We start from the raw sequence: 72,089 nt of genomic DNA, 5'->3' as shown, positions 1-72,089 counted from the left end.
ACACATCTCCTAATTGTGCACTTGAGCTTGCTGAAAGGACAGGAATGCACACTAGCTTGTAAATACGGTCCATTCCTGCGCTTTTAAATTGGCATAGGGCAGTGCCGCAAGAAGACTTGTGGAAGTGCCCTGCGTCAATTTCTTGGGAATAAGCCCTGTTGAGTTTCTATTGCAACACCATCTGAAAAGTGCAATCAATCACACATTTCGTCTTGCAGAGCAAGTATCTGCCACATAAATTAACAGGACTTGAATCGCACAAATGAACTGATGATTGTTCTCCATTGATCCTATTTTAACTTGGACTTCTACTGTAACAATTTATTTATTTCTAATTTCTACAACTTTGACTTCTGTTCCCGAGAGGGGCAGGTTTGATACATCCACTGAATGAACTGTAGAATGGGTAGAACCAGAATCAATTAAGAATGATACATTCCCTTCACCATCTACATATGGACAACTTTGGTCTATCTCTAGGACTGCGCCAAGCATACAAACTTCCTCCTCTCTCAGGCACTGCCATTGTGAATTAGTCTCTGATGAAAACTGAGGGAAATAATAATTTTGAACCAATGGATTCTGCTGCTATCGTGCATCATAAGGCATCATATTTCTCATATTTTTGGGTATCACTGAAGCTAATGGCATATTTGTATGGAATTGCCCTTGATTTTGCACATTCTGCACAGACGTCTGTTGGGCTGGGGAAACCTGTGTCTGCATCTGATTTGCATTTCGATGCATCTGGGGAACAAAATAATTCTGAATATGATCTGGATTCTGCCTACCTCGCACTTCCAATGCCTGATTATGCCACAGAAATGACAAGCAGTGCTATTCTTAAGCAAATTAATATTTTCATTCGCTCCATAATTATTTACAATCACTCTACCATGACCCTACATCTGCACCACCTAATTTCCCATTCTAACACCTTTCATGAGATGTGCTCCATTCATTCCAAAATTGTCAGACGGCTCAAATTCTAAGTCAAGAACCCATCGTCTGATTACTGCAGCTTTTCTGCACCTGCTTTGTCTGGGCAATCATCAACTTTTCCTTCATCTTTTTCTGCTTTGCATCAAAACAGTCACTGCAAAACTTGGCATATTTCAACATTTCATTGATTCCCTTAATCTGTTAAATATGTGAACTAAGCTCAGAATGCAAACCCAAAATAAAAACCGATACAAATCCGCTAACACCTTTTTTCTCTGTCTCTTCAACGCGGATCACTGACAGAATTCCTATCTACAAACAGGTAAGTACAAAAATATCGAATCCAAAATATCGTTGTAAATAATATAGTTTGTTAAAATATCAAATTTTTTAAATGTCTTAAATGTAATGTAAAATAATGAAATAATTAAGTAAAACATACTTAAAAATACTTAACCTTAAAATTAATAAATAATTCATGTAAATAAAAAAAATAAGCATGCACTTTTATTTTGTAATACATTTATATGTTAACTTAATAATATTAAAAAATATTCAATATCTTTAGTGTTGGATAGCGGGAGGGGAACATTTACTATTCCCACTCCAGTGAGTGCAACAGTAGGGAAAGCGCTGGATAGCGGGAGGGTAAAAATTACTATTCGCACTCCAGTGAGTGCAACAGTAGGGAAAGTGTTGGATAGCGTAGGGGTAAAAATTACTATTCCCACTCCAAGAGTGCCACAGTAGGGAAAGTGTTGGATAGCGTAGGGGTAAAAATTACTATTTCCACTCCAGTGAGTGCAACAGTAGGGAAAGTATTGGATAGCGTAGGGGTAAAAATTACTATTCCCACTCCAGTGAGTGCAACAATAGGGAAAGTGTTGGATAGCGTAGGGGTAAAAATTACTATTCCCACTCCAGTGAGTGCAACAGTAGGGAAAGTAATGATTTAATAATTAAATAAAAATAAATTATCAATATTAATAGAAAATTAATTAAAATTAATTACCAATTACAAAATATTTAATAATTAATTAATTATAAATACCAATAAATATTATGTATTGAAAATTAATTGCCTATTAATAATCAACAACAAATTAATGTTCAATACCAAAAATTAATAAGTAATAGAAAAATACCAATTAATAATTAGTTGACAGTAAATTAATTATCAATACACAAAAATAATTTCAATAATTACTTAATTGCAATTAAATTACTTCCCACCCTATTCCCCTATAAACCCACAACCCGCTCCAAATAATAAATTAATACAATTAATATAATTATCAATTAATCAATTAATAAAAAGTAATTACCAATTAATACCAAATTAATTACCAATTAATAATTAACAATAAATTAATTATCAATAGCAATAAATAAAAATAAATAGCTAATTAATTACAATTAAATTACTTCCCACCCTATTCCCCTTTAAACCCACAACCGGCTGCAGAACTAAAACGCAAAATTAAATTAAAAATAATTAATAATTACTAAAAATTAATATTTAATTTCCTATAATTAAATTACTTCCCACCCTTTTCCCCTATAAACCCAAATTAAATAACATAAAATTAATTACTTAAAAAAAATTCAAACATGCATTACAAAAATAATACATACTTTTTTAACACATATACTAACACTTAAAACACTATAAGAAAATTCGATATTTTTAACAACTATATTATGACTCTCGATATTACTAACTTCAATATTATGAAAATCGATATTTCTTACCTGAATTTCGATATTCAACACCACTATATTTTTGCAATTAGGTATTCTGTCTATTCTATATTAAAAACTCGATATTCTGTCCAGTCAATATTTTTTTCGATATTGTGACTAGTTACATTTCAACACCACTGTAGTTACTATAAACCTGCATTAGCCTCTCACAATAAGCATGGGCAGACTCCTTCAACTCTTGTGTAGCTCTCATGATCTTCACCCAGTTCACTTCTTATTCTGGCACCTTCTTTTTCAAATGATCTATCAATCCTCTATATTTGTCAGCAACCACCTCAGCAGGAGCATTATTAGGTGCAACTCTAGCTGGTTCCTCAGTCGTCCAAGCAATAACAACTTTACATTCAGTCCATAGATCGCTAGGAACAACAAATTCAAATAACGTATTAAAATCAACCCTGAGGATTTTTCGGGATCGTCACCAATCTCCTTATACCACTTGTCAGATTCCTCACTCAATTTTGGAAAACTTGTCATGAAGGCATAAAGATCACCTCTATTCCAAGGCACATATGTCCCTCCATGCACTTCTCTCAAAGGAAATTCTGACACTGTCTCTGGTTCTGCATTACTGACAATTCCCTTTACCTTCTTTCCATTTCTGTGCCCTCCTTTTGAGCAGTAACTTTCTTTTTCCACTTTTCTTTGTATTTCTTTAACTAAATTCTGCATGTGAGCTTGCAAGATTGATGAACCCAATTCTTTTATTTCCGCTTCACTCAAATCCATTTTATAATTTCTTTGTACAATCCTCATTCTACTAATATCAACCTTGTATTCATCAGCTAACGGATCCAGAGCCCAGCAGAAGCGTGGAGCGGTGTTCCGAAAAAGGAGAGCCTTTGCTGATAGACGAGCCGGGGAAAGCAGCTCCAGAGGTCTGGAGTGAAGAGTCGTGGTTGCCCCGGGAGGAATGAAGACGCCGCTGCAACTCCGGAGAGGTGCAGCTTCCGCGGTACGTGGGCAGGCATAGGAGTGAGAAAAGGGCCATTAGGGTTCTATCATACAGGGTTTTCCCAGGTGAATAAAAGAGTGGGGGAGTAGAGGACACCCAAGAACGTATTGGTTATTCTCCTTAGTGTTGGCTGTATCTCTCCTTCTTGACCTGTTTTGGCCCGCAGTTTTTTTTTGTGTTAACTTTATTAATTTCTTTTCACTGGCGAAATAGTCTGTGCTGCAAACAGACTACATACGTAGAACGGGCATGTAGCAGAAATATACCGCCAGGAGTGCTAAGTAAAACAGAGAGAAAGGGATCGGCAGAGCTATGTTTGTTTTTCTTTCTTACCTGTGCACATCTCCCCACCTACCCTAACCTTCTCCAATAGTAAAGAGAGGAAACAGAGAGTAGCCGACCAGTCCCGAGACACCCTCCTAAGTGGCACTCCCCTGGTGTGGTATTGGGTACTATCTTGCACAGAAGAGCAAAGTATAGTATCACTCACCGTCATCTCCTTGCCTTCTTCCCCGAGATCCTGGGACACCACCGAAGAGAGGTAGCAAGAGAAGAACCTAAAGAAAGAAAAGACAAGCAACTGTGAAGAAAGAAGACCTAAACACCCTTTTGACCTGTTATGTTCATTTGAATCTGACATTTTGTTTAATAAACCGCCAAGACTCAGAAGCACATTAAGCCTCCTAGTTACAGTTTAATCTCCCTCTCTTCAGGAGGCTCAGCAATAACAGTAGCAGACGTAATTAGAAATTGGAGTTGAGACAGCAGTAGTGTCTCTACTAGTGCTGAGAAAAACTATCATGATTTCTCAGGTGGGGGACTCACTATTGTACTTGTACCCCCTACTGCAGGTGTTGTCAATCCCTGTGCCTGTACACTCATGCCATCTCCCACTGTACCCATATCAGGTACTGTGGAGACCTGTTACTGTCTCTGTATACCATCAGTATATGGAGGACTCCTTGAATTGAAAAGGTAATCAAAAATGATCCTCCTCATCTGCATCCTGTTCTTGGCTACGCTTCTTTCTGTCACCCTCATCAGTTTTCTTTTTGTCTGTTTCATTAACTATTGCAGGGATATCTCCCACTCCCTTCACCATATCCTCTCTCCAGCATCACGCCTGATTATCCATTTTTTTGCCAGCCACTAACTAAAATAACCCTTAACCTGCTTGTTCATTCTTTTCCTCTCTTTTTCTGTAACCATCTGATTCCATGTAATCAAGGCCTCAAACTGTGTCACTCTAGGTAGTGGCATCTTCTCATTAATCGTCTGTCTCGGGAATCTAACTTTCTAATGTTATCAGATACCTTCTAAAGGAAACAGCAAATCCTTGTCACCGGAATTGTATTCATGCCATTCACGAATCCAGGTAGACGTATAAAGCCCAAGACCTGTCAAAATGTCATATGCAGGCGAGCCCTCTGGAGGAATCTTCTATCCCACCACAGCAGGTACACTAGGAGTTTTAGGCTTTTTCAACACAGCACTCATTATTCTTTCTCAAACTAAACCACCTAAACACACACAACAATCAAGCAAACAACAAATTCCAGCACTGCTATACGAAAGGTCAACCAATCACAGCGCGACTTTGACACCAACCAATCTCAATGTGACTCTGTGGTGATGTTTCACCAATCCCAGCGCAGCTTCTCAAGTCAGTCAGCCAATCTCAGTGCTACTTTTTCAGTGAATGCAAAAACATTGCAGAGCTTTGAAAGAGAAAAGACTGCACAACTAATAACAAGTAAACTCTCATCTGCTCAACCTAGGCAGGAGAACATTAGTAGGTTAGACAAAAAAGAAATCTCACAATCCATAGAAATAAGAGCAGTACCTCCACAGTACTTGAAAAACACAATTGACACTAAAGCAGACTCCCATCCAGTGGCAATCCACTTCTAGCTAGTCTAGTTCATCCCATGCACTGAAGAATAAATTACATACACATCAAGTTAGACATGCAAACTCAGAAAAGGAAACTCTTTAGACAAAATCCTTGTCTGTGTGAATACGGTGCCTCACAAAACACACTACCTTTTTGCTGACAAGTTCAACAATAATATTTCAAGATCTTGGATTTCGAAAAATCCAATTACCAAGCCAACCAATAATAAACCAAGAGTTCTCAAAATAAATCATAAATAAGACAAATACATCGAAATCACGGGGTGATCAATTCACGAGTTGAACTTAGAATCAACATTACACAACTAAGAACCTCACATTTAGCATAACAATCCATCACTTAATACAAACCGCAATTTCAACCATTCAATCCACAATACGGCAATAGCATACCAGAAAACTCCCATTCTCACGAATCATTTTGCCCTATTTATACTTACAATCCTGCTTGCACAGGAACAGCACCGCACGTTAGGAGCTCAGCATACAATGTATTAGGAAAATTCACAGTGGTAAACCACCAAAATAAAACTAGGGACAGGGCAAGAGGAATCTCTAAAGCAGATAGGAGGTGCTCTTATCTCACAACAATCCTCTGCTACCAAAACTTTGTAGGCGCAGGGAACCCCTAAATTCTAACACTTCAAAAGATACCTCAATAACATGTTATGGGTTGGTGATTGCGTCAAACCTCAGTTTTATGAGGCAATGTGTACTGAGAAAAGGAACCTCAGAGGATCAGAGAATACATTCAATTAAGTAAGGACAGACTCAATAAGTGGATTCTGAGGCATAATTAGACATTTTAAAAAGGTTTATTACAAAAATTCAAAAAGGTACAATACAGAAATTGCAAAGAGCAGATGCATGAGGCACTGCCATGAAGGCACTCAGTATTAGGGAAATACACAATAGCCAGAAAAATGTTAATTCTCAAATGAGAGCAAAATCAATAAGAAATGGGACAGCATCCCTAGTAGCATTGGAAACTCATCACTAAAGTTCTGTCTCCCCTAAAATCGAGTTTATAGACAGGATCTTCTCATAGAACATAACTAAAACTGCAAAGTCCTAGCGGTGTGAGCAAAAGGGAACAACAAGAACAACGTCTATGGAAACAAACTGTCAGGAAAACGCGTTGGTTAGCGCCTACCTAACCGATAGTACTACAGTTCCCAGAAGTCAGGAGGAGGAGGAGGAGCAAGCGTATCTACAAATGGGACTGGTTGTTTCCAGAAGCTAGGAAAAGGCTTGGATAATCACTCAAGTAGATAAGGTATCTAGAGTGCACTAGTGAGATCACATGAGAGTAGTGTTGCATGTATATGTATTCATGTTACTTGTTCTTTGTCTTATAGGTTCTCCTCCCTGCTGTTCCCAGCCTATCCTTTACCTCACTTGATCACCCTAATACTCCATAACATTCAGTTGGAGTTGGGGATGTCAAGGGGTGGACCCCTTATTGCATCATCTGGACCCTGAGGAGTACACGATCCTTGCATAAACAAACATTACTTTGCTTTACCGTGTGCTGCAGAAATAATAAACAGTGTACATGCCTGGTGAGACATCCATTTTGAGCAAGATGGCGTTGAGGCCTAACTGAGGCCTAGTTAGCATTAGCCACAAAAAGGCACTTTAACATGTCATAATGAATTTGTTTTAAAGGCAATAACATCAAATATGTGTACACATGTAAAATCAAGTGTAGATCTGCATTTTGCACAATGTTAACAATTTGGGGACAAGTGGCAAAGCTAAAGGAATGCTAGCCATGGGCTCATGTTATACATACACTGAGTCATCAGTGTGTAGGTGTGCACGTTGCAGGAAATTCATTGGCTGATGAAGCCACAAAAGTGATGGTTCGCACCGCTGCGGTTGCTGCGATAACTAGTTCAAGTACGAGAATACAGAGACATCATGGTGGCTGTCAATGCTGCGTGCAATGACACACACTTACCAAAAGATTTTCCACTCAAGTACTCCTAAAACTTATATGCACATAATATACCATTTGCTTAGATTCCAGCAGGGGGGGATAGAGTAATGCCAAACAGTGATCACAGACTAGGACTAATACTGGCTGCACATGAGGGTTTGACTTCGGCACATGCGGGGTGGCTGCTATAATTTCTCTATTGCAGCAAGGCTATTGGAGGCCGGGTCTTTACAAACAGACCAAGGACTTTGTCCTGAGATGTGACATCTGTCAACCAATTAAAGGTTCCACAATAGCGCACCCACCCCAGACACCTTTTTTGATTTCAAACAAGCCTCTGGCTTGTGTATACTTGGACCACTATGGCCCCCTATCATCGAATGGGGCTTACAGGTACATCATTATGGCAGTAGATTCCTGCTCTCGATTCCTGTGGGTATGGCCACAGCAATCGGATGACACCCGAACAGTTATAAAGGATCTGCGAGTCTTTCTCTGGACATACGCAGTTGACACATTACATTCTGACCAGGGTCCAGTGTTTTGCTCTAGGGCTTACAAAAAAGACATGGAAGGCTTTAGTGTGACCCTGTGTTTCTCATCTCCATACCATCCCTAGGGAAACGCAGTCATGGAGAGGAAAAACCGGGACTTAAAGCAGTCTTTAACAGCAACAGTATTAGGCTCTGGTCGCAGTTGGTTCCATCGCCTATATGGAGTCCAGAGGGCTTTGAATGACATGCTAAGAAAGTCCCTGGGTGGTCATACTCATTATGAGATCCTGTTTGGAGTTAAGATGTGGGTCCCAGACCTCGATAGTGTCAGCACAGTGGTGGCGGAAACACCATTTTACATCAATGAACGCTTGACTTTTTTTTACAGGAATTGAATGATTTCCGGGACGAGCAAAGCAATGTCCAAGTAAAACGCACTGCTACTGGAGAGGTGAAGGTTGTTCCATCAAGAACTGGCTGGATCCCAAAGATCGGGGATCTGTTCAGGGAAAAGATTGAGGACAAAAAAAGAGTTTAGGCCATCTTACAGAGCGCCTGGGCCTGTCCTGGCTGTTGAAGGTACACTAACTGTACTTCTTCTGCCCCTTGCCAGACGCAGAGACAAAAGGTTTGTCTCTATTGATCTGATCAAACCACACAAGATGGCCGATTCTCAACAGTAGGCCATGTGGAATCCTCAGTAGCTACCAATATCCTCTCACTGGCGTTCAGGAAGCTCAGATGGAAGCTTTGATTACAAATGAAGAATGCTCTCTTCAACATGGGACAAAAACAAACAACAATGAAGTATGTCTTCTACCTGTTTAAAAAAAAACGACTACTGTGCAGTCTACAAGTACAGAAAAACAGATTTGAATTCGTAATCCAGAAATGAACAAGATCTACATCAATGGACCATAGATTGAGTCTTCTTCTAATTCGAACCAGCCTGCAGAGCTGCCCAAGATAGACCAGACGGTCTCTGAGTACTTCATCAACTTTGATGATTTCTCTTCCGACGCATTGCAGGTTCCACCGCCCGCACCCCTCCTGCCATTCGAACTAAAGGTACATGTCTTCTATCGTTGTCTAAAAAGAACATACCTTGTTTCCCCATGGTTATAACTTTAGATTACAATTGCATTGCTTTTCCTATTACTTTGGATTGGTTTTGTGACTGTGTTCTTCCTGCTCTTAAATGGACACATTGTCCCAGAACGCTCTGCAGTACACACTGTAAACTTGGTTCAGAAGCCACACGCATCATCACACCTTGAACAACGAGACTTGTACCTGGTGAACATTGCAGCTGTTCCAGTTCCGGATGAGACTGTATGGGACACGGTATTGTTTGATGTGTATGGTCCCATTGAACTGTTACAAATTCATAATTTGTTTCAAATTTCATTGAATGACATTATCACCCCTAGCACCATCTCTGACAATTTGGATATTAATACTGTATATGAAATGTTTGAAGATCTAGAACATTCAACTGTGTTTTCTTCTGAGGAGTTATATGATGGTACAGCTAATTTTGAAGAGATGTTCTGTTATCAGCATTACGGTCATCATTTTGTTTTCTTTTTTTCCCCAAGAAGATCACAAAGCATATTATACATAGGCAGCCAAATTCATAACACTTGAGACAATTTAGATAAGGGAAAGAACATACGAAAAACAAGAAAGAATAAGAGTAGAAAAGTTACTAATAGTATATAAATTTGCCCCAAACCAGATAGTACCAATCCCAAGAGGACCTGATCAGACCCACTGAAGCCTTGTCCAGGTTTTCTCAAATTTCTTAACTGAACGAGGGCCACGAGCTTTAGCAACTGCTTGTTCACATTCAAATATTTGACTAATAATGTCCACCACTCACTGACATTTGGTGGACAGTGATCAATCCAAGCCCGGTCAATGCATAATCGGGCAATAACAATTGCTATTAATGAGCCAAGATATCCGTCCAATCCCCCTCTATATCATCATTTTCTACACAAGGCTAGTACACCTCATGAAGTTTTTAACTTTATTCAATGGGAACATTGCCCTACACCACCAAGGGGTGGTTCAAATGAGTTTGTACAAATGTTTGATTATTTTTCTGGTTATGACATATCTGACCCAGCCTCATTTTGTTGTAGGCTTGCACCATCAGCTGCAAAGAAAAATATGTTAACTGACCCTAAGCTGATATATTCTGCTTCCTTTCTTTCCCAACTCCGTGTCCAACGTTTTGACTTTTGGATGGATATAGATGTAAAATCTATTTGGGGTACTAAAGACTGGCAGGTTCACGGAACTGAGGCTTTATTCAAATCCTGTTGCATACCGCAACAGATGATTTTGCTGAACACACCTGTGCAACAGACAACGTGTCTTGGTCTTTCCAAGATAAAAGACTTGAAAACTCCATGGGTTCCCACTCTTACACGATTTGAAAGCTAGCAGCAAATAACACCATAGGATGAACACACTATTGATACTATGCTGTGTAAGAGTAGACATAACTCATCAGATCCCAATTGGAGGGGATGGTTAGTATTGCCACTAGACATTGACAAAAGTCAATACAGATTCCTAGGTAATATCGGGGGATTTACTGCCGACAAGCCTGACATGCATTATGTGCAAAATGAACATTTGGGGGTGGTAACAACTTAGTGTAGGGAAGATATGCCTTGATTGGCTAAAAGCCTTGACCCTGTTCCGGGTAAAACAGCATTGGTCCCTTTTATCTGATGACCTGGAATTACAAGAATTTCTATTAGGTCCTCGGAAATGCTTCCTATTTGTTGTTATAGCGAGATATGGAAAGATTGACAGGGCTAACGTAGAACAAACTCTGGCAGTAGTAGACAACGGTATGACTACCTTATCATCTAGAATTCATTCACTGGGTAATATTGTCTCAACCACAATTGATGTGCTTTAGCAAGACTTGTCTGCCTTACAACATGGACAGTCCCAGCCTAGGTCGATTATATTGTTGAGCTGGACACTGCAAACATTGCGTTTTGGCCACTTGCCAAGGCAATACATTGACATATAAGATCTGTACCATACTATCTTTCAGAACAACAAATTGCTATGGCACCCAAAAAGTGTGTGAAAAGTGAGGAGGCACCTCAAGGAAACACCCTCCAGGGAGCTACTGATAGGTTCTCGTCAGTGTGCTCCACTTACCATCATCGGCAGCATCCACACCCGCACACTGACGAGAACCTATCAGTAGCACCCTGGAGGGTGTTTCCGTGAGGTGCCTCCTCACTTTTCACACACTTTTTTGGTGGTTGGACGGGAGAAATTGTGGGAAGTGAGAAACATTCACAGTATAGTTCCGGAGAAAATAGACACAAAGATTTTAAGAGGGATAGGAACACCCTGACAGTACAGCAATGTGCAGCTAGTACTTGAAGTATTTTCACCAATAAGAGGTGTGGGGGATGTTCATGATGTTTTATCCCAAGAATATAGAGCAGGTTTTTGTGATAAAAAAGTTGTGAGTGGTGGGCAACCTGTGTCATTTCCCTCTGTAGCTCCTTTTTGTGCTCGAATAAGAGTTACCTGATGTTGAGCGATCAGGGTTGCTGTGGAATGAAGCCAGGGTTTGCCTATGTGGTGACCGTATCTTCCAGTGTAACATGTTGTATACAAGTCCTATTTCCGCCTACCCATATAGTTAGGGAAGATACATTGTGGCCTTTGTTTAATCTCACCAACATGCGCTTTGACGCCCGAGCAAACTGAAAGCCTTATTGTTTCAGGAAGATGTGGCCTTAATTTCTGCCAAGGAGATGTTTGATCTTCAGGTGGCACGTTCCTCTTCGGAAAAACAGGCGCTTCTCCGCACTAACTTTCCACACCATCTTGGGGAGCTGGTTCATCATATTTTTAATATGCCTATTACGGCTGGAATTGTAGGGTTTTTCAAGAGCATAGGTTCTGTGTTGGTCAGCATCTTCCAGCTGATATTCGGAGTTATTCTATCCTTCATCCATTCCATCCTTTGAAGCATCTTTGGAGCTCTTACGCTGGTTCTGATCCTAGTTGCAGGGATATTGCTTTTATTCTTTTTGCTCCGCAGTGTTATGTTATGTTATGTTAGTTGCATTTGTAGAGTGCACGGTTACCCTGGGGTGTCCTGGCGCTAGCACTGGTTGCTGGGGGAAAGAATGTATGCTACTGAGCAAAGAGCCAGGTCTTCAACCCTTTTCTGAAGGAGAGGAGATCCGGGGCGCTCCTGAGAAGGAAGGGAAGCTTGTTCCAAGCCATAGAAAATGGATGTCCCAGGTCCGAGATAACATGGAGTGGGCACTGCCTCATGTCCTAGTGTGCCGGGAACGAATGGTGCATTTCTTTGGCATACCTCTGCTTTAGGAACTGGATGAGTAATGGTTTCTGTCTTTCCGGCCTGTATGGCTTCATTGAGTACAGCCTGTATTCCACTGTCCCCTGTGCACTTACGAGTGTGCCCTGGACCAGTGCTTGGGATCGCAGTCGGTTGAATCTTGGAACATATGCGTACTGGTGGACGTGCTAAAGGCCCATCTGTACAGCTGTCTCCTGCGTATACCTCTGCCCCAGGCCACGTTTTATGAGCTACCCTCGGTAGCCTCCGCACCTAGTGGTTTGAATGTAAGCTCTTTTTCAATGAACATCAGGTGGCTGTATTTCCTCCCTCAGTGGCTACTGTGGGGGCTGGATGGGAACATACTTGCCCGATCGACTTCCTCCGAGGTTTGCCCCTGGAAACATCATCTGTGGACACAGGGAACAGTAATGTTTCTTCTACCACTCGGAACATGTAAACATCTGGATTTCCATGTGGTGGAAACTTTTTTATTTCACCTGTTTTTACTTCCAAATTCGTTTTAAAATTGCTTTAATTTTAAGTGCTTTGTATATTTGTATAAGTTTTTTTTTTTTTATGCTTTGGGCCTCCAAATGGCAGGAGTGCCTAATTTTATGCGAGTTTAAACGATTTTAATATATGCAATTTCAGCCTTTTCTTTTATATATGCTAGTACATTATTATTTTGCTTTTGATAGCTTCTTACACCGACATATGTACAAGGAGTGGGTGTCATGTAACCGAGTTAGGCCCGGTAGAAATTAGTGCCATTCTTACATATACATGATAATTTTCATAAAGTTGCCTTCTCTTTGTCACATTGATGATTGCCACACATTTTTGCATTTGTGACGCTTAGACTAGTTTCATAGAAACACCAACCTTGCTGACACGGAACACTTTGTGAGAATACTATCACAGTGTCTTGGCATTAGGTGCAAGGCCTCTCTTTTTTTTTTTAACACACTTTATTGTTGACCGCAATATGACATGTGCAGTAGCAGAGTAATTCGTTAGGTACAGTCTTTTTCTATTTACAACAATCCCCTTAGTCAAATTACATAACAAGTCTGTTCTCAGCATTCTATGTGGTATAAAAGGATAACCAGGATCCCATCTTGTAATGACAACGCTACTAATCGACGTGCAAAGACTCTCAAGTGTGTAAAACAAATGTGTTTATTATTACATCCATATGGTGACACAGCTATCTGTAGAAGACAAACAATGGATGCCTGATCATAAACTTGGCCCAAGCCAAGGATCCCATCTATATATACCCTTTTGTTATCTAGAATAATCAGAGGAGACACTTCTGCTGACTTCGAGGGATCCCTGCATGCTGAAGCTTTTGCCTAGCAGCTGAATGAAATGTCTGTGAGGCGTGTCCAGTTTGTGACCAAGACAGGGTCATATACTGTTATCCAATAGGTAAAGGGGTTAGATCATCCAGACTGGGGTTTTCTTGGCAGATCATACATTCACATCCTAGACACATAGGTTAGGTTTAGCATCGTAGGAGTATACTCAATTGTTATAATCTTTTATATGTATGCATATATAACCTGTCTCAACAAGATGGAACTCTGTTTTATTCACTGTGTTGACAATCATCAAAACTTTTATCTGCTTTTGTCTATTAATCATCACAGCTTATATTTTCTGTACAAGAATAACTATGGTTCAATTAATATTGAAAACGCCCCTTTGTGTATTCTTTGTATATTTCTCTAAGTAGAAGAAAGCACGAGTGACTGAGCGAAAGGTTTGAAGTCTGTCACCACGGTTCCTGAGGGCACAGGGTTGTCATGTTCAGTGGTTGCCAGAACTGCTTACTCCCTGTTCAGGTTTAGGGGGTCTAACGGTGCATGGAATTAGTCTGGCACCATCCTAGTTTTATGTTGTCCGCAAACGTGCAGTTCCCACTGATTAGTGGAAACTACATATCAGGACCGGTGGATACTCTGCCAGGAAGAAGGACTGATGTGCTGCTACAAGGACTGCCACTCCGCTGGACTGCTGCTCTGAAGGAACTGTTGCACTGCTGTGCTGACCTGCTGCCTGCTACCCTCTTGCCTAAGTAAGGACTGGGTCTGCATCACTTAAACCCAGAAACCAGAGTGACTCCTAGGGCTAGTTGGCTGGCTTCGCACTCTGAAGCCTCAGGGACATAACAGGCTTCCAACAACCTTGCATCTGCACCTGGACTTGGCCATCTGTGAGTCTTCCCTGCCAGGTGGCTCCACCCCAGTCCTGGACCCTTGGAAGTGGGACTAAGGTGCTCTGCCAGCCTCTGTGGATCCAGCAAAACCAACGCATCTCCTATGCTGTGTAGTGCAGACCCGAGTAGAACTGAATCATCGCCGCACTACGTGAATTGGAACCGCCGCAAAAACCCATGCATTGCATCGCAGTCCGACACTTCATCGAAACCGCTGCTGCGCTATGCAGCCTCGGCGTGGCCCTTGTATCCTCCTTCAATGGCAGCTTCAACGATGATGCCAGATTCCGTATCGCAACCCTGCAGCTCCTCGGAACTGATGCATCACCCTGACTGTGCAACGCATCCCCTTCCGGACTTTGCATCGCAAGTCCTTGTCGAAGGGATCCTAGATGATGATGCATCAGAACATTGCACCGCAACCTCACATCAACTTGCACTCTACGCATCACCTTGGAACTGATGCTGTGTGATACACCTTCAACGCAGATTCAAACAACGCTCTGCAAACCAGGACTTAAGGTACTCTGTTTAGCGGACTTAACTGGGTTTCTGTAGCTGGCCCATGCTCCAACGTGGTTGGCATGAACATATGCGACCAGATATCCACAGTTGGCGCTTTATCCCTTTTGGCGCTATTTTCTCTGAAAACTTTAAAATTCTGTATCTCCGGTTCTCCTAATTGGATTTTTTTGTTGTTTTAGTCTAGTTTTATTTTTTAAGTTAGGCTCTATTTTTCTAACCTGGTGTGGGATCTTTTTGTGTGGTGTTGTCGCTGTTTTACTGTTTGAAGTGTTCCACAAATACTTTATTCATTGCCTCTAAGTTAAGCGTGTCTGCTCTGTGCCAAGCTACCAGGGGGTTGAGCACAGGTTAATGTGGGGTTTGCTTGTGCCTTACCCTGATTAGGATTGTGGTTGCTGCTTGACCAGGGCCCACACCCCAGTAACCCAATTTCTAACATTGGTGATCAGCGGTGAGGATCAGGACTTGTGTTTATGCATTGTTGTACAGTGATTTGGTGTTCACTAGCGTCCCTATCTAAGACCAATTTGAATTTTCAATTCTCCATGATTGGCTTTTTTTGGTTGTTCCAAATTCTTCCCCTGACTTTTGAGAGTTAAGCCACACCTGCAAGAATTGATTTCGAGCTGGCCAACATGGATGCCTGCACTGTGCCCCAGCTCAAGGAGTTCTGCAAGTAGAGGGGACTTCCTGCAAAAAGCAACACCAAGAAGAGGGTGTTGCAAAAGGCACTGTGGACTGGGGCAGAAGCCCATCAGTCAGTGGTTGAAACCACAGAAGGGGATGATGTGATGGATGGACAAGGAGAGGGCATCCCTGAGATCCAGCTTGCAGTTTATGGTTTAAATCTTTTTATTAGTTTTGATGCACAGATGACCATTAATCGCCACCTACATCCTTTAGCCAGTGGGGATCGTGACTTGAAAGTCGTTCAACATAGATAACAAGAGGGAAGAGAGAAGAATTGAAGAAGGCAGATAGGAAGAAGAGAAGATAGCAGCTAGAGTAGGCAGTAGGGGAGTCCCTGATTTCCTGGAGGACACAGAGGGGGTTATGGCAGGGGTTGGTCACCTGTCTGGGTCTGAGTGGTAGAGAGGTGGAGTACTCGCAGGTATCTTGGGCATGTAAGTTCCACAAACTCGGAGGAGAGGAAGTCAATTGTGGTGCCCCATGTTCTGTCGAATCTAGAGAGAGTGCGAGACAAGCCAGCCGTAATCTTTTCCATGCCCACTACCTCCCATACCTGATAAAGACAATCTAGTCTGGTCGGGACCTCGTCCGTTCCCCACTTCGATAGTAACACCTGTTTGACGGCTCCCAGAGTTAAAGTAGTGTCTCTTCCTCTGCATGACTTAATAGGGTAGGTCAGGGGATTAGGCAATCCCAGGAGGATGTAACTGGGGAATCTGGGTATGTCGATGTGGTGTATAGAGTCTACCTCCTGAAGGATCATGTTCCAGAAGGGTTGTACCTTTGGGTATTGCCAGAGAATGTGAGTTAACGTGCCTGACCACAGTTATGCCAGCATAAATCACTCGCAGCCGGGTGTAGTACCAGTGGTGGGCAATCTTTAAAAACACCTCTTTCCCAGCCGTGCTACAGGCGGAAGCTCTGGCCCTATGGATGATGTTTTGCCATTCTTTGGGTGAGAATAACTGCTCGATCACTGCCTCCCATCTATGCTGCGCTGGGGTTTTACCACTGTGTTTAGGTGTATTGAGAAAAGAGTAGATATCAGAGAAGTGCGCGTGATGTACCATAGTTCAAATTTAGTGAGATGGTGGTTGGCGTGAGGCTGCATATGTGATCGAGTTACCCGGTGTCGGATCGCCAGGTACTGCCAGTAGGGGTCTCGGGGGAGTCCAAAACCAGATATCAGCTTGTCAAAGTCCATGATCACTCTCTCATCAAAAAAGTCACCTACTCTTTTACAGTCAGCCTCTTGCCAAGGCAAGTACCCAGTCCCTTCCAGCACTGGGGGGAAGTCGGGGCTGCCTATGATAGGGGTCAGCGGAGGGACAGGGGTCGAAAGGCCATTGGTTTCCTGCACTCTATCCAAGGGCCTCATAGTCGCCTTCAGTACTGGAGATAAATAAGCTCCTGCTGGTCTGTATCTTTTGGGTAGCCAGGGGACCTTCCAAATATGCATCCCGGCAACACCACGATCGATGAAGCACCAATGCTTCTCCGATTCCCGTTGGTACCATTTGACCATGTATCGCAGTTGCTCTGCTTCGAAGTACTTCACTAGATGCGGTACCCCGAGGCCTCCGTCCACCTGCGGAAAAAAGGTTTGATGTCGCGCCATATGGGCTCTTTTCCCATCCCAGATAAAGTTCCCTATTAGGTACTGTAGTTGCGCCAGCACATGGGGTGGGGGGCTCAGCGTCAATATCAGCGTCTGCATCACATAGAAGATGCGGGTCAGGGGGGTCATTTTAATGGATGCCAGCCCACCCAGCCAGGACATGGCGTGCTTCTTCCAACTGAGGAGCTTGTGCCGAGTTTCGTCCAATAAGGTGGAGTAGTTGGCCTTTGCCGTGCTTTCGGTCGAAGATTTGCAACCCCAAGTAGGGGCCACCACCTTGGGACCATGCAAATAGGAAATCCTGCCTCAGCTGATCCTGCAACTCGCGTGTGAGGGTAAGGCTAAGAGCCTGCGTTTTTTTTAGGTTGATCTTAAAGCCTGAGACACCACTAAATGTTGCAAATTCCTCCAGCAGAGAGGGAGAGACAAAGAGGCATATCATCAAGGGCTTTATCTCTGCTTTTCTGGCTTTGAAAGCCAGAAAAGCAGAGATAAAACCAACACCCTATCAGCAAGAGGGTGCTAACATGCGTATTCGCATGTTAGCACCCTTTTACACTACGCCTACATTTGTATCTCTAATGAGATGCAAAGTGGGCGTTCCTGACATACACTACATGTCAGGAGAGCAATAACGCGTCTTTGCGCTATCAGCAAGGATGCCCTTGCATTTTAGCAGACATTAGTTTTTGGAGAAAACTGCTGTTATCTCCAGAAACTAACGTCTGCTAAAATCCTGACTAAGCCACCCCTAACATTGGGGGTGGATTATGCTGATATGACCACAGGGTCGTATCAAAAAGGTTATCGCCCTTTTTGCAGGGAACATCGCTGGAAAACCAGCGATGTTCCCTGCAAAACGGCGATAACATCACTATCTCTGGAATTTTTATCGCCCTGGAGCAGCGCGTTGATGATGACGCGCTACCAGGGCAATAAAAAGCAGAGATAGCCAGTGATAAGGAAATTATCGCTAAGCACCGCCAGCGATAATTATCGCTAGCCGTTGCTGATATGGCCCAAAGTTGGCTGTGTGAGAAACAACATCAGCCATCCGCATAGAGGGATATTTTTTATGCTCCCTGTCTCCCATGCGGATCCCTATAACCGTCCGCAGATGATGTAGCCTCTCAGCAAATGGCTCCATATAGAGCGCGAAAAGCAAGGGGGACATAGGACAGCCCTGGTGAGTCCCCCTACCTATTCACACCGGCCTGGAGGTTATCCCATTCACTTTAATACGTGCTTCCGGTGCCCGATGTATGCTCTGCACCCATCTTTGAAAGCGGGCCCCAACCCCAAATCTGTCCAAGACTCGTCTCAAGTACGGCCAGTGTACTTTATCAAACGCCTTTTAGGCGTCGACTGATAAAAGAACCGTGGGCTGTCGTGTGCGGTGGGTTTTGTCCAGTAGGTGACAGAGGCGCCTCGTTCCGTCACTATAGCCACGGTCGGGATGAAGCCTGATTGGTCTGGGTCAACCAGGCCTTGCATGTGTGAAGCCAGTCGTGTGGCCAAAATGCTAGTGAATATCTTTAGGTCCACATTCAATAAAGAAATCGGACGGTATGAGGCGCACTCCGTCGGGTCCTTGCCAGGCTTCAATATCACAACCACTTCTGACATAGTCATAGTGTGGGTCATCGAGCCCACATCACTGAAGCCATTAAAAAGATGGACCAAGATGGGGACCAGCTCTGGGGCAAATGCCTTGAAGTGGTCCAACAGGGCCGCTATCCCTATTGTAGCATCCTGGATATCTCCCAACACTCGTTGGGAGACCTAGAACAGATCAATCCTCGCATAGGTGTGATGCGATGCCGAGAAGAAGGTATATTCTCGGGCCGTGGGGATACCATGTCGCAAACCATCTGTCAGCCCCATCTCCTCAAGCCTCTGGAGCATAGATTCCGAGAGAGATCCTGAATGTCCCACCCGTGACACAGATCTGTCCAGCTGTGAATCCGGGACAATGTTAAAGTCCCCCCCCAGTAACAAGTCCTCATTTAGAGAGCCCCCGAGCGTGTTTAATGTGTCCCGAAAGAAGGCTTTCTGCTGTTCGTTAGGACTATAGATGAAGGCTATAGTGTACGTGTGGGTTCCCACCAAGATTCGCAGCGCTAACATCCTGCCTGGAATCTCTGTAACCGTGCCAAGGAAGTGAGAGGCACAGTATAGCCACCCCCGCTTTTTTACCAGGAGTTGATGAAAAATATTGTCTGTCAAACCATTTGGAGTGGAGACGCTTCCAGTCTACGCACATTAGATGGGTCTCTAGCAATAAACAAATGTCACACCCCTCCTGGGAGTAAGGCCCGCCGCTTAACCGGGGTATTGAGTCCCCGAACATTAAAGCTCATTATCCTAACCTTAATCGAGGACATATTAGCTACCTGAACAGCATGACCGATCCCTGTAAGGGGTTGCGTCAAAGCAGGTGCCCGTACCCATCCTTCCAAAGCCGCACATGGCCCTTTAACAGGTGTGCTCCTAGACCACTCCCCCATCACCCCACCCCCTCCGTGACTGCGGTAGAGGCAAGAGGCCTCTCTAGCAGAGGAAAGAGAAGAAGAAAAAGGAAAAGAAGGCGAGCATACAGGCAAACATTGAGAACATGCCAAGAACCTGGCAGTAGTCGCACTGTCGTGCAAGGGTCCATGTGTCCGCTGGGTGGTCATCACGTCGTCGGACCTGGGCTCCCTCAGCCGAGGCCGGTTTTCATCATCTCAGGGTGTAACATAGCATTTCCAAGACACAGCAGTATGGGCCAAACTCAGGACACGCAGTCAGACGTTAAGTCTGTCCCCGGTCTTATCTTGACTCTGAATTTGGCAGATCAGCACCTCTCGTTCCTTCTGGCTTTCCGTAGCCGTGGGTTTGGTTGTTTTCTCATGCTTGGTACCCCTTCGTCGACCGTGTTTTTCGGCTCTCGTGTAGCGCTGACTCCTGTGGGCCGCCCAGTGGACTCCCCTTCCTCCAAATCAAGCCCAAGTACCTCCTGCGCCTACTTCAGTGACCGCACCGAGCGCAGCTCCTTATCCAGCACAAAGGAGAGGCGAAACAGGTGGCCCCATCGGTACCTGACATCCTTATCATGCCGATAGGTCATGACTGGCCACAGAGTCTTACATCGCTGGAGAGTCAATGGTGATAAGTCCTGGTAAATGCTAATCGGGAGCCCCTCAAACTCGAGGGTCGCTTTGTCCCTGGAGGCGGCCAGATCTCTTTTTGTTGGAAAGAGTGAAGGCATGTGAGAATGTCCTGATGTTGTCCCGGATCCCTCGCGGGATGGCCCGCGCGGTGAGTACGGTTCAGAATGATGTCCTTGTCGCCAAGTGCAGGCTCACATCGCGGAAGAAGCGGGTCACCCAGTCCTCCAATTTCTCCCCATCAGCCAGGAGAGGTACTCCTTTGATGCGTATATTGGACCTTCAATTGCGGTTCTCCAAGTCCTCGAGGTGGAGTTAAAGCTCCTCGTTTCAGTCCCTGAGCTCCAGCAACTCACGAGTCTGCTCGGTGATCTTCTCTTCCCTCCGGTCGCCATTCCTTTCCAGTGTATCTACCCAGTCGCCGATTTCCTGCACCTCCGCTCTAATCTGTTTGATGTCCGAGGCAACGTCCTGTCTCAGGCTCGCAAAGTCCTCTCTAAGGGAGCCGAATAGCTGCTCTAGGAATCCGCGAGTGATAGGTTCCTCTTGGCGCTCACCTGGAGAGTCTACTTCCTTCTCTTGTTGTTGGGCCATCGACTGGTCTCCCTTCTTGAGGCCTGGTTTCTATAAGGAGGTCCTTGATAGTGGGGTCCTTCTTTGTGCGATGCGTGGACATTTCTGCAGGGCCTGGGCAGGCACTCACTGACCACCCGTTGTCCGGACTCAAGTCGGACTAGTTCGCAAGACTATTCAGGGGCCACCGACCTAGTGAGGCTGCAGGGGTACTCCACTTGTGACCGGTCCCAGACTTAATGCTGTGTGATGCACCAATGCTGCTGGGTTCGGGCCAGCGCCCCAGGAATCAGTCAGCTATGGTCCAGGGGGCCCTGACAGAGAGGGGGCCCGCCAAGCTCGCGGCCAATGGGGGATGCCACAGACAGCCCAACACATGTCTTTGTGCGCTGCCTCAAGGGCACCTGACCGACTGATGGCACTGGTTAGCAGTGTCAGACCCTCCTGCCGCCACAAGCACTGGTTCTCGCCTCAGTTACTTGATTCTTCTCCCTGGGGCCCACTCCATCATCGTTTATTGGTGCACTTTGCAGAGAGTTCAACAATTGGATGCACAGTATTTTGAACACCCTTCGGACACACTGACAGGCACTGTGTGAATCTCACACTTCCATCAGCCTCAACTCCAGAACTCTCCATCGTGTCCCATTATAAACACCCACCTACATCCTGAGCATGCAGGGGTGCAAAAATCACAGCATATAAAAATAAATCACAGCACATAGAGTGCTGGCTCGGGGTGTCAGAAATGACACTCGACAACTAGGCCGGTCTGTATTATTGCAATTTTCTTACACTGTCATTCCTGTCAACTTAAACAAAATGTTCCCCATGTGAGGGGGCAGGACCTTGGAGGGGGTAGGGCCTTATGCTCAGAAACACCTTATAGGCACTTTAGCCACCGCCCTGACCCCAATTCCCACCTAAAAAAAGGTTACTGAGGCTGGTGTCGATGTTCTAGGGTGTTTTCACAATCCTTAATGGACTTCAGCAATTAAAAGCCTAAAAAACGATCTGGAAATCCACTGTTTACTGTGGTTGTCAGCTCGTTTTCCCTGCCAACCTGTGATATCGGCTCCTAAATGGGTGACCCTGTGAATGGAGCCAATATTGTGTGGCACATGGTGGCACCGTATGAGTTGGCAGGTCTTCACTGTCTACTTTTCTTTAGGCCTGCCCACAGGGGGCAATAAATGCATGTACGTGTAATAAGTACAACAGTACATCATGTTTATGGGATACGGCGGACTAAGTTAAAAGTGAGATAATTAACATTTTATTTTTGTAGTTGAGTGCTAGAATCCCAATTTCTTTGGTTTTGTATTAACCCCAATGAGATGGTGAAAACTGGAACACAACAGATTCATGTTGGGTGTAAAATGACTGTCCAAGCATTGCATAGAGACTTTTACCCCTACTCATCAACTTGTAGAATTTCACCCCGCAATCAGTTCACAAGTAGAGGCTGTGTCTTATGCAGACTGTGAATTAGAGACACCCAATATTTAGCTTCAAGAAATTGTCACAGTCAGAGACCAGTACCTGTCTGAATCAACTTTGATAGCCAAGTCAAGAAGTTCTCAAAATTGATCAAAATCACAGACATGCTTTGCTCTATTTGGTTCTCACCAGAATGATGAGAAAATACTTTCACCTGCGGTCCCAGCTTCATTGTGGATCAGCAGATTGCAATGACAATAAGGTGAGTGGTATAGTGGATCTGTCCAGGAGTGAGGGGACGCTGAGAATGTTGATGGACAGATTATTTTTTTTGATAATCAAATTTTTATTGGTGTTTTTCAAAACAAAAATACATTGGTAGCAAATCAAGCACATTATTGAGATGAATTACATTCGAGAAAAGCCGACTGGAACTCACGAGGCACAGATGGGATGAATATGACATATGTTTACAGAAATACATGTACACGACCCTTTCAAACCCTTCATGTGAGTAATAGGTGGAGCCATTTGCCCCACACCTTGCCAAATAGTTCGGGGTATCCCCGGGCCTCAAAGAGGGGCTCCTCCTGGGCCCCACACCAGTCCACTCCCCGCCTCCATTTCCTCACAGTAGGTGACTTGGCCTGGAACCAAAGCGCTGCTATATCCCGCTTCACCACCGCCAACGCCGTTCTCAGGAATCGCTGTTGATGGACAGATTTAATAAGTAGATAATGTGAAATTTAAAATCCACAGACTTAAAACCCATGGAGGTCCTGGATTCCATGAAGGAGAGCCTGGGAGGGGGGGCTCAGGGGCCAAAAAAGAAGAGACTCTGGAGTAGCAAGTAAAGAAGGAGAAAGTAAAGCAGAAGAAAACAACACACATCATGCCAAGACCCCATACCCCTAACGGACCATGATCTATCACCCTGACGATTCAGAATTTCAAGAAGTGGCTCACACTCTTGCAGGTAAGACGTCCACCACTTTCTTTGTTCGTCACTTATAACTTGTTCGCCATTAGGATTGCTTTGGGGGATGTTCTCTAATCGTATGCTGTAGCAAATACCACCAATCTCAACCCCCTCTTCTGGGGCCATAAATGCTGCATTAACTAGCTCTAACCTTTCCAGGTCATTGTCGCCAGGGCACTACTTCACCTTCAGCAACATTTTATAATTATATAGACTTCTGAGTCCTATACTTTTCTAAACTGGGGTGCAGGTGCCACTAGAGTAAACAATACATGTCATGACAGAGTGTATCAACATTTCAAAACTGTTTCAAGACCTTTTTAAATGTGGCTATATGTGTGAACTGCACCTGTTTTCACAATTGTTGTAAACAAATACTTGGCGGTGTGATTGCTACAGATTTATATAGCTGAGCGTAGCACTCACATTCATGATCAGTTCCTTGGTATACATAGACTTGTCTGCAGTGCACAGCGGTCTTACACTGCCACACACCGAGGACAAAATTAGAGGGAATATTGCTCAAGAATCCCAGGAACCCTTTAAGGGTCCTACATGTCAATCGCCTCAAGCCACGCTTTGAGAGGTCGGAATTAACCATACTCCTAGTCATGGATGATATAGTGGAAGAAGAGAGTGAAACTTTCCCCAACCTCATTTCTTTGAAGGAGCAAGCTAGGTCAGGGGAGGGTAAGAGCCTCTCCCCTACCATGACCCTAGAACAAAAGAGAGACTGCCTTCAGTTGCTGGAGCAGTTTGCCTCACTCTTCTCCCTTACCCCAGGACTCACTACATAGTGCACCCATGTTATTGACACTGGGGCAGCATGCCTGTGATGAGTAACCTCTACAGGATGTCAGATAATGTGAGAGGCAGCATTAAGAAGGAGGTCTCTAAGATGTTGGAGTAAGGAGTTATTGAGCCCTCAAACAACCTTTGGTCCAGCCTAGTGGTGTTGGTCCCCAAGGCTGCCCCTCCAGGTGTCACTCCAGAACTTAGGTTCTGTGAGGACTACTGCTGGCTCAATATAGTCACCACTGACATACATTCCATCCGAGAGCTGATGAGCTTATAGATTGTCTTGGAGCTTCTAAGTTCCTCAGCACATTTGATTTAACATCTAGGTACTGGCAGAATGCCTTGACCGAGGGGGCGAAAGAGAGTTCTGCTTTCTCTACCCCATAAATGTACTTCCAGTTTCAGGTAATGAGTTGGGCTGAAGAACGCCCCTGCCACCTTCCAGAGGTTGGCCAACCAGGTCCTGGCTATGTTGGAGAACTTCAGTGCCGCCTATATTTGTAACCAGTCTTCAGTTCTAGCTGGGAGGTCTGCCTGCGCCACCTCATAGAAGTGCTTCATGCTCTGCAGAGGGTAGGCCTGACTATCAAGGCCAGTAAATTCCAGATAGGGCAGGGTTTGGTGGTCTACTTGAGTCACTAAGTGAGAGGAGGCATGGTACAGCCCCTCCGGGCCAAGATTGAAGCCATTATGACTTGGGAACCCACCCAAGACTCAGACAGAGGTGATAGCCTTCTTAGACCTCACAGGCTAGTACAGATTTGTCAAGGGGTATAGCACCACTATTGCACACTTGATAGAGCTGAATTTCAAGAAGCAGCCACTCCAGGTAATCTGGACAGATGCGTGCTAGAAAGCTATTGACACCCTGAAGGAGGCCATGTGCAAAGCTAACATGCTCAAGGCCCTTGACTTCTCTTAAGAATTAATTGTGCCTACAGATGCCTCAAAACATGGTATAGAGGCTGTGCTCTCAGATCTGAATGAAGAGGTCCAGAATCAACCTATAGCCTTCATCAATAGGAGGTTACTTTCCTGGGAACAGAGGTGGAGTGGAATATAGAGGGAAGCCTTGGCATCATTCTGGGCACTGAAGAAGCTGAGCCTATACTTGTTTGGTGCTCACTTCTGGGTTCAGACAGACCAGAGATGCCCTCAGATGGTTACTGCAGATGAAGGAATGGACTTTATGGAGGAACACAGTCCTGTAACAGATCACGCCAAAGCTGGTGTTCTCTCCAAGTTCTTCCACCTTAGTGAAGAGAACTCCCAAGGGGTTGGGTAGTTCTACCGACTTTCACCTGGGGGAGATATGTTAGACCTGGCATCCTTGGCGTGGTTTCCCTCTAACATTTTGCCTTCAGACCTCTTGTTTTTGCTGACTTCGTTTTTGCTGGCCTTAGGACTCTGGGCACTTTACCACTGATAACCAGTGATAAAGTGTGTGTGTTCTTTCCTTAAAACATCGTAACATTGGCTTATACCCAGTTGGCATATTTAATTTACTTATAAGTCCCTAGTAAAGTGGCACTACATGTGCCAAGGACCTGTAAATTAAATGCTCCTAATGGGCCTGCAGTACTGATTGGGCCCCAACTTAAGAATCTCCTTAAGCATGCCTCTGGCCTTCCATTGCAGAGCCTGTGTGTAGTTTTAAACGGCCACATCGACCTGGCAAAGTAAACCTTTTGCCGGACTCAAACCTTCCTTTTTAATTCACATAAATCCCCCTTCGGGTAGACCCTGGACAGGCCAGAGGGCAGGTTGCAATGTATTTAAAAGGTAAAACATATACTTTGAAATTGTATTTGTCCTGGTAGTGAAAAAGTCTTACATTGATTTTTCACTACTGCAAGGCCTATCTCTCCCATAGGATAATATTTTAGTTGCTTTATTGCATTCATTTTATAAGTGTAATTTCCAAATGGGAAGAGATGACCAGTTCATGGTTGGTGTCTCCTGAAACACAATTTACAATCCTAACTTATGGTGAAGTGGGATTTTAAATTTATATTCTTAAAATGCCATTTTAGAAAGTTGGTATTTTCTTGCCTTAGCCTTTTGGTGACCGCAGTCTGTCTCTGAGTTACATGAATGGGTGGAGTTAGCAGTTGGGCTTTGTGTATTCCTCCTAGACAGCCATACACAATGGGAGCTTAGATGTAACTATATGGGCCATCACTGGTTGGATGGGAGGGAGGAGCTGAGTCCAGCCTCACTTACACCTAGGTAGGTGTGTCCTGTCTCCACACAAAGGTCTGCATACCCCCTGTAGTTGGCCTAGTGCCAGGGCAGGTAAAGCAGGTCATATGTGCACTTCAAAGGCATGCCTCTAGAAGCGTTTCCCCACTTTAAGGCACGACTGTGCATAAAAGAGGGACCTCTGACACCACCACCTCAGTACACTTCTGGATCTGTGGAAACTCTGCCAGGAAGGACTGCAGTGCTGCTACAAGAACTGCACTCTTCTTGACTGCTACACTGAAGGAACTGCCACCCTGCTTGCTGACCTGCTGTGTCATGCCGGGGTGAGAAGGACTGGACCTGCATTACTTGAACCCAGAAGCCAGTGTGACTCCAAGGGATAGTCGGCTGTCTTCCTGCTTTTAAGCCTCGGGGACATGACAGGCTTTCAACAACTTTGCATTTGCACCTGGACTCAACTATCTGTGAGTCTTCCCTGTCAAGTGGTACCACCCCAGTCCTGGTTTCTTGGAAGTGGGCCCAAGATGCTCTGCAACCCTCTGTAGATCCAGAGGAACTGACACATCTCCTCTGCTACACGGTGCATATCTGACCAGAACCGTTACATCGCCGCACTAAGCGGATCGAACCATCACAAAAGACCTGTATCGTATTGCAGCCCAATACCTCACTAGAACCACCTTTGCATGACGCATCCCTGACACAGGCCCTTGCACCCCTCGTCGACCACAGCTTCAATGACCACGGCCTCCCCATCACACTCTGGAGCTCCTCAGGAACAAAGCATTGCTCTGACCGCACAATGCATCCCTGACTCCGCATCAGGACCTTGCACTGCAGCCTCGCTGCATCTCGGACCCGATGCATCGCCTCGGCTAGGACTTATGGTACTCTGTTCAGTGTGCCTAACTGTGTCTTTGTAGTCAGGCCGTGCTCCATCATGGTCGGCATGAACTTGTGACTTTGTCCCAGTCTGATACGACCAGATACCCACAGTTGGCGCTTTATGCCTTTGGCGCTACTTTCTCTGACAACTTTTACATTCAATCTCTCTGGTTCTACGATTTGGATTTTTGTCATTTTGGTCTTGGTTTATGTTTCAGATGAATCACTATTTTTCCAACTCAGTGTGGGATCCTTTTCATCTGGTGTTTTTCATTTTATTACTGTTTGAATTGAAGTGTTGCACAAATACTTTACACACTGCCTCTAAGTTAAGCCTGATTGCTCTGTACCAAGTTACCAGGGGGTTGAGCACAGGTTAATTTGGGGTTTGCTTTTAACTTACCCTGACTAGGATTGTGGTTGCTGATTAACCAGGGCTCATAACCCGTCAACCAGTAACCCAGTTTCTAAAAGCACCCAACACAAATTGTCCAAATCCCCCATTCACTCTTTTCAAACCAATAGCCTCATTCATTTCATTCACATGGTAAACCTGAGGGAATACCAGAGAAAGGTAACAACTACATAACCACTTATGGAGCAGGCTAACATAAGCAGTCCTACCGCATACATAATAAATAACTCTAAATATTGACTCTTCACAAAACAAAAACTCATTATCAACAACATAACTCCTTTCAAATTCACTCTCGCCAACAAACTCTATTGGTCTAATTTCCTGGGGTGTCTGACCCACCCTACACAACTCTCCCTTTCTTTTATTCTCTGTTTTCATACTCAGATTCTCATTCATATTTCTAAATTTGTCTTCAGCTTCAATTTGTGTTCTAATTTCACACACATCTTTCAAATTCCTCAGATTTTTCACTCTTCTCTCATTATATTTCTTAAGAAACGTTTGCTTCTCTTTATGTAATACATGCTTATTCTTACTGATATTAGCATTCAGGTAAGGTTGTGCAATAATTTCAAATATTTAGAATAAGTCCTACAGTGTTTCCGGATATAGGAAGTTCTTCCATCAAAGTGCTGAGGTCCGAAATATATGGTGACAAATACTCGGAAATATTTCACCCATTCTGGATGGAAATTATTTGAACATGTAACAGTCTCTAACATTCAATATGTTAACATACGACCTTAACACATTTTTACATATATATTGCCTTTATACCTACCTACTAGTTTAACATCATGTGTTTTGTTTCATTATGCATGGTAATTAATTAATCTTGTAAACGAGAATCTTACCCAACAGGAGAAATTAAGCATAAATTAAGCCAAGTAGAATTATTAATAGCAATGAAAATACTCCAAGTATTTTACAGTATCTGCTATATGCCATCTTCTACTGAGGAAAAAGCAAAAGGTACAAAAATACAAAAGGTTCAAAATTAGGAATCAAAGTTTTTTACGTTCAGTTCATAGGATTCAGGAAACCCCATTATCTTTGTCTGGACAAAAATGAACTCTTGTATATTTTGAAATCTGAGCTCAAAAGCTCATTAGAACTCATCAAAAGTTCAAGTTGGTTCTTCTTCTGGTTGTCAAATCCAAGGCTTCAAAATCTGACTCCTCATTTGCAGAGACAGATGCTAGATGAGTCCACTCAAGAGAAGTGTACTTTCTATTTGGCACTTCCTCTCACTCGTCTTTTGGCTCCAGGTGATTCACTTTCACTGTTCTCAGAATCAATTTAGATTGTCTCAGGTTCTTCTTTAATTGATTCTGGTCTCTGAGTCTTCCAGTGCAATCTTCTGCTGCTGCTCACAGATACTTGTCTTCTCGATGTGCATTCTCAACTTCTGTTTCTTCACTTATGACTACTGCTGAATTTTCTCCACTCACAGATTGGCTTGTGCTTTGATCGACACCAGCAACTTGACCCACCACTGTGAACCCCTTTCCTTTAGGGGTTCTTGAGACTTGAATTTTCAACTTCACTTTTTCACAAACTGGGGTTTCAGTCTCAATTTCTTCTTGATGTTTCTGACTGTGAAATGCTTCTCCAAGATTTTAAATTTGGTGACTTCCACTTTTACTAAGATCTTCTCTCCCTCCTCTGAATGCAAGCAACAAACTTGAGCTTGACACTGTGAGTCAGTGGTTGTTGTCACCACTTCTTCATCTGCCGTCTTCACTCTCTACGTGTGAACAGCATGGATACACTGTGAATTACTTCACAGCAAAGTTAGTCACAAGTAATACTTGATATGGCCCTTTCCATCGTGGTTCTATTCAGATTTGGGAACATGTTTCTTCATAAGCACCCAATTTCCAGGTTGCAGTACGTGGCATTCGACTTTTTTTGCTTATGGTGTTGTCAAATTTAACCGATGAGAGACAGATTTCACGAGAACAGCTAGACCTTTACAGCAATGTAAGATAAGTTCATCACTCATTGATACAAGTGTTGCTGAAGCAATACTGAGGATCTGCATAGCCCTGCCCATGAGGATTCTATGGTATGGGAGCCCAGTCTTTTTCTGTGCAGTACTTCTAATATTCATTAAAACACAAAAAAGAGCGTCTGGCCATTTCAAAGTCATTTACACACTTTTGCGAGCATGGGCTTAATGGTGACATTGGTCTTTTCAACTACAGCTGACGCTTCTGGTCTGCAACTGCAGTGGAACGTTTGCTCAGTTTGTAAGGCTGAACATAGTAGTTTTAGGGTCTCATTTTTAACGTGAGTTACTCTGTTTGTCTCTATAAAAATAGGCATGTCAAACTGCAGTGTTAATTCTTAGGAGTTCGGCTACACCATAGTGCTGCTTCTCCTGGTTCGGTAGGTTTCCACCCATTAAGAAAACAGGCAGACTATCACTAAAATATATCTGAACCCATTGTAGTCAGGGATTTTAATGAAGTCTGCCTGAAATCTATGAATAGTTCTTCAAATTCGTCTATGTGACTCATAGCAACCAGTGTACGCTTTCCTGATTAATCCTGTGGCAAGTAATGCATCTTTGGCGTATGTTTTCTGCTACACTTCTGAATTTCGTTGTGCCAATATTTCGTAAAGGTCCTGACCATATTGTCTCTCTACATGTTTCTATGTGCAGGAAGCTAGCCATACCCTACAACATTTGATTTGGAAGAACATATTGATGATCTGGAGTTACCGTACAATCATTGTAATCCCTTTTACAACCAGCTGTTTCCCACCTGTTTTTCTCATCATCTGGCACCTCCTCTTATGGCTCCCTGAGTTTGTTTAATGTTGCCTTTATTGGATTCAACAAAAATCAGTTCACATTATCTGAAACAACAATTTTTGTTTCAGCTTCACATTGTTTTGGCTCATTCAATTTGAACATTACAGTTTCAAGGCCACAATATTTTGTAACTCCATCTGCATAGTGATTGCTCATGTTGACCATATCATCACCAGACTTATGCGTGCTCCACTTTACAACCAATTTCTCTCCCTATATTATTTTATGACTTTTAACAGCTGTAGGAATATATATCTCATTACAAATCAGAGTATCAGTGGATGTCATGAAGACCTTTAGTGACCCTAATTGCCCAAAGTTGTGTGCCACTCTAAATCCATACTGGTTGTCTGTATACATTGTTAAACTCAGTTTCTCAGATGCTGAGTTTGTGCATGAGTCAACAAACATTCAGCTGAATATGGGACTAAAACATTATGGTCCACCCCGGAGCGCCTTCACCGCGCGGGTCTCTCCCCAGATGCTTCATGCGCACGTTGTGGGGAGGACCCGGCGGACTTCTTCCATATGGTGTGGACCTGCCCGCGTCTGGGACCCTATTGGGGCGGGATTGAGGCCGAACTAACTGAGATGCTGGGGTGGGAAGTTCCCCATGATCCCAGAATGGCCCTACTGGGGATAACAGACGGTCTGGACGGTTCCCGTCATGAGAAATTTTTCCTCACTACCGCTTTGGTGGTGGCGAAACGAGATATTGCTGCCGCCTGGAAGCGGCCGGACCCCCCCAGATGTGCTGCGTGGAGGAGGGGGGTGGATTGGTGCGCAACGCAGGAGCGCACGATGTATTCGGCACGGGGCTGCCCTAAGAAGTTACGCAAAGTGTGGGGGAAGTGGCTAGGGGGTATGATTTAGGGGTGTCAATACGGGTGGAGGGAGTGAGGTGGTCGGGGAGGGGGTGGGAGGTTGTGCTGATGAAGTTCAATGAATGTACAAAATATCTTTTGATGCCATTTCGCTTGGACGGTTGTCCATGTACTTTTGTATGTTTCGTTGGAAAAATAAAAATTTGCTTATCAAAAAAAAACATTATGGTCCTGATTACGAGTTTATAAATTATTTAAAACACATAATAAATAACAATAATGCAGGGTACTTTAGTTCTCATGTGCAATAAATAACACTAATTATGAGTGTGTGGGTAAAACTTGCCGATTTAGGTGTTTAACACACTGAAATCCGCATGGTAAGGAAAACACCATACAATTTCCTACGTTAAATTTCGGTGGGTTTTACCTGCCGAAATGTAACCATAGTTGAGGTATTTTCTGCATCAGATAATTATCGGATGTGTTAAATACAGCCAAACTTGTGATTCTGAACGGGCGTAAACAGGGGTTTATGCACAGGTCTGAATTAACTGACTAATTTGTAATCAGGCTCTAAGTGTATGGCCCATAACAAGTTCCTCGCTCTGTTGAATTGCAAGGCAAACAGCTGCTACAAGCTTCAAACAACTAAGAAAAGCTGTAGCTAATTAATCTAATCTAGCAGAGAAGTAAGCAACAGGCTGCTTTACCTCACCATTCTTTTGAGTACGCACCGATAGTGCACACCCATCTTTTAATCATAATTAGGCATTCCCAGGGCCTGTGTATCTCAGACATTTTCCCTGAGCTCTAGGAAAACTGCCATGCATTCACCATCAAATGGCACTGGATCCTCTTCATTGCTGCGAGTAAGCCTTATTAAAGGCTTTGCAATCAGGGAAACATTTGGAATCCACTGATGACAATAGCCAACCATTTCCAAGAACATCCTCACTTCCCTCTGGTTAGTTGGAGGATTAATTTTCAGAATTGCAGAAACACATTCTTTGGACACTCTTCCTGCCCCTTTTCAATATGGTGACCAAGAGAACTCACTTTTTTTTTTTTAAACAAAACTGCATCTTTATAAGTCAGACGTTATACCCATTGTCAGCTAGATGGTCAAAAGCACAATTGTATCCAACTTGCAATCTTCTTTTGTCCTTGATGCCACTATAGGTTCATCTATAAACTGCACCAGCAATGAATTACAGGGGAGCTAAAGACTTTCCAAATCTATCTATTGAATCTGACTAAAGATTGAAGGGCTTTTTATATACGCCGGTGGAATTCAACACCAAACAAGGACTTTATTGAGGAACCAAAATGTGAAAAGATATTGACTATCCTCTTGAGGACAAATGGAAAGAAATGCTTGTCATAAATCAATGACTGTATACCACTGTCCACTTGACAACATGGAACTACATTTTTAAAATGTTTCTAAGATATTGGACTACCCTCCACTTTCCACTTAATGTTTTTTAATCCCCTTTACAGGTGAGTTGCATGGGCTACCTTACATCTCTCATAGGATCCGGTAATCTATCAGTTTCACTATGACAGACTTTATTCCCTCCAATGCTTCTCACGAAAACAAGGAGGGTGTAGTGTAGCTGTGGAGCCCATAAAGGAGTGCCGCCACTGGTCCAGGGACACCCATCCATCAAACCAATCTTTCCACTCAATAATCCATCCTTTCATCCATCCAGTCTTTCACTTATACATCTAGCCTTTCGCTCAATCTTGCCATCCTTTCACTCCATCCATCCATCATCCTCCCTTTGGATCATCCATCTATCTACCCTTTTACTCAGCCATCTTCCCTTTGTTCCATCCATTCATCGTTCCATTCATCCATCCATCATCCCTCCATTTAACCCTTCACTCAGCCATCCATCCTTTCACTCACTCATTTATCTATCCTTCTATTCATCAAGACATCCATCTACCCTGCCTTTCACTGATCTATCCATTGTTTTACTCATCGATCTTTACGTACATCCTTTCACTCATCCACCCTTTTGCACACTGAGGGTCCCTGCATGCTGAAACTTCACCATGCAGCGGTCTGACTTCTCCGTGAGAAGGTTTCCAGTTTGTGACCAAGTCGGGCTCCTACCTTCTCTCCCGCCAGGTAATGGGATTGCACCGTACCTTAGGGGGATTCTTGGCTTCACACCTACACACACTCTAGGTACACTCTGAGTAGGGTTTTGCATAGTAGGAGTATGCCTGATTACTACCTTGGGTATATGCCTGCAAATATACACTGTTTTAGCACCATGGTAGAACTGTATCTACTATTTACGCTTTTTGTGCTTGTAATCACTTTCATCTGTTTTGTCTACTGATTATCGCAGCACATATATTCTATACAAGAATAACGTTCGTTCAATAAATATATTGAAAACGCCCTGCTGTGTATTCTCTGTATATTTGCCTGAGCACAAGTAAGCACGAGTAACTGAGCAAAAGGTTCCGATCTGTTTCCACAATCCCTGAGGGGTAAGGGTTGTCATGTTTAGTGGTTGCCAGAAACCATTAGCTCCCTAGTAAGGTTAGGGGGGCTTTTGGTGGCACTGTGAGCTAGCTGGTCTCTAGGCCAAAATATCCTACAGGGTGCCCGTAATCAGTCTAGGCACCTTACCCAAAGTTTTAATCAATCATTCAGAAACATGTAAAGCACAGCTACTCACCTGTGAGGGTTTCAAGGTGCTGGTTTATGTTGTTCAGCAAACGCACAGATCCTACGGCTTAGTAGGAACTTAACGACAATATTTTAAGGGTAATACATCATTAATATGCATTTAGAATGTAAAGAGTGAAAAACAGTCTAATTCGTTTGGGCTTGCCATAAGTGAAAATAAGCTTTTTAGAGAGTTCAGAAAGAACATAAGCCACAACAACTCATGTCTAGGGTCCCATCAACAAAGTCCATGAATGTCCCACACAGTGTATGCTTCAGTCCGAAAGGAAGCACATAGAGTCCATGAAAGTACCCAAAGGCAATCTCTGGGATCAGGTCTGGTTTGGATTTAGAAAATCAGAGTGAACCAGTCAGACAGTTCATCACCAAAGCAATCCAATTATCACCCTCGACTGCCTCAAATCAATGTTTATTATAATAATCTAGTTCCGGTGGTAAAAACTTCTTGGTCTCCTCATTGTGTCAGACCACTCAGTCCATTGGTCATTTTGTGTAAGGTGGTTGTCATGACATAAAGAAGACACATATTATAGAAAGAGATGGTGTTGGTCACGTAAGTTGTCAGATCATCCAACCGACCCCTGCCCACACCACATCTTCAACAAAGCCGCCTCCATCATCGCACCCCAGCTCCGGAACATCATCAACAGCTCCTTCGCATCTGCCACCTTCCCGGAGAGCTGGAAACACGCCGAGCTGAGCGTCCTCCTGAAGAAACCCACCGCGGACCCCACGGACCTCAAGAACTTCCGCCCCATCTCGCTCCTCCCCTTTCCAGCCAAAGTCATCGAGAAGACCGTCAACAGACAACTCTCCGCCTTCCTCGAGACCAACGGATACCTCGACCCCTCACAGTCCAGTTTCCGAGCAAACCACAGCACCGAGACCGCCCTCATCGCAGCCACCGACGACATCAGGTTCCTGCTCGACAACGGGGAAACTGCTGCCCTCATCCTCCTGGACCTCTCAGCAGCCTTCGACACCGTATGCCACCGCACCCTGATACAGCGCCTCAACAACACCGGTATCCAAGGAGCGGCACTGGAGTGGATCATCTCGTTCCTCACCGGAAGAACTCAGAGAGTCCGCCTCCCCCCATTCCGATCCGCGGCCACCGAAGTCATCTGCGGCGTTCCGCAGGGATCCTCTCCCAGCCCCACCCTCTTCAACGTCTACATGAGCCCTCTCGCAGACATCGCTCGCCAACACAACCTCAACATCATTTCCTACGCCGACGACACCCAGCTGATCCTCTCCCTCACCAATGACCCCGCCACCGCCAAAGCCAACCTCCAGGAAGGAATGAAAGACGTCGCAGAATGGATGAAGATCAGGTGGCCCCCTGCCCTGGGCATCGCACCCAAACCAACAGACCACGCCCGCAACCTGGACTTCATCCTGGACTCCTCCCTCACGATGACCAAGCAAGTGAACGCCGTCTCGTCATCCTGCTTCAACACCCTGCGCATGCTCCGAAGGATCTTCCGATGGATCCCCACCGAAACCAGGAAGACGGTCACCCAGGCCCTCGTCACCAGCCATCTGGACTACGGAAACACCCTCTACGCTGGAACCACAGCCAAACTCCAGAAAAGACTCCAGCGCATCCAGAACGCCTCAGCACGACTCATCCTGGACATCCCTCGCCGCAGCCACATCTCTGACCACCTGAAAGACCTGCACTGGCTCCCCGTCAACAAGAGGATCCCGTTCAGACTCCTCACCCACGCACACAAGGCTCTCCTCGACAAGGGCCCGAAGTACCTCAACTGCCGCCTCACAATCTACACACCCACCCGCCAGCTCCGATCCGCCAGCCTCGCCCTCGCCTCCGTCCCACGCTTTCGGAAGTCCACCGTCGGAGGAAGATCCTTCTCCTACCTGGTAGCCAAGACATGGAACTCCCTCCCCACTCACCTACGGCTGACCCTGGACCATCTCTCCTTCAGGAAACAACTCAAGACCTGGCTGTTCGAGCAGTAGTGACCCCCCCCCCCCCCCCAGCGCCTTGAGACCCCTGCGGGTGAGTAGCACGCTCTACAAATTTTGCTGATTAATTGATTGATTGATATACATAAACTTCCAAACAATGATCCTTTAGCAGGAGGCACATAATTGAGTTCAAGAGGACAGTTTCCCATAGCAAATGTTCCCAATGTAGCAACTTTTGTTGCAAATAGTCTTTGAAAGCGAGTGATAACTCTTCTAGTAAGACACAGTTTTGCTTCACATTACAAGTTTATGAAACTTTCTCACAAGGGGAAAAACAGTGTAAGGAAAGAAGAAAATGCAGGCTTTATACATTTGCTTTAAAAGATGTGAATAATATAAAGTAATGAAAATATACATTTCATGAATAAAAACAACTCTCTAAGATTCTTTCAATTTATAGGCACTAAAATACATTATTAGTTGTACTGTAAAGCTCACATATAGCTATGGCACATCACTGCATTTCACAGTATCTACATGTAAAATTATTTCAAATCATAAAGTATTAATAGTGTTTCAAATGATTTACATTAGTACATATATGAAGATCATAATCTGAAGGTTTCAGAAAAGTTGTACTAAAGATGGCTATACTACACCAGTTTTCTCTTGTCACAGTAGTTGCACAATGTCCCATATGCAAATGATGAAATTCAGAATGAAACCCTTCAATATCACATGTAAAATGTTCTAGTTTACGTTAGATTTCATTAATTCTTTACACACATTATTATTTTAATGAGTAAGGCTAAGAGTTTCATACCATGTCAATTCTTCATTTGAGCACTTTAAGGCACATTAAAATAGCATATTAAGACTTTTTTTTAAATAAATGTAAGAACCTATATTATTACATGAATATAATTCCATCTAATTTACCTTTTATCTGCATGCTTTTACGATGCAGTAACTAAATTCTCTCATGACTATTTTAAAGTTTCTTCAATGTGTGATCAGTGTACGTTTATTTATGTGTTACTTAAAAGATGTCTCAAAATCGTTGTAAGTATCTGTCAAAGGATTTACCTGCTTATCAGCTGTATCAGTGGCTTATCAAGGACTTTAGGAGAGGTGAGTCTTTTGGGCAGCAATGGTGTTGTGACTTTTGTGGAAATGTATTCTGCATTCCAGCAAGAGGGGACATACCTCTGCTGTCGCCATCTTCTTTCTCCTGGTCTTCAAGTTATACCTTTCCTCCACCCAAGAGATCCAAAGATGGTGGAGATGATTTTGATAAGCAGAAATCAGAAGGATACTATTGGATATTTTTACTGAAAAAACATTCTGATGCCCAAGATTGTGGAATGCAATGAGATTTATAGTCTCATATTTCTGACTCAGAATACAGTGATGATTTGGCTTGTCCTATTGACCAGAAGATGAGATATATTTCTAAAGAGATGTTGTTGCATTTGTTGTCTAATTTCAGGCATACTATGGGGTTTGCTATAGAGCAGTGATACTCCAAGTATGGCCCGGGGTTGGGGGGGCCGGGCGCATGCGACCCTCCGAACATTTACATGCGGCCCCCTGGTCAACAACAGTACCGGCATGCTGTTTACTTGACTCAGTACTAACATTTAGAATATATTAAATAAACAGGCAGGCAATTATTTACAGGCTAACTGAAGTTGAAGAAAAGAAGTAATTAGGGTGTCCTCCACCACTTAACTTTAGAACCACCTCCATCTTAAAAGACATCTTGCCGCAAAAGTTTGAATGATTGATAAAGTCTGTTCAAAATTCTAAGATGTATTTCATTGACATGATGAACTGTTTTAACTTAGAACATCATATTATAGCAGAGCATTAAAAAGTATTTGTTTAAGTGATACTTTTCTAACAAGAATTTAGTAGCACTTATTTTCTCCACCCTGAGAACAATACCAATAGAGAACTAAGAGCAAAATCAGTTGTTATGTGAACTCTTTGGGTGGCTGTAGTATATGGTGTATTTGGTAAGTGTTTTGTTTAATTATTTATTTCCTTTGCCATGTTAGCAGAATCTAGAGCTCTACCAACACTCTGTATTCTAGGATTTCTGACTTGTATCTGAGGATTGGAATGTTACGGGCACTCTACCTGCTCCAATCCTCTTTGACAGTTGTATCTTTACTTGGTTGCCAATAAAGGCTTAATCTTATATATTAAACTGGCTGTTCCTTCGATGTTACTACATCGTTTTGGCGACGACTAGGGACCAGATCTCTACTTCAAGACTTCCGTATTCATTTATTTTTTTAAATTGAAAATCATCATAATTTTTATGGACTGTCTTTTCGACAAGCAACTTTACTTCATCTGCCACCCGACTAGAGTTTGCGCTACCTTATGTGCATTTCATCGAGTATCGAGAAATTTCATTTCGAAGAGCTGACTAAGGGGATTGTTGGATTCACATACTTATACCTAGGTGAGTCCCTACTCAATTTATTTATTTTAAGTGAGTTCACGCGAGCATATTTTTTTTAATTTTGCGATTTCCTTTTGTTCTAACTTACTGGAAATCTTGTTTATCATTTCAACAATCGCGCCACTCACCAACGTTTTTTATTTTTCGAAGCCAAACACCCCGGCTCCAACGTTCCTTGGTTACAGCTTCATTCTGCTCGCTCTTGTCAGCAAAGCATTGAGTACGGGCGGAGTACGGGCCGCCATCTTGAATATTTACCGTTTTCATTATTATTTGTATTTGCCTCGTATCTCATCGCATCGCAACTTTGCTCTTCTTTGATTTTCATCACAAGTCTTGCTGATTATTAGTTATTCACTATTACTTTTCAACAACGCTTGACAAGTAAGTCTGCTTCATTTTCTTTTTTTTGTATTTAAAGAATTTTTTTTTAATTACTTCTGCATATTATCAATATGGATACTAATGACAGAGCAACCACTACTTCTTCTTCCAATTCAAGTTCCAACATAAACCTGAGTAACCCCAAAGAGTTTTTAACTGTACCTGGAGAACCAATTGTTAAATGGGTAGAGTGGAAAGAATATTTTTTGAACTACATAGCCACTCAAGAGGACAATACTGGTATTTTATCTCCAGAAAGAAAAAAATAGAATTTTACTACATTGTTTGGGTCCTGAAGGTTTGAGGGTTTATAACCAGATGCAAAAACCTGAGAGAGCAGGTGATATTGACATATTTAAAGCATCTATTCTAGATCTTTCAGAACATTATCCTCCCTCAGTATGCATTAGGGTGACCAGACGTGCTTTCTTTAAAAGAAAACAACATCAGCACGAATCTGTGGAAGAATACGTCTCGTCATTAAAGACTTTAGTTGCGCCTTGTAAATTTGGTGTACTACACGATGAACTCATAAGGGACCAAGTGGTAGTCTGCACTAAAAACAAAGGCTTACAAGATAGGTTGTGGATTGATGGTAAAGGTTTTCTCCGGTCCCTGCCCCAATTTCTTTAACTGCTCCCCAGCGCCCTGCCCTGAACACTAAAAATCTTTTTCTTTGCGCAATTCCCCCACCCACAAACCCTCCTATCAAATACCCTTCCCCTGAACCCTACAATTTTACCCCTATGCGACACCAACCCCTCATTCCTTAAATTATTTTTTATTTTGACTAAATCCCCCTTACCTCTCCACTACCTCTACTCTCCAAGTTCTTCCGAGGTTCGTTGTACGTCGTAAAGAGGAAGCGGAAGTGTCTTTCCGTTTCCTCTAACGATGCCGATTGCCTCCTCAACTTTCTTCAACAGCATCTGTAAATGACGGAAACAGAAAATAACGAAAACAGGTGCGTTTTTTTGGGGGGGTGGAGTCCCCCAAGCCCCCTTTTTGAAACAGGTTTTTTTTTTGGTGGGGGGAGACCCCCCAAACCCCTTTTTGTAAAGCATGCTTTTTTGGGGGTGGGGAGATCCACCCAAGCCCCCCCCACCAAGCCCCCCAGCCCTCTTTTTTTAATTGTACCTTTAACAGACATGCCTTTACTACGTATCTCGTAGTAAAGGAATGCATGGTAAAGGCTTTGCATGGTAACCACGCATGCATTGTAATGCATGCGTGGTTAAGAGTATGCGTGGAGTAGGCTGCGTTGTAGTGGCTGTTTCCCGAATTTCCAACATATTTTCTGGTAATATTGGCAAACTCGAAGGATTTTCCTATCGCATTAGACTTAAGAGCAATGATGTACCTAAAATACACAAGGTAAGGAATGTTCCCATGATTGTAAGAGAAGAGGTAAAAAAAGAATTACTCAAACTACAAGATTCTGGCATCATTGAACCTGTAGAGGCTTCGGAATAGATTTCTCCATTGGTCATTGCGAGATGTGCCAATGGAAAAATCCGTCTCTGTGTTGAACTAAGGAGTCTCAATGAAAACATAGTTGTAGACCAATTTCCTTTACCTAGGTTAGATGAAATGTTATCACTAACGCGTGGATCTAAATGTTTTTCCACCATTGATTTGTCATCGGCATATCACCAAATTTCTTTGCACCATTCCAGACGAAATTTAACAACTTTTAGCACTCCCTTTGGTTGTTTTCGTTTTCGCCGCATGCCTTGTTGGGTTAGCCTCTGCGGCTGCTGTCTTTCCAAGGTTGATGTCGCAACTTTTTGGTGAAATGCCTGGCATTATTTTTTTTCATGATGATATCCTTATGATGGGCCGTGATACCCAACAACATGATTCCAGACTTAGAAAAGTACTTAGTGTTCTCGACAAGAAGAGTTTTACTGCCGAAATCTCGAAATGTAGATTTACTGAAAATAAAGTGGTTTATTTAGTTCATGAAATCAGTGAACAAGGTATTAGACCCAAAACTAAACTAATCAGGGCCATAATGGATGCTTCTGCGCCAAAATCCAAGGATCATTCCTGGGTTTGGCCGAGTTCTACTCAAAATTTGTTAACAATTTTTCTGAGAAAACTCATTCCATGAGAAATTTGCTCAAGAACAAGGTTGTTTTCTCATGATCTGAGGAATGTCAACAAGCATTTCTTTGTAATTAAGAAAGCCATTTGTTGTGCCCCTAATCTCCAAGGTTTTGATCCTTATGCACCCACTTTTGTAACAACTGATTTTAGTTCTAAGGGCCTTGGTGCTGTTTTGACCCACATTTCTGAATCTGACCATGAGGTTGTTATTGCTTTTGTGTCAAGATCCCTCACTCCCACAGAGGAGAAGTACTCTGTAATTGAATAAGAGACTTTGTCATTTGTGTGGAGTTTAGAACACTTCAGAACATTTTATGGGGCAAAAGATTCGTTGTTAGAAGTGACCATAAACTTCTTAGCAAGTTACTTACCACTGATGGTCTTAACAGAGCTACTGGCAGGATTGCCAGGCTCTCTATGCGTCTTCAAGATTACTTATTTGATATTCAGTATGTCCCTGGAGCAAACATTTTTATTGCTGACTGTCTAAGCAGACTTTCGTTACCTTTAATCGAGATTGACTCCAGCCCTTGGAATGACTTCTCTGTTGCTAATATTCTTTTTAATAGTAATCTTAAAAATTATATTTCTCAAGAACAATGGATGAAAGCGGATACTCAAGACAGTCTCTTAACTGATGTTAAATCAAGAGTCATTGATGGATGGAACATTTCCAGCAAAAAGAATCTCCATGAGATGGGAAGTCAGAGATGAGCTTACTGTCACGGACCAATTTTTGTTAAGAGGTGACAAAGTGATTCCACCTGTCTCATTGAGGGAGGACATCATTCATCTTTCACATGAGGGCCATCCTGGGATTTCATGTACCAAGTCCAGGGTCAGGGACCAATACTGGTGGCCTGGCATTGATAATTGTGTGGAAAAAATTGTAAGATCATGTATTTGTTGTGAAACTGCAGATAAATCGCAAAGAAAATTATCCTCCCTTAGGTGTAGTTTGTTCTCCAAATCAACCCTGGGAAGAAGTGGCATTAGACATTATGGGCCCAATCACCTGGATGGATGGTACGATTAAATACATCCTTGTTCTTGTTGATCTATTCTCCAGGTGGTTTGAACTCAAAGTTGTTGACAAAGTAGATACTAAATCTGTTATTGCTTTTCTAGAATCTATTTTCTTGCAAGAATGTTTCCCTGCTTCTGTACTAACTGACAACTGTGAGCAATTCAAATCCAAAGAAATGTTGAATTTTCTTTCCTTTATTGAAATTAAGCAAAATTGTACTCCTCTTTATCATCCTTCCAGCAATGGTACTGTTCAGAGGCTGAATAGAGTTATCAAGGACACCTTACAATTATGTAAGAAGTCAAGGCTATCTTGCGAAGAAGAATTAAAGAAGATGTTATGGGATTACAGAATTAGACCACATTCCTCATTTGGCAAAAGCCCTTTTTTAGGTCTCGCCTGAGCCAGCACGCATACGCTGCTCAGCGAGACATTTAGTAAGGGCTTTAAACTTTGGCACACACGCTCGTGCGTGTGCTTTTGATTTCTTCACCCGCTATTGGCCTTTGCATGCGTCTTTCTAAGACAGCATGCAATTGGCCAAATGCGGGTGCATGTCCCGCCTTCTTTCTCTTGTGGCCTAGGGTCCACACGAGAGCGAGCATGAGCGCCATATGTTTCCAATTATCACGCCGCGTCTCGCGGCTGCGTTAATTTGAAACATATGACCAAACGCGGCGCTTTCACTTTCGCTCGCGCGCGCACCACTTCCGGGCTTGTTATAAGCGCACTGACGTTTACAAACTACGCAAGGGCTTTTCCAAAGCACACTTTTAGAAGCGGTGCCAAGATTATCTGAAATGTCTTTATTCCTTTAAACGTGCCCTTCAGACGCATTACACTTCAAAGGCAGCTAATGTATGCTGCCGGGCTCGGCGGCTGTTGCTCGGCCAGGCCTTTATGTGTGCAGTTTTTTGGTGCGAAGAAGCACCGTGGCTCCCCTTCCCCTCACTACTTGACTGTGAGCGAGCTTGAAGCGAACCCCAGTTCTTCACTGGGCTGCCTAGAAAGTTCATTCCCATCCAGTGAGATCACGTGACGTGCCCTCGTACCCCCCTCTTAAGTCCCCCTTAGGTACTTATTTTAAGCATTATTTTGGTACAACTAAAGCGCTGGTTATATATGAAGAATACTCCTAAGAGTGTTAGATAGTAGTGGCTCATTAATTATCGTGCTGCCAGGTGTGAAGTGGGCCCTGAATGTGTAAGCCCGACCAGCCTGTTTGATCAGCGTTGCCCTCTAAGGGCAGACGGGCCTTTGTTGTCTGCGGCCTCCTGTCACGCGGATGTGGATTGGGAGCCGGCCCGGTCTGCGGAGGGGTGGGATGCCGAGGGAGGCGGCGTGCGGCATGGAGCGGGGCACTGACTGGTTTGATATACATAGGTACCGTACGATGGTATGTAGGATGGCAAGAGTCCAGCTCGGGAGTGGCAGCAGGGCAAGGGGAGCACGCAAGGCGTGGACGGTAACGGGCGGCCCTACCAGAGAGTAGCACGGGATATGGCCTCAGGGAAAGTGGGCACATGCAGCATGGAGGACAGAGCCACCGTGGCCGAAGGGGCACTCGTAGATGCAGCTTAAAACGGGAGGGGTGTCACGAGCAGCAGGTAGCACAGCTGGTATTTACGTAGATTGAGCAACAGAACGGGAAGGTCACATGCAGGGGTCTCAGGCATCTGAAATGGATTCCCGTAGCAGGGCATAAGACTAAATAAATAGAGGAAGCGCAACATACACCTGCATGCGAGTCTTTCTTCCATTTCCTCTACTACAGGTACCTCCTCGAGACAACAGGAAGCGGAATACGCCCCGTCACTCGTGCCCAGGCCAGAACACCTGACACAGCTAACAAGCAACACCTGGCGCTTTCCACAGGTATTTAAGCGCTTTCTACACTGAAGCTCATTTCTCACGGAGCCTCTGCCCGGACAACAGGTTCATTGAGGGTCCAGCGACATCGCGCAGTAAGTACCTGTACTCCACCAAGCTAACGGTACAGCCACCATTCATGCTGCCCTCGGCCGTGCCTGTGTGTGCATCCTTTTACCATTACCTTGTTGGGTGCATACTATCCCCCTCCCCCAACAGCGGATTTCCTTTTCTTCCCCCAATTTAGAGTGCACATGGTCCTGGCCCCCGGCTGAGCTCCATGCTGATTTGTTCGCTACAATCAGGTGTAAGCAACTCCACTTTACTGTTTTCACCAACATTGGTCACAGTATATAGGCCTAATTTCACACACAATAACGCATATTGTGAGACCGGCCACTTTTTCACTGCCCGCCACTGACGCTAACACTACCGCCTTGTCCGTGGTCACCTTTAGGCACCTAGCACCGCCTCACTAAAAGCTTTTAGCCCACTACTAGGAGCCTTTACTTAAATCTTATGTCTGTCCCTCCCCCCCTTTTTTTTACCCCCTACAGGTACAACCCTAGAGGAAACACCTCTTGCACATATAAGCACCGTAGCGTGTGCTTTACACACAGGGCACTGACAAACTCATAACTACCCCTGTAACACCCCACACATATAAGGTCCTGACGAAAGCCAGTAGAAGAAAAGGCCTGGCTGAAACTAGTTGACCGCACAGGACGTCGGAGGCCATCAGCTTACCGTGCACGTCCCACAGCCTTTGTTTTTATCGACTGCCTGGGGCCCACCATTAAAACAGTCTTTGGGACACACAGGACAGTATTTTAAACCTCACTCAGAGCACACTCACAGCACCATCACGAACCAAAAAAACCCGCTCTGCATTAATTTGGCGTCAAAGCACACCTGAGGTACACTCGGTACCTCGGTGGGGCCCAATGATGAAGCATGCCACCAACTAGGTTGGTGGGTGAGGGCCTTCATAAAAAACCTAATGGTTTTTTTTCCACCCGCAGACATACAAACAATTTAAACCAGAGCTAGTTCTCATTGATTACTAACACATTAACTGAGGAAACGGACTAGCCTCTCTAGTTCTCCTCTCTCTTTTTGATTATAACATAAGACTACAAAGAACAGGGCGGTGTGGCACAGGTGAATGTGTGTGGCAGATATGACGTCAGCGGGCCTCAGCGGGAGCTTTGCACTGGCAGTTTATAGGGTGAATATACTTATAGGGTGGTGAGATGCACACCTGTGTACTCTTGTTTAAACTTCTGTTTTAAAGAACTCTTTAACCGTTGCAGACATTTTGGCGTGCAATGCTAGAATCGCGCTCCGTCCAGTTGCGCTTGCAAGTAAACATGAACACATAAGGACCCTTTTCGATCCCCAATCAAGCAGCACAGCCTAGTCCGTATTAAATGGATCCAATGAATCAAATTGGTACATGTACTCTTCTGCTCATTTTCTTCATTCCTTATCAATATTTTTTCTTCACTTATAGTTCGATTTATTTTATCCATTCTTAACCAAGGAAAGACCTCCTGTTTGTGAAGTTCCTTGGGAATTGGTTAAGAGTACCTGCACTTCTTTATTTTGAGAGAGACAGTACAGGCCCTTCTCAGCAGAGGTCCAATACTTTTAATTGTAGAGTTCCGACACTTCTCAGAAGCAAGTAGGCAGTGGCGGCTCGCAAAGGGCGTGCTGTGGGGTGTAGTAAACTCAGACATACGATGGAACGAAGAAACGTAATAATTACCTTCCTCCGTTCCGTCGTATTTCCGAGTTTACTACCCACCTGCCCGTCCCGCCTCACTACCCCGCAGCACGCCCTATGCAAGCCGCCATTGCAAGCAGGTACTCTGATATAGGGTACCTGCACTCCCATTTTTCTATTTCAAGCACCGTTATTTATGTACCGCTCCCCCATAACAAAAAAAATATAACAAACAAGCATGAGAACAGGCAGGAAGAAGTTGCCAGCAGTGCAAGTACAAAAAAACTAGAAGAAATTTTTTATGTTAGAATCTTTTTTTAATCTGGTTTTTCAGTTTTTTATAATGTCGTCTTTGTTTGTATAAACAAAAATGCTTAACACTTTTTATTATAACTTTTCAACATAATGCGCAGCAGCCACAATGCTCTAAAGTTCTGGCTAAACACATAAGGTCCCAAAGGCGAGACCTATTGACTATGCCAATGCTTGTTCTCTTATGTGATGTAGAATCCCTTTTTCCAAGACTAATCCTGGTTGGATGAAGCGGAACAGTATGTCTTTTTGTGATCTTGATGATGTCAGAAACACTTTAACTAATTCTCAAATAACAAATAAAACGTATTATGATGCAAAACGTGGTACCAGACCAGCCAACTTGCAAATTGGTCAATGGGTTTGCATTAAGAGTTCCAGAAAAGTACCCAAAGTTCATAGCAAATTTAGCCAACCTAAGAGAATTTCGAAAATTCATCATAGTACCGTAGTTTTGGACAATGGTGAGACTTGGCACATGAGTCGTTTAGCCTTAGCTCGTTCTGCTGAGACTGGAGATTTAGCTTCCTCTTCTCACCATTGTTCATCTTCTCCTTCTCCATTATGGTGTTATGAGAATACTTCTGAAGATGTTCCTGTAGTTCTTTCCAATGTGAGTAGTGAACCGGTGAATAATTTTACGGAACCTGTCAATAATTTTAGTGATGTTTCCAATGAATTACCTGTTATTTCCAGACCATTGTCTCAAAGGGGAGGATGTGTAGTATATGGCGTATTTGGTAAGTGTTTATTTTAATTATTTATTTCCTTTGCCATGTTAACAGAATCTAGAGCTCTGCCAACACTCTGTATTATAGGATTTCTGACTTGTATCCGAGGATTCGAATGTTACAGGCACTCTACCTGCTCCAGTCCTCTTTGACAGTTGTATCTTTACTTGGTTGCCAATAAAGGCTTAATCTTATATATTAAAGTGGCTGTTCCTTCGATGTTACTACAGTGGCCTGGATTTCCCTAATACATGAACAACATTATCGTTCATTAAATGCAGGGGACGGTTTTGCACAACACACATCCTTAAGTTGTGTATTTTGAGGTATTTTTATGAAGAAAAAGGAGGAAATTGAAACAATTGACTAGGAGAAGCCGGGATGCATTTCAGGTTTTTGGTTTCATGTAGTGAAATTCAGACACTGGATGTATATGCTTTCCTCTCCCTAAAACTCGATCCACCTTTACCACACACCTGTAGTGTTTTGTTATCCGTTCCTCGTGAAGCTTTCCTGGTCTTCACGAGGAACGGGAAGAATGTTCCAAGTTGTTGTTCAAATGTGTTCTGCATGCGCTGTGGCATGCGAGTAGCGGGGAACACGGGTTATCTTTTAAAAAATGTACACAGTTGCTGCAGGACGGTTAGCGGGCTTACCGGGCAGTCTCTGAGGGGATCTGAACCTGGAAGCTGCGACCTTCACTTGATCTCGTCTTTGCTTCAATAAATTTGGATTACAAATTCATTACGTGTTAGTCTTCACTACAACACCCCTCCGTGACCGCCAGCCTGCTTACATCAATGCGGCCCTCGGTTACATCACAGACCAAACTTTGTGGCCCCTGGGAAAATGTTTGCGAGTACCTACCCAAGCTATAGAGGATGCTGCTGGATCATCGCAAGAGACTACTTTGAAGCAATTCAAGAACAAGCATTTGCAATGCAATACGTCTCGCATTTAGGCGAGTTTGAGCTATTGAAATTGCAAATGACAATGCCTTTTATTTTTGTTTTCATTATTAAAACATAAATGAAAGGCATTGTCATTTACAATGCCAATAAATAGCTTAAATTCGCGGAAATGCGAGACCTATTGAAACGCACATTCTTATTATCTGTTGTCTGCCGTTTTGCATTAGAGCTTGGGTTATGATCTTTAAATAGCAATTAATGTATGGCTATTATTGTCCACTGTGCTCTTGCTTGTTATATTATTTCAATTATGAGCTTGGATGCTATTTCTCCTAAAACATCAATTATTGTCCTCAAAGCGTTATGCCTTTGGACAATAATAGCCAGACAGTACAAAGACATACACTGCCACCCAGTGACCTATGGAAGAAACTACATATATCATGTATTCACCTTTCTCTTGCTTGTTTTCCAAGTAATTCTCAACGTTTCAAGTTAGATTGTAAATGCACATTACGGATTGTTCGTGTATGCACGTAGATGTCGGCCTATGATGCTTGATGTTAGGCATCCGTGTTGCTGTCATCACCCACTGACGTGGCTGATCTCAGAAGCGTGGGCTAAATAAAAGGTTTGTTTGAGCTCTGCAGTAGATAGTGCAAACATGTGAATTCTAAATCATCAGGCAGGTAAGGCAAACAACCACGACACACAAAATACATTTATTCTGAAATCAGCAATTACAGAATTGCAAAAGAGTTTGTGACAGATCGGAATGTTGAGCCGTTCAGGGGCACTGCGTCAGCACATTGATTTCCAGAGGCTAACGAGGTTCTTAAAGGCCGCTGCCAGCCAATCTGAAACTATCTGCAAGAATCCGTGACGTGTTGTTATATAAAAGTCTTAACCGAGGATTGAAAGAGTAAACTATGACCATCGCACCTATTGCTGCAAGCATTTAAAGTAATGGAAAGGTTGTTTTAATCATGGCCACAAGTAGATTGTGGAATTAAAAACAAAACGACTGCTATGTAGAAACACCGGCCCCAGCTCTAATACTTTAGGAAGGGGGAGGCTTTTGGAATGAATGTGATTTAGCAAAACTTTGAAAAAATGTGCCCTCTGGCACAAGTTTCTGTTTTTACCATTTCAAGTTACTCGGTTGCTCAATCGCCCAAGTGTGCGTGCCCCACACAGAGCTACTTTTTGTTCATCCCGGCATGGAATTCATCCCATGAAAGCTTATGTTTAAGAAACGATGCTTTCATTTAACTTTTTTAAATGCGCGCTGTCAGCTGACACTGCTCATACCCGCCTCTTGCAAAGTTGCTGGGCGTTGATATAGTTGATGTGAATGTCCTCACTGTCTCTGGTTAAGCGAAAAGCGTACTCTTAGTCAGTACTTTAAATGGGAAAAAATAAGTGCAGGTACTCATTAAAATGAGCTAGAGGTGTAGTGAGGGGGCGGGGCTAAGGGCAAGACATGATGATACTCAACAACTTCCATATTAGTTGCAGCACATACCAAAACACATTATGTGTTTATATAAACAAAGCAGGTTAACTCATTACATAAAATGAAAGAAAAATGCGATAATATGTTAACATTTCCTTTTTTTGCAATAGTTGCACCTTCTTAATGTCATACTGTTAATTGCTGTTTGGCACAATACTATATATTTTTGAGCATGCGAGTAGGAAGAAACTGAAAATACCCCCACATCGCACCAAAGCTTTTATGGCACCAAGCAAATGAAGCAACTCATCATGACCTTCCCCAGAAGATATCTCTTGTCTCTTCCATCAATCTATCCATTCATCCTTTCATCCTACCATTCACCTGCTGATGTCCACCATTTAACCTTTACATTCTATCGTCTATTCAGTCTTTCATCAATCATTCAGTTTTTCACCATTCCGTCTATCCACCCTTCATATCCAAAAATATTCATCCATCCATCCATCTCCAAACCTATCCATTCGTCCTTTCACTCATCCATCTCTTTATCCACCCTTTCCCTCATCCATCAATCCTTTCGCTCATCCATCCATCAACCCTTTCACTCCTTTATTCTATCCACCCTTTCACTCAATCCCTCCTTTCACTCATCCATCATCCACCCTTTCATCCATCCTCCCTACCTTTCATTCATCCAAACTTTCACTTATCCACCCATCATCCGCCCTTTTATCCAATCATCCACCCTCTTTCACCCATGCATGCTTTCAATCATTTATCCACCCATACATCCACCCTTGCTCATTCATCCCTCCACTCACTCATTCACTTACCCACCCACCAACCCTCCCTTTTACGTTATCTATGAATCTTTGTCGCAGAGCAGACATGTACAAAGTGCCACACATTTTCTTTAAAATACCTCCTGAGAGTGTCTTGATTCTCAATCTTTCTTTCACTTTTTCTTACAAAAACAGGCATACACACAAACATAGCAGACACACAAAAGACTCAGGTATGATAAAAGCCATCTTTTCTCTTCACCTACCATGGCTTTTTTAATTGCCAACAGGGCTGGTCTGGCCGTAGCCTCATTGACATTGCCATGATTCCTGTGCTTGCACGAATGCACAGGATAGTGTGAATGTGATTGACAGCACAGGGTCTGAATGGACCCTTCTCTGTCAAGCACAGCGTGATTGCAAGCACCCGGACATTATTCAAATGAGCCCTGCTGAATAGCTCAACTGGGTTCAGATCGGGGGCTGCAGAAGCGGCACCTTGGCTGCCACAGACACTTAATACTTCTGCTCACCAGCACTGCCAATGAGCCTACCTTTTCATGAGTACCGGTACTCTCCAGAACAGTAGAGAAGTGCCGGTACTCACATCGATAAATCTAAAAAGTGCCGGTGCTCAGTACCGGTGAGTACCGGCCCACTTCAAGCACTGCTCTTAGTAACAAGCTGTCGCCATTGCACGAATAAAAACAAGCAGGAAGTGGGATAAGGGAGGGGGTGGCAAATGGAGTGCACTTTCGCGGCCGCTTTGATGTTCTCAGTGGCCGCGCGGCTCACTGAGAACATCAAAGCGGCCGCGAAATGATCACGCAGGCTCCCAAATGGTGCGCGCGCCCGGCGCACATGCACTGTAGTTGGTGGCCTGAAAGCACTGGTTTTCACTTCCAAATCCCCCTTTTACAAAAGCTCTCGCGAGAGCAGCGCTAAAGCGCTGGCTCAGGCGAGACCTAAAAAGCCTAATTTGTGATTGCACAGACATCAGTTTACTACGGATGTTATTTTAAATGAATGAAATGGATGGAAAGACCGATACAAAATGGCACAAGAGAATATCTGAAGATCAAGAGCGCCCGTGTCGTGCTGTAAAATGAAAGAGGCGAAGAGTAGACTCATTAGGATACTACTGCTACAGTTATGTGACTTCTGATAAACAGTATACACTGCCATAGCAAAAACTAAAGTAATTTGTAATAAAAGCGGCAGTGAAAGCAAGTATTTTGTTTTTCCTTATATCGGGTCTATGTACGGGGGCGAAAACGTATCTTTAACATAAAAAAAGCTCTTCCGTATTACATACAGGTACTCAGTGGAGTAACATCAGCCCCGGCGGTGCGAGGGGGCTATCTCCAGGGACCCCTCTGTGCACGGGCGGGAGCCCCTGGTCTGAGCTCCCCTGACTCGGTTCGTAGGGAGGGGGTCCCCTCCGTGTACTTTGCAGGCCCCCCACCCTCCCCTCAAGTTTCGTTACGCCAGTGCATGTACTGTCAGTAGGATGACTTGATGAAGTCCTTCTTCTATCTCTATATACGCACATGTTGTTTGAGCCTCGGTAATTTCCGGCTATTTCCGTTCATTTCGTCATTTGATTGTCAGCTCTATGCGGTATATATAGCTTACGCCCGCCCATCTACATCCTCTTTCCTGTACGGATTACAAGGTGCTCGGTTCTTCTTCGGAAGCTAAGGCCGTTTTGGAGCGTACTTCAATCCGGCGACTAGCACCCTCTAATCCACACATCCGCCCCCCAGAGCGACCCAGACTTTGACGCCATGGCCTCAGTATCCGAGCTGTCTTGTATTTACGCTGCTCTTATCCTCCACGACGACGACGTGCCCGTCACGGTGAGCACCGGGAACTGCAGTGTACAACATGGCGGCGCTCACGTTTGGCTCTCACTTCGTAGTTTCTCTGCAGAATTCTTACCCTAAAGGGGGGGAAATCCGTTTCCGAGTGGTTGGCCCTCGGACTGATTTTAAGTATGTAAAGGCGCGAAAGTGCTGTCTTTATGGGCTTTTCTTGATGCTAGCGGGTCCTTTTGCCCCTTTCGAGCTGGACGCTGTCGTGTTCTCTTATCCAACCAAAAGTCCTCTGAATTGGTAGGACTTCAGGTCCCGAAATACAAAGAAAAAAATACATGGAGTCGGTATCTTATTCAGAGGTACCCGTGGAGTTTGAAGACTCGATGCTTCAGGTTGTGCTAGATGTTACTCAAGGCTTCTATGTTGTGGTGTACAATCTACGTGTTACATCTGCAGATTGTACTAATCTGTTCATATTTCCATCGTTACCAGTGCTATTGTGTGACAGCCAACCCTATTGAAACGTTTGTGCGGCGCTTCTGTTTAAGACCTACGAGATGGAGTTTCAAGTTGTCGGACAACACGGCTATTGCTCAAAAGACCGGCATTCAAACACAGGCAGTACAAGGTTAATCTGCGCTTTGCTTTAAGACTGGCCTGAAGCTATTTTCGCTTTTATTGAAATTGCTCGGACTAAAATATTGTTGCATCGTTGAGTTGTATGTAAGATTAGGGATGCTTTTATGTTCAGGGGCGAGTCACTCTTATGCTTTATTGAAAATAATGCTGTGGGCACCATTAATTGTGTTAAATAAGGATGCCCCCTTATTTTGGGGGTGGGAGGGGCAGGCTGAACTATTTTCACTTCACCTATTGTCTAGCGTCTACTAGCTATGATGAAGCACTTGCCCTACAGGTTGTACGCTGCATATTATAAGCCTTCTGTTAGTGATTGAACACGTGTGAAATTTGTTGGTGGTAATATCGTTTACATTCTGAGCCATACAACTTGAAATATTCCTATGTAATTTAGTACGATAATTCTTATTAGTGTAGGTGCCATATTTAAAATTAAACACCCTTAATTTAACTGTCGTTGAACTGCATAATATTCAATCATGCCACTTAATTAGAGTTTCGCTGTTATTTTTGTGGTTATTGTACTTTAATGATGTGGACTAACATGCGTGAACAAGGAAATAATGTAAACTCCGTTTAACCTTCTAACACCCCCTCCCCACCACCGGACTGATATGCATAACCCACCGTATTGGCCATCTGTGAGATTAAGGAATCCATGTTACAGGCCGACACTTTCTGACAGTCAGACACCCTCAGATCAAGTCTGAGAAGCAGGCTGTCCTGTTTGATTGCACTTTCAGAATTATAGCCACATATAAAATCCTATTTTGGGGCAGATTTACAAGCCCCTTCCACCACTTTTGCACCGTTGTTGCGTCACTTTTGTAACGCAGCTGCAGTGTAAAGTTTGCGGCCTATTTACGTGATGCATCTAGGGGAGATGCGTCACGTTGTAAAGCCCTGCGCCACATTAAACCTGGGTCAGGTTGTATGCAGGGTGGGCGTCCCGTCGCAGGAAGTCCCGTAAAAGTGATGAAGTGAAATCTACAAGATTTCACTGAGTCACTTTTACGTCCATGATGAGTCAAAACCCTGCACCTGCTTAAAGCAGGCGTAAGGAGTGACGCAGCATGCTGAGCATTGGGCGCCCCTGAGCATTGCTGGAGTTGCGTCGTGCTTGTGACACGACTCTAGCGATGTGACTCTTCTGTCAACAGATGGGTCAGAATTTCTGACTCTTCTGTCAACAGATGGGTCAGAATTTCTGACTCTTCTGTCAACAGATGGGTCAGAATTTCTGACTCTTCTGTCAACAGATGGGTCAGAATTTCTGACTCTTCTGTCAACAGATGCGTCAGAATTTCTGACGCATCTGTCAATCCTTGCACCATGGTGCGCCGTATTGTAAATACGGCGCATCCATGGTCACGCAAGGATTTGGCATGTTGGTGCAGGGAAAGTGACGCATCTCTACAGATGCGTCACTTTCTTGTAAATCTGCCCCTCAGTTTCTATTCTAGTGCTACAGCAAACCAATGCAGGGTGTCAAAGCTCTTTACGGAACATACATTAAACATTGACAATAAATCATGTGCAAATCAATGTACAGGATGAGTTACATGAGACAGGGTTACAAGGTGTAGGAGTCCTTGTGCTATGTACAAGGATGACAATATATGAAATGCATGAAACAAAAGACTCTGTTAAAAGCAGTAACCCACTTTGCTATATATAAAATACAAATCTGTCATCTGCATGTGATGTGCTTTGCAGGAGACACATCAACCTTGTACTACTTTGATTCAAATCTGGAACTTCACTGAACCCTCCAACAAATGCGTTAATCTCAAGAGTTCTTTCACCATTACTATTCTCTGAGTTTTAGTGGGCACTTTTGCAGTAGATGCCTTAGCCCCATCAAATATTTCAAAATGTAGACTTTGCAACCAATTAAGCATAACCTATACTACCTTGCTTATCCTTGTTGCAAATTTCTTTCTGGCAGGGTTTTAAAAAACATTAGTTGAGGCCCATATTTTGTCGGGATTGTGGCACTTTTTGGCACAACCTAGACGCTAATTTTTTTATTTTTATCCCATAATGCGCTTAAATGTACTCGTGATATACCTGATAATAATGTGAAGTCCTTAATATCTGCTGTCACTTCCTTGGTCACATGCAATGTCACGCATCGTGACATCATGCTCTGTGATGGCACGATTCATGATTTCTTTCACTTGCATACCGGTTAGTCCCCTCCCTTTATTTTAGGCCTTGTGGCCCTCCCTTTTAAAAGTTTATGGGTATAGTTTTCATGGTAATGTTTTCCCCCGATGGGTTTGCATGGACCGTGCAAATCAACTATTGTGCTGGACTTCATCGCCCCACTGCTATTTAAAATTAACTTTAACGCCGTTTCAATGATTCTTTATTTTAGGAGGACAAAATCAATGCCTTAATTAAGGCGGCAGGAGTGTCGGTGGAACCTTTCTGGCCTGGTCTCTTTGCAAAGGTAACTATCTGTCCAGTTTAGTGAAAGTTTAGAATTTATACATGTACATTTCATTTGCCTATTAAAATGTTGGCATTGGGCCCTAGGCAGGGAACACGTCTGTGACAGACACTCGTATTTTATTACAATGTTGTTGGTTCTATCTGTAGGCAGTCCTGCTGATTAAGAAGTTAAGATCGGGTGTACAATCTGATCTTTGAATCATCATCAACCGAGTACTAGAGTGATTACCATGCCAGATAGTTTAATCTCACTTTTATGAATTTTAGCCACTTACTGGTATTTTCAAATTTCTGCTTAATGCTAAATTGACGCCCTTGCTTCAATGCGTTAATTACAAACCATTTTTCTTTTTTAATAACGGAGTACACCAGCCAGGTTAACAATTGCATGGGGGGCCTTCTACATAAGAGACGTGGGCATTTAAAGTATAGTATTTCAGTGGCCTGTTGGAAGACTTCGTATAGTAAATTGCTTAACAAAACTCACACCCACGTGATTAATTGTTAAAATTAAGTGGGTTGAATAGGTTTTTTTTTTTTGGTACGGTTTTAATCTTGTGTGGCTATTTTTATAGCTGGCCCTACATTTCTCAAGGTTTGTGACCTAGTATTGCAGCTGCAACAGGTTATGTAAGCTCGAGACGTGGACATGTACTATGCCTTTTGCATGTATCCCTATAAATTTGCACACTGCTGGTTTTGGAGTATCTTGCTTTTCCGTGCAGGAAACCCGTCACTCCGTGTGCCAGAACAAGTCCTTTTCAGACAGCCTGCCTCTTATGCTGTGGGATGGCAGGTTCGCAAACAGAAGGAACACTCTTCACAGGAAAATGATTGCGACTTGAAGATTTTGCCTTTCTAAGCCTATAGGCAGACATGAAATCTTTGGTTAAAAGGGGTCCATGTAGGAGTTAATTTAAGCCTACATCGAGCTGGGTTCATGAATAGATAAAAGCTTAAGACAAACAGATCTATTTTAATAGACCGCAATATGCTTGGTTGGTATGGAATTAATGGTTCATGCATATAGTGCAAAATCAATTCCTAATGAGTCTTAGCAAGTACTCTGTGCTAGCCCGGCAAGACTGGAACTTTTGTCATACTGTGTTTGGGAGCACTAAAAGAGGACTGCCCTGCACTCTTAAATATTAGTTGCATCCCTTCAAATGGAGGGACTTCACTCTAATGCAAGAATTTCAGTTTCCAATAGTGCTTTGAAGGCAGTGCTAACTTTTAACTGTAGACACTGCAAAGTCAAGCTTATTCAGGGGCACCAGAGAAGGGTACTGTTGAGGGGAGACTAGAACTTTGCTGAATTGACAGGGTCATTGTGTTAAATGAAGCACTAAATGCAATGAACTAGAGGTTTCCCCCCGCCACCCACGGCAGAAGCTATACAGTCAACAATTATGCAGACACTTATTTTTTAATGTGATAGACGCAATTGGTAACAAGATTGGAGTTAATTGACTTGAGATTTTGTCTGTTTCGATGCAAACCTTAATGGATGTTGGCCATGTTTGTGCTGTTGATGGTGAAATCTTTCCTTTCCTCAGGCTCTTGCTAACATTGACATCGGAAGCCTGATCTGCAATGTAGGAGCTGGTGGTGGAGGTGCCCCGGCAGCCGGCGCTACAGCTGCTGCAACAACTGCTGCTGCTCCTGGTAAGTATTTTTTTCCCCCTTCAGAACATTACCTAGTTGAATTTTGTTGCAAATTCAAATCCTGGCAGACACGACTATTTCTTTTGAGGTTGCAAAATTAAATATTTTAAATAGATCATAGTAATGCATTTGGTTATGTTGTCTTGTCAAATGCCTGTGGGTCAACAACCTGGAGTTGCTGTTTTCTTCCAAGCTTTCCTTCATAGTTCACTAAATCGCCAGGCCAGTGATTCTTTGTCTGTGGACCAATGGGAGTGTGCAAGCTCAACTCATGGTGTTCAATTGCTTATACAATTTAAAGTTGGCAGACAGAATACTCAAGCCAACATTAACATCTTAACATGCTTTGTGAAAGTGAAGGCATTTGAAATTGGAATTAAATGAGTTAGTAACATCTTGGTTTTGGGGGGGGGGGGGGGGGAGCTGTAACCTTTCAAACAATCTGTAGGGACAATTGGTGGCCTCAGTTGAAGCACTGGTGTGCACTGAAAGCATTTTTTTTTATTATAGCAAAAAGGCAGTTTGCTAGCCGCTAGCAAATTGCCATTTCGAAGAACAAGTCTATTCTGAAAAGCTCAAGTCCCATTAAAAACTTAAATTTGTTTGAACAAAATTTCGTAATTTGTGTACTGTTCGCGGTTAGTCCTAGAAACATAGATTGTTAACTTCGCTGTGTCCACATTTTGCAGTAGTGATTTAAGTAGAGGTTCACAGAATCCCAAAGGTTATGAACAGCAACCCTACTCTTTCATATTGACTCCTCTGTTCAAGGATCGCATCCACAAATAGGCACGTACAACATTCTTAAACTTCTATTAATGTACAAAATCGATACTTTCTCCCTTCTGTGAACTTTGTCCAGGCCTAGTGTCCTCATTCATTGATGGGAGGCCTCAAGTCCTCGTCAACCCCAATAAAGATCTTCACACAGCAGCATACCAGACGCCAACCAATTACAGTTCAAGTTCAAAGTACTACATTGGGCCACTCTCCTTGACAAAATCTGTTGTGAGCCATTGGGCACTTAAGTTAAACGACACTGCCGTTTCTGAACTCAACTGGTTGTTGACACACTGAGTTAATCTCTAACCAGTTTAGAAATCCAGGGGACTCTTAAAGTGTGGCAACATCCTTTTTCAGTATGAGTCGGGCTCTGGAATTGCATGATTTCGCTCTGCTCACCTCAATGTGTTGTAGGTCTCGCTGAGCCAAAGGCTCGAAGATACATTTTGTATGTGGGATTTTCGAAGTGCTACCCACAGTCTTTTTGGCTGGCCTAAACCTTGAGTGCACGATCACATGCACCTGCACAGCTGCTCCCATTCCCCCCCCCCCCCTCCCTTCTCTATAGCTTTGGCTCCTTTGTTTTTTATTACACCCTCCCTTCTCTCCCCGCTGTTTTCACACTACCCCCTCCCTTCTAATCAGTTTCCTTTAACTACTTCAAATGCAGCACGCGCACCCCTGCTTTCACTTTTGCCGTGTCTCAGCGCTTTTATGTCTTGTGTTTCTTAAGGTCTTCGCCGGTTTTTTTTTTTACGGTGTTTCGTGAGAATGTCTATCAATGGGCTTTCAGAGAGGCCACTGCTCCAGGGGTGCCATAAAATTCGCCTTTCTGCTGGGAATAGTTACAGACCTGTAAATCTGTGCACACTCACGGCGCAACTTTCATTATGTAAGGACGACTTTTCCCGCCGCTGACCTCACTTTTCAAATCTGAGACACCCGACCCAACCCACCCACCCAACACAGGCCCCTCTTCTAAATTTTACCACTATATTAACAGAGCCGGGGTACGGGGGGTTCTTGTTTATAGATTCTGCATTATTCGCCAGTAGACATCAGCACCACTTTTTCAATTTAACCTCTTCTGTGCCCATGACGAGAGTCTCGGCATGGGCACAGCGCGACTGTGCTCCATGACGAGACTATCTCGTCACGAAACCCACCCACTATGGGAAGCGCCAGGCACATGAGGGGGAAAAGGCCTGGCACCCAAGGGGTTAATCTACCTGTGGTATTGCATTTATTTAGCGCTTCTTATTCTTGTCGAAGCCGGGAAGCGCTTTGTTCCAAATCAAAGTGAGAGCATATTTATCTCAACAGCTTTTTCTCTCGCACTCGGCATCAGTTTCCTTTCTGCTCGCTTGATCGCGTCTCCGATCACTTTAACTACTTCGAATGCAGCGCGCGCACCCCTGCTTTCACTTTTGCCGTGTCTCGGCGCTTTTATGTCTTATGTTTCTTAAGGTCTTCGCTGTTTTTTTTTTTTTTCAGTGTTTCGTGAGAATGTCTATCAATGTGCTTTCAGAGGCCACTGCTCCAGGGGTGCCATAAAATGCGCCTTTCTGCTGGGAATAGTTACAGACCTGTAAATCTGTGCACACTCACGGCGCAACTTTCATTATGTAAGGACGACTTTTCCCTCCGCTGACCTCACTTTTGAAATCTGAGACCAGTTTACAAAACACCCGACGTTACTGACTCCTGACCATACAAGCACTAAACTAATTAACACCAATTGCAAGTCACTCACTCACCCCCCGTCTGCACTAAAAGACAACACACTCTTAGGACTACCATCCCTGCTTCTGACAGCACAGTCTCATTCACTGACCAGTGACCTATGCTGAACGGCAGGCTGCCTCAACTCTGCCCAACTGTGTCCTGTGTGAGGGGAACTGCCTCAGGCTTTGCCCCACCTCTTCCTGTCAGTAGTGGCGACTGCACCAGCTGCCAACCTTCAGTGCCCTTTACTTCTGCTTAGCCTGGGTGAGCAGTCTCCTCTCTTCTACCATTACTGAAATTGTGCATATTCTGTGCCAGCACCTGACACTCTCACTGCCTCTCAGTGGTACCCAGTGTTTAATTTCAGCCGATGGTTTCCAGTGCTCAGCACTTAATAATCCACACCAGCGCTTTTCATGAGCACCAGTTACGGGCACGTTCATTTATGGAAGGCACAGGGAGATTAAGTGATTTGTCCAGAATCACGGGATGTTGAGCACACGCTAAGACTTGAACCTGGTTCCCCATTTCTGAAGTCGGCAGTTCTGGCCATTACACCACATCCTCTTCCCACTTTCATGGCTAGTAGTTAGCCCTGTTTTAGGCGGCGCTAACCGGAGAAATGGGCTGGTGAAAGCTGCCTCCTGACAAGAGCGCCGGCACTTATTTTGTTTTATAAATTATCCACTGGTGGTACCTCCTTTTCTCACACCTGTCCAAAGTCCAATTCAGTACTACCACCCTGAATCTAGCTCGCCCCCCCCAACCCTGCAGCCTCTCAGTGGCACTTCTTGTTCTCTAACCATTGGTCGGCTGCCCTCAAATCTCCCAGTTAGAATAAAATGATGTGCCCTCTCTGCACCTTTACCCGTGAGTCCCCATTCACTCCTGCCTACAGTCTTGTTCTCACTGCTGGTGGTGTGTCTTCCCGCCTACCACCTCCCACAAAATGGAGAATAGACACCGCCATTGTGGGCATGCTTCGAGGAACACATTTGCTTTGCCTTTACGTGGTCGCTGGGGATCATCTCAGCAGTCCACATTTTATTACATCTCCTCTGAGGACCTCAGAACTGGGCAGCATATGACAGATGTGCCCCTTGATGCCCTGTAGCCTCCCCCTTGCCACTTCTCCTGAACTGCCCTGAAGTTACCACTCTAGCCACACATTGATCTCTGTGGTGCAAGCTGCCAGGCTACTTTGGCTCACTCACTGCTTGATACAAACGCCATGTGTTGCTCAGCATTTCTGTTCTACAGACATATCCCTCCTTCTGCTCTTTTTGCACCCCCTTAAAACCCATGCCAGTCCAGCTTGTGACCACTAGTGCTGGAAGAAATTTTAGAATGGGGGTGCTGCCATCAATGTTGCAATCACTGATGCTGAAAACTCCTAGCATAAGACAAAGAACCAAGTGTCACAAGTGAGCCACGCCCATTCAGCAAGAGAACGGTGAAGGCGGAGTATATAACTGGTGTTGCATTTGTGGAGCACACTGTCACAAATATATTCTAAAGAATGGGGCTTAATTTGTAAAACAAAACACGTGCCGGAGTCGTCGTCGGGAGGCCACTGCAGATTGCACCACACATTGCCACTGTACTTACTAACTATCACACTAAAGTGTCGCAATTCAGACTGTTCGAGGCCGCCAACACTTTAAGAATGGCTGAGGTGGCAGGTATTAGTTGTTAATGTATTTTGAATTAACAAACATGTTGTTCTGCTTATCTTTAAATTGCACAAGCAGCGCCACCATATGGCAGCTGTCATAAGTGCAGGTTTAGGCAATTAAGTGCCGGTGCCGAGCAGGGCAAACCACTGGCTCAAATTAGGCACCGATGGTAGCACGCTGTCGCTTAGACAGCACATTTTCCATTGAAGTGAACACTAAATTTGCTCAGACACAAGTTTTACTGATAAAACTATACTGTGCAAAAAGATAATGTGTGAAAATTGGGCTTCAGCAAATGTTTGTTATTTGTCCTTCAAGTAAGGTGTCTTGATTCGTTTTCATTCTGTTAAAATCTTTGTTTCCATCATAGTTCAGAATTAGAAACAACTTTTTTTGTGCTTTTCTAACTTTATTTTGAAATATTCGTGCAGTTCATTTATAGGTATTTAAATTGTGTTGTGTGTTAGAATAAAATGACATCCTACAGTATTTTAATTCACACCAGCAAGACTCTCACTTAGTTCACTGTACAAAATCCCCACACTTCGTAGTCAGAGAAAGAAAAGAAACCCCAGTCTCCATGTTAAAAGAATAAGTAACAATTTGTTAGGAGACTAGACTGCCATTTGACGTCTGACTTTGAACGAACAGCAAATGTGGCAAGATCAAAACAAAATAATTGTAATCTTTAATGCTTAGTCACTTTAGGACCTCACGCATGTTAATTTTTGGGGGGTGCCAGCATCCCCGCACCCCAACTTCCAGTGCCTATTGGAAGCGAGGAAAAAAGAAATATCAGGGGCGGGAACATATGATCAGGCGCATCTCTGTATTTCTAGCGGGGATCGTGTTTTTAACACAGTAGTAAAATCACAGCGCGGGGCCACTTCACTCCCACCTGTCCAATATGTCAGAACATTTAAATCTCCACTTCTGACACCTCCCTTTCTTATCTCTCTCATAATGCCCCCCAGGATTCCATGCTCACAAAAATAGCCCAATGTGCCATGCTAACCTCTGTACGGATTGTGGAATGAGGTATAACCATAGATGTGTTTGGGGGGGTGCAGAAAATGTGAAGAATATATTAACCCCCACAACCTATCTAGCCATACGTATGCAATAATTTGCCAATAAAGTTCAACCACGCTATACCAAAATTGACAAGATAGCTATTGGTGGTGCCAACATTTTAACGCTTTCCTCTACTGTAGTAATCCAGGGGCCGTCTCATGAACAGTTGTGCTGCTCAGAGCTGAGCTCTTGGGGTCTGTATGTGGAGTGTCTTGGGGGGGGGATGCTTTTGGCTCTGAATAGCTTTGAGTTAGTGCTCGACAGCTGCGCTTGGAGACAGAGGCCAATGGTTGCCTCATGTTTCCGAGGTGTTCTCTGAACCTCACGCAGTAACTCAAGAGATTTAGAGTTAATATAGGCAACCATTTTGATTCACCAGTCATTGCAATATCAAACATGTGGAGGCATATTGACCGAGGCATTCTGGAATTGTGAATATAGGACTCTTTAACACTCTCATGCTTTTGTGAATAGGCCCTCGAGCAATTAAAATAGGAGCAACTTTGGAAATTTCATCTAAAATGATTGTAGATACATAGGACCGCGCCCTCTTTGCTCTTTTACTAACAGGGCTTTGGACATTTCAGGACCCATTCACAAGGGCGTGTAAACGTATGTTAACGAGTCCTCCAGCTGTGCTACTTTGCGGACTCATACATGCTTTTGTCAGTCGGCCTTAGGCTGTTCAAGAGTTTTCACAATGCAGTGATCTATTTTTGTATTTAAATATGTACTTGGCTGTTTTCCTACCTTATTTATTTTTGGAAATTTGGTACAGGTCAGGCTTAGCCCACAGGAGCTGCAGACAACTTTACAGAACAATTTTTATTGTACATGGGGTTCAGATGCGACTGACTGGATTACACTAATGAAGATGTAGAAGTTTGCAAGAACCTCAAACAAAACTCCACCCACAGCATGTTTAATTTTATACTTTTAAGTTACACATATTTACAATTGTAGGCAGAGAGCGATAGTAATTGACGCAGAATCCCTTTTAAGTACAAGAACCAAAATTAGGACCCAAATCGAACGTTCCAAAGCTTTGAACTTTAGCCTGTAAACAATGCTGCTCCCTAGTGAAACCAGCATTGGCATAGCCAATAGGTCTCGCCTTTGGGACCTTATGAGTGTTTAGTTATCCAGCACAATATCCTTGGTGCAACAACTTCAACTGTTGCATGGCTAAACACTTATAAGGTCCCAAAGGCGAGGCCTATTGGCTATGCCAATGCTTGTTTAGAATATACTTTTTGTTCTGGGTGTCAGCTGGAAACATAGCCTGTTGCTGTTCTCATGTTTGCTATGCATGCTGGTAAATATAGTGATATTTTGATATTTTCTATTTGGGCCAAGTTCGTGTTTTTTTTTCTTTTTTTTTTTTTAATACAACAAAAAAATGGCATTTTTCAGGGACCACTCTATACTGAAATACTGGTTAAATGAACATTTTTGTTCAATGTATGAAAGGTGCTGTTGACCAGTAGTAGTCTTTCTTTCACCTTCCACCTTTTTACTGCTTTGGCTTCAGATACCCTTGGGATTGTGCTTTAAGCAGAGTAATATGCTGTTCACATTGCAGACTTGCCTCATAAGTAGATTTTCTAAATTATGCTCTTGTTGCCACAAGTCTTAACTAATGTCCTCTTCCCTTTCAGCTGAGGAAAAGAAGAAAGAGGAGGAAAAGAAGGAAGAGTCTGAAGAATCTGATGATGACATGGGCTTTGGTCTTTTTGACTAAATGGACATTAATCAGACTTTTAATAAAGTAAAAAAAAAAAAAACAAAGGCCATTCATGATTTGGCTTTTATTTAAGGAGGGTGTGTGTGTGTGTATATATATAGAATTGCTTGATTAGGAGCTGAATGAGCCGTTTATACAAGTTGTAAAGTTGAAGTGATATAGAAAAAAGCGTCGGACTTCAAAATCTTGAGTTTTCAGTAATTGGGGGGGTCATCTAGCAAGCATGCCCTTGTGCTTATTAAGGTTCTGAAACTGGATGCTTGGAGAAGATGTGGGATTATGCGAGGGGGGGGGGGGGGGGGGGGGGTCTGAACTCAGTCTAGTACCTAAAGGTTATCCAATTTAACCAAAGCGCATTTGGAGTATTGATTTTAATCCGCACCTACAAACCTGATGTCTTCTTACAGTAGTATGACTTCGGGGGTGAGATCTAATTTTGGTAATTCACCCCCACATATTCTATATTCTTTGGTAACTGCCTGGATGAGGCGGTTTGACAATTTTGCATGCTACAACTGTTTTCCCCTCCAGCAAATCGAATCCTGTTTTCTGTCCGCTTCTATTCTACAAGCCCAGATTCTGCTACATTACTATATTCTGCGGGGCTGCAACCCACCTTTTGTAATTTGTTAGTATACCTGACCCATACTTTTTAAAACTTGTCATTTTAACTGCTCAAAGTCTAAAATTTCACTTGCATACCCTTTCAAATACACCATTGCTCTTAGGCAAGCTACCTACTAAACCCTATATTTACTCATTTAAAAAGCTTCCAGTATTGGATCCCCAGTGTACAGATCACCACGCAGTCACTTCCTGGGTTCTCTACTTGTCCGAATCCAATAATCCAAACAGCCACATGAATATGTGGTTAAACAATGTTGCTATCACAAGGTGCGCCAAACGAGTTGTATTACCTTCTACATCACTTGGAAATCTTTCCAATTCAACATGTGCCAGATGCATGCAACACTTGAATGAATGAAAAAAGAATTTAATAAAGCGCACTGTGGCCAAGCGGCTTCCTGGCGCTGAGAGCTCTGGCCATCAGTCACAGAAAAAGCCCAGGGATTTAGCAGGAGTAATCCTGAGAAAACAGAAGGGTTTTCAGCGCTTTACGGAAATGGGAATAGATAGGGATAGAACGCATAGACAGTGGGAGACTATTCCAGAAACGGGGGGCCAGGACAGAGAATCTGGTACCTCCCATTATGGACTTAGGGAAACTGGGGACATTGAGGAGGGCCAAAGTGGAGGAACAAAGAGTGCGGGTAGGGATGTGAGAGGAAATGAGAGAATGATAAAGGCCGGGGCAGAGCGGGCATGAGCCCAGAAAACTAAACCTCCCAATTTAAAGAGGGATCTCTGATGAACGGGGAGCCAGTGAAGGGACTTGAGTACGGGGAGTGATATGATTGGTTTTGGGCAGGTGAAGGATGAGACGGGCAGCCTGATTCTGAATAGCTTGTAGGCGATGTATTTCATAGGCTGGTAAGCCCACATACAGGCTGTTCCCATAGTCAAGACGGGAAGTGACCAGGGCCATGATGATTTTGAGGGCGTCGGAAGAGAAAAAGCGAGTAATCTTTCGGATAAGCCGAAGAGATAAAAAGCAGGAAGATACGACTTAGCTAACTTGGGCGTACATGGAGGGGTCATGGCTAACCCTAATACCAAGGTTCTAACAGAAGAAACAGGTGCAGGAGAGGGACCAAAGGTAGGGGGCCAGAAGGCAGAAGACGAAGGACTAGATAAACCGCCCGTCGGGACCAACTCAGTCTTGTCCGGGTTGAGTTTAAGATTTAAACTCATCCACTCAGAAATGAAGACCAGGGTGGAGCGAAATTTAGAAAGGGACAAAGAGGAAAGATCAAAGATGAGCTGGAGGTCATCTGCATAATTATACACAGAGACCCCCCCCCCCCCCCCCCCCCAGGTTGAGAAGTGATGAGAGGATAGATATAAAGATTGAAAAGAGGGGAGAGAGGAACCTTGAGGGACCCCACAGGAAACCAGAGAAGTGGGGGCAGAGAAACCGGAGAGATGAACCGCTTGAGAACGTCCCCTAAGAAAGGACGCGAGCCAGGAGAAAGCGGAGCCCCGGATGCCCGCTGCACTGACACGGTCGAGAAGGATGGAATGGTCAACCGTGTCAAACGCAGCGGACAGATCGAGGAGAACCAAAGCTTGAAGGGAGGAATCGGCTTTAGATTTCAGCTCATCAAGAACTGCGAGGACCACCGACTCCGTACAGTGGCCCGGGCGAAAGCCCGCTTGATGGGGAAGCCAACAGTTGGTTCTCCTCGATGTAGGTGGAAAAGCAGGTGACGTGCCTTTCCAGGATCTTGCCCAGATAGGGGAGATGGGAAATAGGCCTAAAGTTGGAGAGAATGGAGGAATCTAAGCCAGGCTTTTTATGGATGGGCAAAACAATAGCGGATTTAAAGGACAAAGGAACTGAGCCCAGGGAAAGGGAGGCATTGAAGGGAAAGGGGGGGGAGAAGGGCAGTTAGTAAATAACGCTCTCAAAATACGTGCCGGGGCACAGTCGGCCGGAGAGCTAGACTTAATTTTAGTGAGCAGGGCAAGAAATAAGTAAAATAGGGGAGAAAAAGTCAAGAAGAGGGTGCAGGAGGAGCAGAAGAAAAGGAAGGGGGGGGTACAGAGGGAATGTTGGATTTGATCTTTACGATCTTTTCAATGAAATAATCGTTAAGTGAAGAACAGAGAGCCTGAGAGGGGATAAGATTAGGATTGACGCGATCTGAGATCGCCAAGTTATGAACCAAAGAGAATCTCTTTGGATTTATTAGCAGAAAGAGCAACCTTCTCAGAGAAATACTTAAGTTTTGGCCGAGAGAACGGCTCTTGTAGTCATTTAAGAGACGTTTGTATTTGGCCCGAAGGACAGGGCAGTAGTTGCGTCTCCAGTGGCGCTCAGAACGTCTGAGGTCCAATTTAAGAGCTTTAAGCTCGGTGTTGAACCATTTATGAGCATCATGAGGACGGACGGCCTTAGTTTTCCTTAGGGGAGCAACCCGATCGCAAGAAGACAACCAGGTGCTAACCGCTTCAGCTTGGGAGTCCAGAGAAAGCTCAGAGATAGAAGAAACAAGGGAGAGGGAATTCAGATCAACCCGATTCCAACTACGTGCAACAATGTTTTTAGGTAAGGGAGGTTTATCGGGGACACCAAGATTGATAGAAAAAGATATGAGAGTGATCGGACCAAGTGCAAGGAAGGATGGTGGGAGGGAGAACCGTACAGCGTGATGACCAAATTTCGTCAAGTATATGACCCAGGTCGTGGGTGGGGGCAGTAACGTGGGCCGAAAAGTTAAGGCACTGAAGGGTGGCCGAAAAATCTTTGGAAGACATATCTTCCATAGGATCGCCCGGCCAAAAATGAAAGTCTCCCAGCAGGAGAACCGAGGAGTTATTAACCACAAGTGTGGCAAGAAGTTCCTGCAGGGTGGCTACGAACAGGGGCATATTCTGAGGGGTCGATACAAAAGAACAACCGTGAGGGGAGCTGAAAGGTTAACTGAGCGGGCCACCAGAAAATCCACACTGGGTATGGAGGAATGGGGAAGAAGCTGAAACTGTAAGCTGGAGCGGACAATCATGGCCACACCCCCACCAACCTTGCCGTCAGGGCGATCCGCCCGGAGGGCGTAATAGGAGTCGGGGAGAATGGCCAGGAAGTGAATCGGTCAAACGAAGTTTCAGTGAGGAACACGAAATCAGGGGACTCGGTGTTCAAGAGATTGAATAGTTCCAGTTGATGCTTTCCGGCCGAGCGGGTATTAAGGAGGCAAGCGGAGGCAATATAAGGAGAGTAAGGGGAATGAGTGGCAGGAAGGGATGCCAACGAAGGAGATGAGAAGGTAGACGAAGCAGGGAACATTGATGAAGAACAAGGTGCAAAAATGCCAAGAGAGTCAAGGCGCTGCAACAGGGGAAGTGGTAGCATGCCTGAGTGGGACAGCAATTGAGCAGAGGAGTAGACCACTAAAGGAACCGGGTCTGTGGCCCCTGGTCCCGGCCCGTCACAGACGGGCCTAACTTAGGCGCAACTTCGTCGCGCCCGCTGCGCTGCCGGGGAAGTAATGCCATGAAATAGAGAACACAAGCAACACAATGTGGGCGTAGCAGGTGGGGGAGGGACCAAAAGGCTGCACCGCCAACCCCAGAGCAGCCCAAGATGGCGACCTCGCCCGTCCCAGCTCCAATGACCTGACCGGCAAAGGAGGTGGGCGAGAGGCGCTCTGGAGCGCGTGCAGGTAGGGGGGTTTAAAAACGAAGAAGTGCGCAGAGTCCAGAGCGCAGTCACAAGAACATACAAGGTGCAGATTAAAAAGTTCAAGGAGGCAGGTAACGTTGCTCCCGGTAAGCGCCTCGGGAGATCTGTGATGTAGATCTCATCCTCTTGGGTTCTTGGCTTGAAGCTGTATTCCCTCTTCCTGAATAAAATTACTGCAAATCATATTGCTTTCCCATTAGATTCTCTACCATAAGCTACCCTCCCATGTCATATTCCAGTCCTCGACAGGCCCACCTCAGCTTTCCACTGGGGAAACACAAGACCATTTTAGATTGATCAAGTCTGGGTCTCCACTTGAGCATTGTTCAGCCCACATAAGCTACTGTTGCAGACCTCTTCTCTCCAGTCCTAAAGGATCTGTGCAATTAATCTCTCCACACAAGCATGTTACCAGATGTATCGTAATCTACTCATGTTCCTTTACTTCATAATCTGCTGATCCTAAATCTCAGTAACTACTGACCTATCCCATGACTCCCATCAAAAGCTTTAAAGAAAGCCGTGAACAAGCAACTGTCCAACTTGTAGTCTAGCAGCCGCCTTGACTCCACTCTGGCTTCTGTCTTGCTTAAAGCACAAACCGTGTCATTGGTGACTTGAGTGCTACTGGACCTCTAGGCTGCTTTTGATGTTTCCCATGACATCTTGATCTTTATTTTATTTAGGATACCCTGTTTTAGGGTTTAATTTTTGTGGATCATGGTGTTACAACCCTTTTGGAATCCGTGCTTCTCAGTGTTTATTCACCTCCAAACTACCCACATTTTTTTTCAGTGTAAAACCTTTTTTTTAAAACTGAATTTTATAAAGCATGTGTAACTTAACCCGTTGGCTGCTAAACTGGTCCCCCTTGAAATGCTAAGCCTTTCTTTTGGGTATTTCATACTTTGGCCTCTATTCCCCCTCCAAAATAAGGTATCCATGCAAAATATGCGTCCTTTTTTCCAACATCCTCTGGATTCTAAAGGTACCCAGAGTTTGGATTCACGTGGAAGGGACAGAGTACTTTTTTTCTCCGCCTCGGCGATGCGTGTTGATAACGCGCTAACCGGGCGATAAATTCCATAGATAGCCGGCGATAAATATGCAAGCACTAAGCGCACTTGCGATATTTATCGCCGGCCCTTGTTAATATGCCCAAACGTTCTGTGTAATAATGCGGTCACTACAACATAGTGACAAAACTGAAGCCTTCCTATTTAACAAATCTTATATTTTGTGTACACTCAGATAGTGGTCATCAGAATAGGGTCCCATGCCGACACCTGGTGAATCTGTTAAAAAAAAAAAAAATTGGGGGTGCCATCTCAGCTTTTCCAAAGAGATAAGCCATATGCTTCTTCAATTGTTCAAGAGTCTACCATTGGCTTCTGACTCGTGCGAAATTGTAATGGAAGCTCTTATCACATCCAAGGTGAATTACGGTAATTGTACCTTGGTGCTCCAGAATCTTTCCCCCTGCCCACAGGTAGTGCAAAATGCTGCAGCCAGACTTTATTGACCCGCCCACGTTCTAGATTGTATCTGATCTTCATTGCCCCCCCCCCCCCTGGTTCAAGCTATCTGCTTAGTCCCTAGAGCAATAAGGGCTTATATATTTACAAGCTACAATTTGAGCCTACCGCCTGGTCCTTGCACAGCCTTCTTGAGAGTAGTTGGTTCCAGTTATCAATGTAGCCATATAGTTACCAATCTTTCTCCTACCTTGCTGGCAAACACTGGTACTTCCCATCTCTTTAAGGTTGATAAAAACGAACGGGTTGGGGTTCAAACAATGCCTTTTTTTTCTTGTTTACTAATTTCATGATGCCGCTTTAGGTAAGTGTTGAGCGCTACAGAACATTGACCTGTTTGACTTCTGTTAACTGGTCAGTGTTCACGAGCATTTAGACTGTGCAGAGGTGCTTCTGATGATGCAAGATCTTCACTTGAAACAGATTTTTAACTTTGAAAGTCCTTCCCCAGACGAGACTTATCTAATTTAGAACAAGTTTGCAGTTATGTCTGTAATGAAAGCATCTTGGTGACAAGGTGTCCCTTCTACATTGATTTGACTGCCAATACTAAGATGTATAGACTTTTTAAAGAACTGAAATAAATTGGACTAGCTCTGGTGCATTCTAAGTTTGTGAGGGGCAAATCTTGCTATAACATCTCATTGCCAGAGTACTGCATAAGGTCCTCTATTTCCCTTTATGCATGTGGTTTGAGAATCCACAAGCTGGCGTTGGATCATTCGTGTTGTGTGTAGTCTCGGACATTGTGTGGGCCTGCTTTGGAGGGAACATCTTTTTTTCTTTGGAGGGAACATCTTTTTTTCTTATCACCTCTTTGAAGGGGGTTTGAAGAGACTGCAGTGTGATGCAGGTTTGGCTACATTTAAATCTCGCTAAAGGCATTGTGGGGTGCCCTGAAGGCATATTTTTAGGATTCACGTGCGCAAAATCTTTTTAAATAGTCTCCTCCCACTTTCTCTTTGGTTCTTGGAGTATTCAATGGAGCTTGGACCAACTAAAATCCTGTCTGTGGCCAGTGTCCTTCCACCTATCGCCCACTTAAGGGGGCACTTTTTTGTTAATTTTGAACTAGCACTTCATAAGAGTGCATGCGTTTTCTGGGCCCCTCATTCTTCGTCTCCTCCCAGCCAACACTGGCTGCCTCATAGCCACAAGCATTGATTGTTGTTCTGTGTTTGCTAAAACAAACTGCTTTTCCGGTTACTTCAAGTGGGTGTTTAGAATGCCTATAAATTCTGCAAAAGGAAAAATGTTGTAAGATCACAAAATTTAGTTGTTGGGTAGCCCCATTTTCACACAATATATACCTGTTTTGAAGGCAGTGCTTTCTGTAAGGTTAAAAACAAATGGAGGGACTATGATCTTCCTGCCAAAAACAATAGTTTGTAATCTGTTCACCATCACTAACAAACTTATACTAAACGCACTATTAATGTGTGAATTGGTGGAAGTAGGCGTGGGGTGTTGTGCTTGTTTTTTGGACACTGGGGCAGGTCAGCGAAGGGAGAAAGCTGTATTTTAGGTTTCACCTAGAACAGCTGTAACTGTCTCCATGCTCATGCAACCAACAACATTAATGAATAAAAATACATAAGACCTTCCGGCCAACCCTCTTATTCCATTGATCATTCACATTTTGCTTGCAACCCTCTAAACATGGGGTAATGGGACAGTAAACTTGAGCCGTTAGTTTTCTTGCAGTGTTATGACATTTTGCTTTTTAGGTCTAACCAACCAGTCTGTTCAAGCTCTCTGGTTGCCTTTTGTGTTGCTGTCTACCTTGTCACTTCATCTGTTGCTTCCCCATTTCCAATGATCTGTTTTAAAAAAAAAAAAAAGTTTTTCTTTGGAGGGCCAAGCAGCAAATTGTTGCTGTCCCTACACTAAACCACTTTTGTGCGCTTACAAAAAAAAAATAGATCTAAGTAGTGCCTGCCATCTAGATTTGTCAATAAAATCAATGCCTACAGTCCCCCACCTGGAGATTTTTGAAAAATGTAGGCTGAAATTTTATTTTATACACATTTAGCTAAAGAAAATGGAAAAATTATTTATTTTGATTGCATTCTCACATGAAGTTCTTGCAAGGTTTCTGTTTAGTCCAAAACCTACCAGACAGCGCAGATGTCTGGTTGCAATAATATTTCTTTGACATTCTTAAAGCTTCCCTGGGAATGCATTCCACCCATTGCTTAACATCTGCTTTTTAAAAAATGTGTTTATTAAAGCTTGCAGTTACAATCCAATCGCTCCAATAAGGAGCCATCAATGGCTTCATAGCAGGAAATGACACAAGCATTGTTTAGAATAAAACGTCTTCATATAGAAGGAGGATACAACGAATACAGCAGCGCGGAGCCAACAATCCCCCCCAGCACTTAAGGAAACAGTATGAAAGAAGCAAGGCATTTGAACATTGTCTAGTAAATATGGGGACACAACTAGGGCTGGGCGGAATTTGCAGAATGCCTCTTCGTGGAATTTTGAAAAAAATTGTGGAAAACTAGCGCACAACCTGAGGGACCGTGTGCACGGGACTGGGGTCCCTCCTGCTTGGGCAGGCTCCCCGATCTCCCTGGCCTGGCTGCATTGAGAAGCAGGGACCGGCCCCGGGCCTCCTGATTTTCGGTCAGGGCCTGGGAGCCCACGTCCTGCGGCCTGCCAAGTGTCCATCTGCCCGGGACAAGAGTCCCTGGTGCAGAGCCCTGCAAGGGCAGTCGGTCCCG

The 72,089-nt window shown here is 43.9% G+C and overlaps 1 protein-coding gene across 1 annotated transcript; it reads left to right on the top strand.

The window, feature by feature from the left end:
- Positions 1-51,583: 51,583 nt before the first annotated feature.
- On the top strand, positions 51,584-63,566 carry RPLP1 (ribosomal protein lateral stalk subunit P1). Its single transcript, XM_085604852.1, has 4 exons — positions 51,584-51,801; positions 54,779-54,853; positions 56,412-56,520; positions 63,437-63,566. Exons 1-4 carry the CDS (start codon positions 51,730-51,732, stop codon positions 63,517-63,519), a joined length of 339 nt encoding a protein of 112 aa, XP_085460978.1. The 5' UTR covers positions 51,584-51,729; the 3' UTR covers positions 63,520-63,566.
- Positions 63,567-72,089: the final 8,523 nt, after the last annotated feature.

The sequence above is a fragment of the Triturus cristatus genome, chromosome 5_1 (genome assembly GCF_964204655.1).
Source record: "Triturus cristatus chromosome 5_1, aTriCri1.1, whole genome shotgun sequence".
NCBI classification, from domain to species: domain Eukaryota; kingdom Metazoa; phylum Chordata; class Amphibia; order Caudata; family Salamandridae; genus Triturus; species Triturus cristatus.
This window is presented reverse-complemented; position numbering and strand designations above follow the sequence as displayed.

What these genes read in the sequence shown, in the direction of transcription:
- RPLP1 (XM_085604852.1), top strand. Translation starts at nt 51,730, where the DNA reads ATGGCCTCAGTATCCGAGCTGTCTTGTATTTACGCTGCTCTTATCCTC. An exon ending in ACGACGACGTGCCCGTCACG is followed by an intron (nt 51,802 to 54,778) that starts GTGAGCACCGGG and finishes TCTTTATTTTAG; the next exon opens with GAGGACAAAATCAATGCCTT. An exon ending in GGCCTGGTCTCTTTGCAAAG is followed by an intron (nt 54,854 to 56,411) that starts GTAACTATCTGT and finishes TCCTTTCCTCAG; the next exon opens with GCTCTTGCTAACATTGACAT.